This window comes from Procambarus clarkii, chromosome 10 (genome assembly GCF_040958095.1).
Source record: "Procambarus clarkii isolate CNS0578487 chromosome 10, FALCON_Pclarkii_2.0, whole genome shotgun sequence".
NCBI lineage: Eukaryota > Metazoa > Arthropoda > Malacostraca > Decapoda > Cambaridae > Procambarus > Procambarus clarkii.
In genome coordinates, this window is record NC_091159.1 from 32993078 (window position 1) to 33054025 (window position 60948).

Sequence of the window (60948 nt, forward strand, 5' to 3'; positions counted from 1 at the left end):
TGGGGTTGTTGCTGTTGCGAACTCGCTAGAAGAAGTGGTTAGAGGTGTTTGTTTGGGTTTAAACTGTTAGTAGATAGAGGTATGGGAATTGATTTGGAGGAAGGAGGTAATAAAAGTATGTGTTTGTGGGAGAAAGGAATTGGCAAAACGATCAGGGAAAGAGAAGGTCCGCAAAATAACAATTCACTTAGGGTATATTACACTAACAGTAGAAGTCTAAGAAATAAAATTAACGAATTAAATGCTCTTGTCTGCACAGAAAAAATAGATATTATTGCACTTACCGAAACGTGGATGAATGTAGAAAATAGAGAACTATTAGCTGAATATCAAATATATGGATTTAAACTATTTCACACAGATAGATATATTAGACGAGGAGGTGGAGTAGCCATATATGTTAGGGACAATTTGAAATGTAGTCTCAAAGAGGGAATCAAAACAGAGCCACACACAGAAACTATTTGGATTGAATTAAACGAAAAAGCTAATAATATTATAATAGGAGTAATATATAGGCCACCAAATTTAGACAGAATGGAAGCAAAGCATCTATGGGATGAAATATCTAGAGCATCTAGATCTAACAGTATTTATGTCATGGGTGACTTTAATTTTAGCGGAATAAACTGGTTGAACAAAACAGGGAATAGTGAAGCAGAAGATTTTCTAGAATTAATTGACGATTGCTTTCTTACGCAACACATTAAGGAACCAACACGGGAAAATAATATTTTAGATTTAGTGTTAACTAACAGGGAAACGCAAATTAATGACATCGAAATAGGGAGTGAGCTAGGGAGCAGTGATCACAAAGAAATCAGATTTAGCATAGAATGGAATAGACCAGTAGGAGAAAATTCTGTTAAAGTGCCAGATTTTCGAAAAGCTGATTTTAATAGCCTAAGAAATTTTTTGGGTCAAATTGATTGGAAAGGCTTGGGTATGGGGTGTGGGCCGGTCTTGGAGCGAGACATGAACCCAGCGTTAGGTGACTTAAATGGGGATTTCGATGTGGATTCAATATATAACTTATTTAAGAATATTCTAAACAAAGCACAGGAACGTAGTATACCATACAAATTGAATAGATCGTATACTAATGACCCAAAGTGGATAACAAAGAATTTGAAGAACCTTATAGGTAAAAAGAGAGCTTGGTACAAAAGGATTAAAAATGGGGAGGTCACTTTAGAACAGGAATTCGTACAACTGGTTAGAAATGTTAAAAAAGAGATAAGGAAAGCAAAAAGGAACTATGAAGTTCGCATAGCAGGGCAAGCAAAGACAAATCCTAAAGGGTTTTTTCAGTTATATCGTACTAAGACTAGGGAAAGGATAGGTCCATTAAAAACTGAGACAGGTCAAATAACAGATAGTGATGAAGAGATGAGTAGTATTTTTAATAAATATTTTGTATCTGTATTTACTAAAGAGGAACTTAACAATATGCCTTCAGCCGAACAAGTCTATGTGGGTGGGGACGAGGACAGGTTGACGAGTTTAGCAGTTACCAGGGAGGATGTTCTTAAACAAATAGTAAAACTCAAACCAAACAAATCCCCAGGGCCGGATGAAGTGTTTGCTAGGGTGCTTAAAGAATGCAAAGAGGAGCTTTGTGACCCACTGTCAACCATATTTAATAAATCAATAGAGTCAGGCAGAGTGCCAGAGTTTTGGAAAGTTGCTAATGTGATACCAGTTTTTAAGAAAGGAGATAGATCACTTGCGTCTAACTATCGACCAATTAGCCTAACGTCTATTGTGGGAAAGTTACTCGAATCTATAATAGCAAATAAAATTCGTCTTCATCTTGAAAAACATAAATTAATAATTGAGTCGCAACATGGTTTTATAAATGGCCGTTCATGTTTAACAAATTTGTTATCTTTTTATTCTAGCATTGTTGAGGCAGTTGATAGTGGTAAGGATTGCGATGTTGTATACCTTGACTTTAGCAAAGCTTTTGATACAGTGCCACATGAAAGACTGATTAAAAAAATAGAGTCTCATGGTATTGGGGGTGCTATATTAAGCTGGATTAGGGCATGGCTATACCAAAGGAAACAGAGAGTTAGTATAAATGGAATCAAGTCAGAGTGGGAAAATGTTGTAAGTGGAGTGCCTCAAGGCTCTGTCCTGGGACCTCTGTTGTTTATAATATATATAAATGATTTAGATTCAGGTTTGAGTAGCAACATTTGCAAATTTGCCGATGATACGAAAATCGGTAGGGAAATTAATTCGGAGGAGGACTCACTATCACTTCAAGTTGATCTAGATAGGGTTTTGAAATGGTCAAAGGATTGGCAGATGCAGTTTAATGCTGATAAATGTAAAGTTCTGAGGTTAGGTAATGATGATAGAGTTACAAGATACGAGCTAGATGGTGTTGTGATTGCGAAGTCGGATTGCGAAAGGGATCTGGGAGTTATGATTAGTAAGAATTTAAAACAAAAGGATCAATGCATAAATGTTCGTAATAAGGCAAATCGGACACTTGGATTTATTAATCGCAGCGTTAGTAACAAGACACCTGGTGTGGTTCTCAAGCTATATCTTGCTCTAGTTAGGCCCCATTTAGATTATGCAGTTCAGTTTTGGTCGCCATATTATAGAATGGATATAAATTCACTTGAACGTGTCCAGCGTAGGATGACTAAGTTAATTCCCCAAATTAGAAATCTTTCATATGAAGAAAGATTAACAAAGCTTAAGTTGCATTCACTGGAAAGGCGAAGAGTTAGGGGTGACATGATAGAGGTTTACAAGTGGATGAATGGACATAACCGGGGGGATATTAATAGGGTATTAAAAGTATCAACACAGGACAGAACACGAAACAATGGATATAAATTGGATAAGTTTAGATTTAGGAAAGACTTGGGTAAATACTGGTTCAGTAACAGGGTTGTTGATTTGTGGAACCAATTGCCGCGTAACATTGTGGAGGTGGGGTCCCTCGATTGTTTCAAGCACGGGTTGGACAAGTATATGAGTGGGATTGGGTGGTTATAGAATAGGAGCTGCCTCGTATGGGCCAATAGGCCTTCTGCAGTTACCTTTGTTCTTATGTTCTTATGTTCTTAATTCCTGTTCTAAACTGACTTCCCCATTCTTAATCCTTTTGTACCACGCTCTCTTTTTACCTATAAGGTTCTTCAGATTCTTTGTTATCCACTTTGGATCAGTAGTATTCGATCTATTCAATTTATATGGTATACTACGTTCCTGGGCTTCGTTTAGAATATATTTAAATAGGTTATATTTTGAGTCCACAACGAAAACCCCTTTTACGTCACCTATTGCTGGGTTCACGTCTAGCTCCAAGACCGGCCCACACCCCATACCCAAGAATTTCCAATCTATTTGACCCAATAAATTTCTTAGGTTATTGAAATTAGCTTTTCGAAAATCAGGTTCCTTAACATAATTTTCTCCTACAGATCTATTCCATTACTTGCTAAATCTGATTTCTTTATGATCACTGTTCCCTAGCTCACTCCCTATTTCGATGTCCTTAATTTGTGTTTCCCAGTTAATTAACACTAAATCTAAAATATTATTTTCCCGTGTTGGTTCCTTTATGTGTTGCGTAAGAAAGCAATCGTCAATTAATTCTAGAAAATCTTCTGCTTCATTATTCCCTGTTTTGTTCAACCAGTTTATTCCACTAAAATTAAAGTCACCCATGACATAAATACTGTTAGATCTAGATGCTCTAGATATTTCATCCCATAGATGCTTTGCTTCCATTCTGTCTAAATTTGGTGGCCTATATATAACTCCTATTATAATATTATTTGCTTTTTCGTTTAATTCTATCCAAATAGTTAGTCTGTGTGGCTCAGATTTGATTCCCTCTTTGAGACTACATTTCAAATTGTCGCTAACGTATATGGCTACTCCCCCTCCTCGTCTAATATATCTATCTGTGTGAAATAGTTTAAATCTATTTATTTGATATTCAGCTAATAGTTCTCTATTTCCTACGGTCATCCACGTTTCGGTAAGCGCGAGAATATCTATTTTTTCTGTACAGACAAGAACATTTAATTCGTTTTTTTTATTTCTTAGACTTCTACTGTTAGTGTAATATACCCTAAGTGAATTGTTATTTTGAGGCCCTTCAATTTCCCTGATCATTTTGCCAATTCCTTTCTCCCTCAAACACATACTTTTATTACCTCCTTCCTCCAAATTGATTCCCATACCACTATCTACTAACAGTTTAAACCCAAACAAACGCCTCTAACCACTGGTTCCAACGAGTTCGCAACAACAATAACCTCAGCCCTCGATAGATGCACCCCGTCGCGAGCATACATTTAATTTCTTCCATAGAAGTGTTCCCAGTTGTCTATGAAAGATATTGCATTTGATTTGCAATATCTTTCCAGCCGGCAATTGACACCAAGTGCCCTCGACAATCATTCGTTTCCCACTCCCTTTCTTGGAAGAATGCCACATATGATCGGGATTCCTCCCTTGCTTCTAACTAATTCAATTACTGTTTTATACCCCTGAATCAGTTCCTCACTCCTAACTCGACCAACATCATTTCCTCCCGCGCTAATGCAAATATCGGGATTGTTCCCATTTCCAGCCATAATATCATTCATGTTGTTTATAATATCACTAATACCAGCTCCGGGATAGCAAACCCTTAGAAAGGTTCCCCCAATTTCTAGCACAAAACGTTCTATCCAAATACCTTATCTGGGAATCTCCCACAACAGTTTGCTTAGGTACTTCCTTTACTCTCTGAGGGGCCTGCGCTTCGCTGCTCTTCGTTGCTTTCCCTTTTGCGTGATCCACAGTCTCACCACAGCACTCGTCCTCCAATACGGCAAATGAATTAGACGTTCTTAGGGCGTCTGTAGGCGGCTTTTTCAAAGTCTTCTTAAGGCCCCTGTCCTTTACAACTTACCAAGACGAGGTCTCTTTACTACTGGTCTCCTCCTTCGTTTCTTCTTGTTGTTGTTTCAGCTGTCGTACCTCCTCCCGTAGAGAGTCCAACTCTGTCCTCAGAGCCCCAACCAGACTCATCAGTTCCTTCACTACAACTTCCATATTGTTATGATAATATAACTTCACTCAGGTGCTCCGGCTAACATACCCTCTCACTGATACTGTCTGCGCCTGACTGATTTAATTGCAAATAAAGTTCGTCTTCATCTTGAAAAACATAAATTAATAATTGAGTCGCAACATGGTTTTATAAATGGCCGTTCATGTTTAACAAATTTGTTATCTTTTTATTCTAGCGATGGGCTTCCTGAGGAGTGACGTGCTTCATGGGGTGTGACGTGCTTCCTGGGGAGTGACGTGCTTCCTGGGATGTGAGGTGCTTCCTGGGATGTGACGTGCTTCCTGGGGAGTGACGTGCTTCCTGGGGAGTGACGTGCATCCTGGGGAGTGACGTGCTTCCTGGGGAGTGACGTGCTTCCTGGGGTGTGACGTGCTTCCTGGGGAGTGACGTGCTTTCTGGGGAGTGACGTGCTTCCTGGGGAGTGACGTGCTTCATAGAGTGTGACGGGCTTCCTGGGGAGTGACGTGCTTCCTGGGATGTGACGTGCTTCCTGGGGAGTGACGTGCTTCCTGGGGGTGTGACGTGCTTCCTGAGGAGTGACGTGCTTTCGGAGGAGTGACGTGCTTCCAGAGGAGTGACGTGCTTCCTGGGGAGTGACGTGCTTCCTGGGGCGTGACGGGCTTCCTGGGGAGTGACGGGCTTCCTGGGGAGTGACGTGCTTCCTGGGGCGTGACGGGCTTCCTGGGGAATGACGTGCTTCCTGGGGAGTGACGTGCTTCCTGGGGAGTGACGTGCTTCCTGGGGCGTGACGGGCTTCCTGGGGAGTGACGTGCTTCCTGGGGAGTGACGTGCTTCCTGGGGAGTGACGTGCTTCCTGGGGGTGTGACGTGCTTCCTGGGGAGTGACGTGCTTCCTGGGGCGTGACGGGCTTCCTGGGGAGTGACGTGCTTCCTGGGGAGTGACGTGCTTCCTGGGGAGTGACGTGCTTCATGGAGTGTGACGGGCTTCTTGGGGAGTGACGTGCTTCCTGGGGAGTGACGTGCTTCCTGGGGAGTGACGTGCTTCCTGGGGAGTGACGTGCTTCCTGGGGCGTGACGGGCTTCCTGGGGAGTGACGTGCTTCCTGGGGAGTGACGTGCTTCCTCGGGAGTGACGTGCTTCCTGGGGGTGTGACGTGCTTCCTGGGGAGTGACGTGCTTCCTGGGGCGTGACGGGCTTCCTGGGGCGTGACGGGCTTCCTGGGGAGTGACGTGCTTCCTGTGGAGTGACGTGCTTCATGGAGTGTGACGTGCTTCCTGGGGAGTGACGTGCTTCCTGGGGAGTGACGTGCTTCCTGGGGAGTGACGTGCTTCCTGGGGCGTGACGGGCTTCCTGGGGAGTGACGTGCTTCCTGGGGAGTGACGTGCTTCCTGGGGAGTGACGTGCTTCCTGGGGCGTGACGGGCTTCCTGGGGAGTGACGTGCTTCCTGGGGAGTGACGTGCTTCCTGGGGAGTGACGTGCTTCCTGGGGGTGTGACGTGCTTCCTGGGGAGTGACGTGCTTCCTGGGGCGTGACGGGCTTCCTGGGGCGTGACGGGCTTCCTGGGGCGTGACGGGCTTCCTGGGGAGTGACGTGCTTCCTGGGGAGTGACGTGCTTCCTGGGGCGTGACGGGCTTCCTGGGGAGTGACGTGCGTCCTGGGGAGTGACGTGCTTCCTTGGGAGTGACGTGCTTCCTGGGGCGTGACGGGCTTCCTGGGGAGTGACGTGCTTCCTGGGGAGTGACGTGCTTCCTGGGGAGTGACGTGCTTCCTGGGGGTGTGACGTGCTTCCTGGGGAGTGACGTGCTTCCTGGGGAGTGACGTGCTTCCTGGGGAGTGACGTGCTTCCTGGGGCGTGACGGGCTTCCTGGGGAGTGACGTGCTTCATGGGGAGTGACGTGCTTCCTGGGATGTGACGTGCTTCCTGGGGAGTGACGTGCTTCCTGGGGAGTGACGTGCTTCCTGAGGAGTGACGTGCTTCATGGGGAGTGACGTGCTTCCTGGGATGTGACGTGCTTCCTGGGGAGTGACGTGCTTCCTGGGGAGTGACGTGCTTCCTGGGGAGTGACGTCTGGGTCCTTAAGGGAGCCTTATTCAGGGGCGCACTGTCCTTGCTGTGTGTGGTGGCTCATGAGGGCAACACAGTACTTCACGGTCAGTTCCGACCACACAGTACTTCACGGTCAGTACTGACAACACAGTACTTCACGGTCAGTACCGACCACACAGTACTTCACGGTCAGTACTGACAGCACAGTACTTCACAGTCAGTACCGGCAACACAGTACTTCACGGTCAGTACTGACAACACAGTACTTCACGGTCAGTACTGACAACACAGTACTTCACGGTCAGTACTGACAACACAGTACTTCACGGTCAGTACCGACAACACAGTACTTCACAGTCAGTACCGACAACACAGTACTTCACGGTCAGTACCGGCAACACAGTACTTCACGGTCAGTACCGACCACACAGTACTTCACAGTCAGTACCGGCAACACAGTACTTCACGGTCAGAACCGACAACACAGTACTTCACGGTCAGTACAGACAACACAGTACTTCACGGTCAGTACCGGCAACACAGTACTTCACGGTCAGTACCGACAACACAGTACTTCACGGTCAGTACCGATAACACAGTACTTCACGGTCAGTACCGATAACACAGTACTTCACGGTCAGTACCGATAACACAGTACTTCACGGTCAGTACCGACAACACAGTACTTCACGGTCAGTACCGACAACACAGTACTTCACGGTCAGTACCGGCAACACAGTACTTCACAGTCAGTACCGGCAACACAGTACTTCACGGTCAGTACCGGCAACACAGTACTTCACGGTCAGTACCGACAACACAGTACTTCACGGTCAGTACCGATAACACAGTACTTCACGGTCAGTACCGATAACACAGTACTTCACGGTCAGTACCGATAACACAGTACTTCACGGTCAGTACCGATAACACAGTACTTCACGGTCAGTACCGATAACACAGTACTTCACGGTCAGTACCGACAACACAGTACTTCACAGTCAGTACCGGCAACACAGTACTTCACGGTCAGTACCGACAACACAGTACTTCACGGTCAGTATTGACAACACAGTACTTCACGGTCAGTACCGACAACACAGTACTTCACGGTCAGTACTGACAACACAGTACTTCACGGTCAGTACTGACAACACAGTACTTCACGGTCAGTACTGACAACACAGTACTTCACGGTCAGTACTGACAACACAGTACTTCACGGTCAGTACTGACAACACAGTACTTCACGGTCAGTACTGACAACACAGTACTTCACGGTCAGTACTGAAAACACAGTACTTCACGGTCAGTACCGACAACACAGTACTTCACGGTCAGTACTGACAACACAGTACTTCATGGTCAGTACTGACAACACAGTACTTCACGGTCAGTACCGACAACACAGTACTTCACGGTCAGTACCGACAACACAGTCGTTTGGTCACCATACCTACCACACCCAGTACATCGACCCAGCAAATATCAATAACAACCACTCCACCCTCACCCCCTTCTCCACAATCACTACGTCCACGTTCTTCACAACCATCAACCACACATCCCCACCGTCAACCACACATCCCCACCGTCAACCACACATCCCCACCGTCAACCACACATCCCCACCGTCAACCACACATCCCCACCGTCAACCACACATCCCCACCGTCAACCACACATCCCCACCGTCAACCACACATCCCCACCGTCAACCACACATCCCCACCGTCAACCACACATCCCCACCGTCAACCACACATCCCCACCGTCAACCACACATCCCCACCGTCAACCACACATCCCCACCGTCAACCACACATCCCCACCGTCAACCACACATCCCCACCGTCAACCACACATCCCCACCGTCAACCACACATCCCCACCGTCAACCACACATCCCCAACGTCAACCACACATCCCCACCGTCAACCACACATCCCCACCGTCAACCACACATCCCCACCGTCAACCACACATCCCCACCGTCAACCACACATCCCCACCGTCAACCACACATCCCCACCGTCAACCACACATCCCCACCGTCAACCACACATCCCCACCGTCAACCACACATCCCCACCGTCAACCACACATCCCCAACGTCAACCACACATCCCCACCGTCAACCACACATCCCCACCGTCAACCACACATCCCCACCGTCAACCACACATCCCCACCGTCAACCACACATCCCCAACGTCAACCACACATCCCCACCGTCAACCACACATCCCCACCGTCAACCACACATCCCCACCGTCAACCACACATCCCCAACGTCAACCACACATCCCCACCGTCAACCACACATCCCCACCGTCAACCACACATCCCCACCGTCAACCACACATCCCTACCGTCAACCACACATCCCCACCGTCAACCACACATCCCCACCGTCAACCACACATCCCCAACGTCAACCACACATCCCCAACGTCAACCACACATCCCCACCGTCAACCACACATCCCCACCATCAACCCCACAGAGGTATGCCACTAGATTAGTCCCAGAACTAAGAGGCATGAGTTACGAGGAAAGGCTGTGGGAAATGCACCTCACGACACTGGAAGACAGAAAAGTAAGGGGAAACATGATCATGATACCTACAGAATCCTCTGGGAATGTACAGGTTAGATAAGGATAAACTGTTTAACACTGGTGGTACGTGAACAAGGGGACACAGGTGGAAACTGAGTACCCAAATGAGCCACAGGGACGTCAGAAAGAACTTTTTCAGTGTCAGAGTAGTTAACAGATGGAATGTATTAGGCAGTGATGTGGTGGAGGCTGACTCCATACACAGTTTCAAATGTAGGTTTGATAGAGCCCAGTAGGCTCAGGAATCTGTACACCAGTACACACTTTTGGAGTGTGAGTTTTCAGTTGCATATATGCCTGGGGTCCATTCAGGCTTGTTCACATTTGTGTTCCTCGCGTGTGCCCCAAAGAATGAAGTGATTTGATAAAATACTATGCCCAAGATTACCATCAGAGTGCCGGCGGGATGATGAGGAAATAGCCTCGGCTACCATCGTCTTTTGTCCGGTCGTGATGGTCGAGTGGTTAAGGTGTCCTGTACACCAGTTACAAAGTGCTCCTGGCAGTATGGGTTCGAATCACTTCTGGGGATGTGAGTTTTCAGTTGCATATATGCCTGGGGACCATTCAGGCTTGTTCGCATAAGTAATGTTGTATACACCGAATTCACCTCGCTCCCTTAATTCTGAAATTGTCTTTTTTTCAAGGTAAGCACAGAATTATAATTAAATATATTGGCTATAGTTTCCATCATTTCTTCAAGTTCCATAAGGGCACCTTTGCACACCAGGCCTCCTCGTGTATAATGAAAGCATACCAGTGAATGCCCAACATTTTGCACTCATATTTACAAAACGTGATTTTTGTACCAATCATGGCTGGTATCCTTGTGGTATTAAAGCAACGCTACCAAGTTAACCTGTTCTTCACACATTGATGATCAAATTTATACTTTTATTTATGTATATTATGGGAAAGGGATTTAAGGAATAAAATGGGTGACAATGCATGCCGAGTGCCAGCAAACCACACCCATGAACCAATAATAAGAAATTTGTAAATCACGTAGTTCCTTTCAAGATGGGAAGATAATTATCCGGAGACAGGATCAAGCCATTACGACTATACTGCTCTTGGAAGGGATCAAGATAAGGATTTGAGATGAAAAAGGGGGGGGAGTAGTGGGAGATCCACTCAGGAATTATCTCTTCATAGCCATTTACAGCGAGTGTCACAGAACCGTCAACGTTTGACGTGTTGGACCCCAACGTCACATACTTCGTTATTACTGGTCATTACTCTCTGTGACGAGACTGTACTTGAAAGTGGATATTACTCCAACAGTAACACCAGAGGCACACATACGCAGGGTAACAACCTAGTGGAAGATGGTCAATAATAAGACGACATTTAAAAACCTAAATGAGGACATTTCCAAGACCAGTTACGCAACCTACGTTAGATCAGTTCTGGAACATGCAGCACCGGTCTGGACTCAGCACCTTGTGAATCATGAAACCAAAACAAGTACAGAGGTTTTCAACAATATTGTATCTAAAACACGTGAGGGTTAAGGTATGAGTATGGGGTTGAAGAGACCGCAAAGAAGAGAAGAAAGAGAGGGGACAGGATCACAATATACAAGATAGTGAAGGTGAATAGACCAGGTGGACAAGGACAGCCACTTTATATGGAGTGAAGGTAGGACGAGAGGATATAAATAGAAGCTGGAAACGCAAATGAGTGGAAGAAATGCAAGGAAATACTCGTACCTGTACGGAAGGTGAACGTGCAGAGAGCAACAGGTACGGCGAGGCTGGGGGGAGGAAATTGACCGTAGACAGCTAGACCTCACCTCCTTGTAGCCACTGATAGGTAAGTACTCATACTTGAGTAAAAATATCCACAACACCACCCACAACCCATTACCCACACCCCATTACCCACATCCCATTACCCACACCCCATTACCCACTCCCCATTACCCACACCCCATTACCCACATCCCATTACCCACACCCCCATTACCCACACCCCCATTACCCACATCCCATTACCCACACCCCCATTACCCACACCCCCATTACCCACACCCCCATTACCCACATCCTATTACCCACACCCCATTACCCACACCCCATTACCCACACCCCATTACCCACACCCCATTACCCACAACCCATTACCCACACCCATTACCACAATATTTTCACAATCTCGGTGCTTTAGTTATACTAAAAGCAGCTCAATATTGAGCCTTCCTCGGCCTAATTAGCACGAGGAGTCACAGGATGAAGGGTTGGTGAGTGAGCGTCTGGACGAGCACAACCACTTCATGTGTGACGCTCGTCCACCGGTGTTACTGGTGGGAAGCTGGCGTCACACCTGCAGTACCTGGCTGAGGGAGGGTATGAGGGAGGGAGGGTATGAGGGAGGGAAGGTATGAGGGAGGGAAGTAGCACAAAGGCCTCATTAAGTCCTGGTATTGAGTAGATGGCAGAGCGTTGGTGACTGTGGCCCATGAGTACCTACCACCACCACCACCACCACCACCACCACTACCTCTACCTCCCCAGAAGCACCACCACCACCACAACCACCACCACTACCACCCCAGCAGCAGCATCACCACCACCAACACCACTACTACCACTACCACCACCACCACTACAACCCCAGCTACTGCAACTGCCACTACTCTCCTCTACCACCACCCTCACTACCACTATCACCACAGCTTCAGCCACCACTGCCAGAGCCACCACCATCGGCAATGCCACCATCACTGCCACTATCAATGCTCCCAACACCACCATCACCCATACAACAACCACAACAACCATTGGCCCTACAGCAACCACAACCACTAACACTACCATCATCTCTGCCAAAACCATCACCACAACCATACCATCATCACAACCATACCATCACCACAACCATACCATCACCACAACCATACCATCATCACAACCATACCATCACAACAACCATACCATCACAACAACCATACCATCACAACAACCATACCATCACCACAACCATACCATCACTACAACCATACCATCACCACAACCATACCATCACAGCAACCATACCGTCACCACAACCATATCATCAACACAACCACCGAAGAAAGGCAAAGCAAATGACACGAACAGTTTAACACATGTTGATTCAAAACGTTGGTAATAAACATTGGACAGTAGTGGGGCTAGGCAGGGGGCTAGGCGGGGGACTTGGCAAGTAGTGGGGGCTAGGCAATTAGTAGGGCCTAGGCTGGTAGTGGGGGCTCGGGGGGCGGTGGAGGCGGGGCTGGCGGGGGACACACACACCAGACACTCCACCTCTGGCCCCTCACTCAGTAGCATTCTTCCTCCGCTACGGAACGTCGCGAGCGTCGAAGTAACTTTTGCAAAGCCCAGTATCACACCCCGTCATGGAACGGGGGCACCGCCGCGTCACAGCCTGCTCGGGCTTACATCAATGTCATAATATATCGAAACGAAACAATCATCAAAAATTTTAAAATATAATCCAAACCGATCAAAAGATAACAGTGTTAGAACATGGCGCATGAGCGGCCCTCACGACAGCCACTTCAGACCAGTAACATAACATCTCAATTCTGTGGTTATTTCTTTACGTGTGGAAGCCAGACTTGCCCGCGTGTTCTGTTACCGACAGAACAACATTTAATATCCTAGTCAAGCCCGACCGGGATAACCTGGAGGATAAGGCAGTAGAGGACGACGCGTGTTAGTGCGTCAGGTGTATCACGATCACAGTACGGTAACACCTGTCCAATGTACGACGTCCGAAAGGCTTGGATGCGTTGGGTGTAAGTCCACAGGAGACACGTCAGAGGGAGACTTGACAACCACTCTGGAATTGAAAACTTTCAAGTGCAAAAAGATTGGATTAATGTGTCTTACAATTGGTCATGCGTGGATTGCAAACCTTACGGGTGTATAAATCCCCAAATTTACGTCACCTGGGGAATGAATAGGCGTGGATTTACGTGATCTACAAGTGCCCTTAACTGGAATAAAAATACCTACAACTACACTTAACTGGATTCACTAGTACTTAAAGGGCCCTTAACTGGATTTATATAAACTGAAGTGCCCTTACCAACGCTAAATTAATGTACCCTACAGGTAAACATGTACTGATTTGTGCCGCCTGTGTTCTCCAAGTGTACAAAGCTGGGCTCACCAGGCAAGTGGTGCACCACTCTGGGTTGTGTAGAGTGATGGGCACGACCGCCATTCCTCCTCCACCACACTCCACTGCTCGCCACAGGTAATTTCTTCTCTTCGATTTGCCAGCAATTTGACAGTTTATCCTCATTGAATGGTGCGAAAAAAATCAGAGCAAAAGCGGAACTAAATGTTGCATATATTTGTTTGCAAGATACACAAATAAATATATTATATAAATATTAATATTGGAGTAGTTTTTAGAAAATCTATTCATCAAATGCAAGAAATAAACCTGTACTAGGCTTAAATAGGCAATTCCAGGTCTATCATATTTAATTTTAGGCCTAATTCAGTACTTATGTATGTGTCTATAAACAAAAATGTTTGTGGGGTGAAGGTTTGAGGACAGGCGGTTGAGGTTAGCCCCACTAAAGTTTGCAGGGTAACTGCTGGCTGTTAGGGGACGGTCATAGGTGGATCACGGTCGATGCCATTTGCATGAAATTGCAATCATACCAATTTCCAATTTCGCTAAACACAAGATTCCATCCTCACTAAAAATCATCCAAAATTATTTGTTACACGACTAAAGGCCCAACTACTTGGGCTGGACGGTAGAGTGACGGTCTCGCTTCAAGCTGGTCGGCGTTCAATCCCTGATCATCGAAGCAGTTGGGTACCATTAACATAATCATTGTATACTTGGTATACAATAATTATGTATATTTAGGTATATATAGGTGAAAAATAACGAAGCATGGATGTTATCGGGCGTCGTGGCTATAACTCCACCAACGCCTGGGTGGGTGTGGAGCAAGACTAGTAACGGTGTGACTCACCATAGATGTGCCTCGTATAGTGACTGTTGTGAGCCTCTTGTTGAATCACTTGTAATATGAAAAGATTATCGATATGTATACGTATTTGTGTGTATGATTTTATATATATATATATATATATATATATATATATATATATATATATATATATATATATATATATATATATATATATATATATATATATATATATATATATATATATATATGTGTGTGTGTGTATATCACGAAAATAAACACGTGATTAAGAATGTGACAATGTCAGACCACGGAGGAAAATGAAACAGGAAATTTCCTTAAGTACTTTCGTATATTAAATACATCTTCAGAAGACCTTCTGAAGATGTATTTAATATACGAAAGTACTTAAGGAAATTTCCTGTTTCATTTTCCTCCGTGGTCTGACATTGTCATATATATATATATATATATATATATATATATATATATATATATATATATATATATATATATATATATATATATATATATATATATATATATATATATACGTACGTGAGTACATAATATTAACAATTGTGTAACTAGCTTCAAAAGATTGTCACTTGCTTAGCTAAATGAACTATGGGGTGTAGTTCCTGAATCGATTATATGCCTCTGTAACCTATTTCCACCACTGCCCACGGGATGGGGATGGGGTGCATAATAAAGAAATTGAATTGCTTGTGTCGCGCACGATAACCAAGAGCGCTGTTGAATTCTACAGTACTTGTTATATAGCCAAACTGGCTTAGGCTGCTTACTCCCTATAATTACCTATCTTTATCTCATTAGCAAAGAAGAAAACATTAGGAGACAGGGCATAGAGTCCGTTGCCATCAGGCTCTACAACATCATCTAAGAGAATTTTACCCTCCATAGAGTCTTTAAAGGACTCTAACGTTGGAGAGAACCACCATCGGTGCTCGCAGCTAAAAGGTTTCATGACATCAACTGATAATCCATTCTTAAAATACTGGTCAAATGGTTGTTAATTTAGCAATTGTGCCTTTTGTTTATGCATGAGAAGCACTTTACTGAACACTCAAAACCTAAACCATCCTGATGCAGCCCGTCCTCATCAACGAAGCAGCCCGTCCTCATCAACGAAGCAGCCCGTCCTCATCAACGAAGCAGCCCGTCCTCATCAACGAAGCAGCCCGTCCTCATCAACGAAGCAGCCCGTCCTCATCAACGAAGCAGCCCGTCCTCATCAACGAAGCAGCCCGTCCTCATCAACGAAGCAGCCCGTCCTCATTAACAAAGAAGCCCGCTCCACCAATGTTAGCTGACCTATTGTGGCGAGGCTGGGGGACTGTGGCGAGGCTGGGAGACTGTGGCGAGGCTGGGGAACTGTGGCGAGGCTGGGGGACTGTGGCGAGGCTGGGGGACTGTGGCGAGGCTGGGGGACTGTGGCAAGGCTGGAGGACTGTGGCGAGGCTGGGGAACTGTGGCGAGGCTGGGGGACTGTGGCAAGGCTGGAGGACTGTGGCGAGGCTGGAAGACTGTGGCGAGTCTGGGGGACTGTGGCGAGGCTGGAGGACTGTGGCGAGGCTGGGGGACTGTGGCGAGGCTGGGGGACTGTGGCGAGGCTGGAGGACTGTTGCGAGGCTGGGGGACTGTGGCGAGGCTGGGGGACTGTGGCGAGGCTGGGGGACTGTGGCGAGGCTGTGGGACTGTGGCGAGACTGGGGGACTGTGGCGAGGCTGGGGGACTGTGGCGAGGCTGGAGGACTGTGGCGAGGCTGGAGGACTGTGGCGAGGCTGGGGGACTGTGGCGAGGCTGGGGGACTGTGGCGAGGCTGGGGGACTGTGGCGAGGCTGGGGGACTGTGGCGAGGCTGTGGGACTGTGGCGAGGCTGGGGGACTGTGGCGAGGCTGGAGGACTGTGGCGAGGCTGGAGGACTGTGGCGAGGCTGGGGGACTGTGGCGAGGCTGGGGGACTGTGGCGAGGCTGGGGGACTGTGGCGAGGCTGGAGGACTGTGGCGAGGCTGGGGGACTGTGGCGAGGCCGGAGGACTGTGGCGAGGCTGGAGGACTGTGGCGAGGCTGGGGGACTGTGGCGAGGCTGGGGGACTGTGGCGAGGCTGGGGGACTGTGGCGAGGCTGGGGAACTGTGGCGAGGCTGGGGGACTGTGGCGAGGCTGGGGAACTGTGGCGAGGCTGGGGGACTGTGGCGAGGCTGGGGGACTGTGGCGAGGCTGGGGGACTGTGGCGAGGCTGGGGGACTGTGGCGAGGCTGGGGGACTGTGGCGAGAACCACAGTCCACTGTGGAATCAGAACCACATCATATATTGCCTATATTTTCACCTGTAACAATCTTCGTCCTCTTCTGCACTCTAGGCGGGAGACGGGCCACTAACCTCGTGCCCTCACCTGTGCATGACGCGCCGAAAAAAACACTTTAGAGACTGGGGAACGGAACGCCAAATCAATCAATCACCAAACTTGCAAATCGACTTCAATTCCCATGAATCAATATCTGTTACTCCTACATATCTTGTCGAAAATTGCATGACACAGTTTAATTATTGTGGAAAATCGCGAAGTTATATTATCAGGGACCGCAGCGTGGCGTATGGCAGGCGCGGAGTTCACTGGCCTCGCTGCGCCGCCTCTACTGGTGCTTTATCAACTCGTCCTCTCAACTAATACGTCACATTTTGTACGTTATGGTCCCCAACGTACAAAGTGCTATGAAAAGTAGCGGCTCACAAATATCCACGCTTTCTATGTAGTGATACTTGGGCTACTCGGGTTCGTACGTTTCAGGCAGGTGACCTGTGTGTTTTCTACTTTGTGGGATATCAAGAGTGATATCAAGAAATAGAGTGATATATCAAGAGTGGGATATCAAGAGTCTTTTGTATTGACGTTGTCTCCAACAGATGAGCCTGAAAACATTGTTAGATTGATTAGGCCGTGGGCCTAACCAAGGCGTCTGAGTTGCGTGATGTTATACACAAGGATATAAGTCTGAGAACAAAGGTTTTTCCTAAGTCGACCGCTATAACGGCGTGCGTCAAAAAGTTATTTTTTTATTTATGAAAAATAGTAAGTTTTGTTACACCATAACATTGTCGGATGCACCTTTGGAGATAACCACTGCTTGGAGATGACCACCATTTTGAGAGCCTTGCTGGGGAATGGCTCTCCATATATTTCCCTCCACCAGCTCGTAGTGGCCGCAGTGTGCTCATCCCTTAATCTTTAGTAATCAAATAGTCTATATCTGCAGTGTCTCGTGCAGTAACATAGACCAGTAACATATATATATATATATATATATATATATATATATATATATATATATATATATATATATATATATATATATATATATATATATATATATATATATATATATATATATATATATATATATATATATATATATATATATATATATATATATATATATATATATATATATATATATATATATATATATATGTCGTACCTAGTAGCCAGAATGCACTTCTCAGCCTACTATGCAATGCATGCGAACAGCGCCATCTGTTGTACGTAATAAACGATCTATAAGTATCCGAGAAGGTTTTTATATACATACTATATAGATGTCACCTCTGTGACTGGAAAAAACAAGCTTTTTTGAAAAACTGTTTTTTTTATGTGTTTATCATGTGAGGGAAATCTTCGAAACCTCTTTACCGATTGCTTTGAAATTTTGACACAACCTTGAATTTGAATAGGCGCGTATTTTTATATATCTATTATATACATGCCTCACTTGTGACAGGAATTTTTTTTTTTTGTTTTTTTAAACAGCGCCATCTGTTGGACGTAAGATCAGCACACACTTTAATCTCCGAAAGTTCTTCACTGATTGCTTTGAAATTTTGACACAACGTTCCATTTGAATAGGCGGATGTTTTTGTATACCTACTATATAGTTGCCACACTTGTGACAGGTCAAAACATGCTTTTTTATTACTGTTGCACGTAATGGCAACACATGCTATACTAATTATGTTACGATTCCATTTCAGTGTTTCCGACTGGATTGATAAATTGAATTTTCATAAATTTTGATTTATTTCCATTTTGATTGAATTATTTTGTGTGACTTTGCGCTGAAATTGAGCTGTGTTGTTTACCATACCATTCATTTCGTGAGTATATGTAGAGATGCCACACCTGTAACAGGTAAAAACATTCTTGTTTTCAAGAAACAGCGCCATCTGTTGCACGTAATTCAACCTGAAGTGACCCCGGTGAGTCTCCAGTGGCCAAAGTATCACAGGAACACTTCCTTCTTCCTAATGTCCGGTGAAAACTGAGAATGTTCCCACGTGGATCAAATAACACTGCAAACCTCAAATGGATCTACACCGTATATATATCTGAGTATCATGAGGAGCAATGTCTACAACATATAAAATATTCATAATATAATCAACGTAGTATGTTCAGTTAATTAAGATGGAACACTAGATCATTTAAAATTGGGAAATTATATGATGATACTTCATATATGATGAATATATGCTAGTGCTCCACAATTCACAATCAAGTAATCATGTAGAATAAAGTAAATAATTATAAAAAATGATGGTAGGAGAAGCAAATTCTCACGAAATCAGACAAACGACAAGATTTCCTCAAAATTCTCTATATTTCCATCTCCGAGGCTCGGTGAGGAGCTTGTGGACTCCTGGACACAGCGCCAGAGTGCCCAAGACTAATGTGAACACGAGCACAGTGCGCAGGAGCGCGTCGAGCAATGAAATATGCAAATTATTTGCACGGAAGTTTGAATATTTGGCGCCTGGTCTCTGTGACTCACAGCACTGTTATGGCTGTGTGCGTGTGGATACATGTTGGTGATGATACATGATGGTGATGATATATGATGGTGAGGATACATGATGGTGATGATTCATGATAGTGATGATACATGATAGTGATAACACATGATGGTGATGCTACATGATGGTGATGATACATGATAGTGATGATACATGTTAGTGATGATACATGATAGTGATAACACAATAGTGATGCTACATGATGGTGTTGATACATGATTGTGATGACACATGATGGAAATGATACATGATGGTGATGGGACATGATGGTGATAACACATGATGGTGATAACACATGATGGTGATTACACTTAACATACGAATGTCTTCACATGCTCACTTCTCACATATAGAATAACTCTCACAAATTGAAATACTCACATACATGCAAATTTGTATACACATACACACACATACATGTACATTTACACACATACACTGCCCTTCACACCTATACACTCACCCTCTTACATACACATACACTCCATCTTATCGAAGTTTAAAAATATATACAGAAATATATTGACAAGAACAAAACCGGTGTATGACGTCAATAAGTTGATGTTATATTTTGATGTTTGTCCAATAAGTCCTGGACACATTGCCAGAGCAGTCTTACAAGTGGCTGATAGAATTCAGCTCCAGCAAATGCAAGATATTGAAGAGGGTTGCTGCAGGAACGACAACTATTATCAAATGGGAAAGAAAATATTCATTGAATCAGACTGGGAACACTACCTTGGTGAAGACATCACATCGAACGTAGTTTCAGAGCTACAAACAAACCCGATAACATCAGTGTCGTATGCAAAACACTGCTGGTAGAAAGAATGTCTTAGAAATCTGAAGAAAATGTGATTCAGAACATTTAGAACTTCCTACATATGTTGAGCAGCTTTAGAACATACAACGGCAGCATAGAGCCCTCACCTCGTCAGTCATAAAGCGCTGCTAGGGTCAACATGTCTCCAGCTGCATACATCTGGCTCCAGCTACATACATCTGGCTCCAGCTACATACATCTGGCTCCAGCTGCATACATCTGACTCCAGCTGCATACATCTGGCTCCAGCTACATACATCTGGCTCCAGCTGCATACATCTGGCTCCAGATGCATAGCTCCAGCTGCATACATCTGGCTCCAGCTACATACATCTGGCTCCAGCTGCATACATCTGGCTCCAGCTGCATAAACCTGGCTCCAGATGCATAGCTCCAGCTGCATACATCTGGCTCCAGCTGCATACATCTGACTCCAGCTACATACATCTGGCTCCAGCTACATACATCTGGCTCCAGCTGCATACATCTGGCTCCAGATGCATACATATGGCTCCAGATGCATACATCTGGCTCCAGCTACATACATCTTGCTCCAGCTGCATACATCTGGCTCCAGCTGCATACATCTGGCTCCAGGTGCATGCATCTGGGTCCAGCTGCATACATCTTTTCTCCAGCTACATACATCTGGCTCCAGCTACATACATCTTGCTCCAGCTGCATACATCTGGCTCCAGGTGCATACATCTGGCTCCAGGTGCATACATCTGTCTCCAGCTACATACATCTGGCTCCAGCTACATACATCTGGCTCCAGCTACATACATCTTTTCTCCAGCTACATACATCTGGCTCCTGCTACATACATCTGGCTCCAGCTGCATACATCTTTTCTCCAGCTACATACATCTGGCTCCTGCTACATACATCTGGCTCCAGCTACATACATCTTTTCTCCAGCTACATACATCTGGCTCCTGCTACATACATCTGGCTCCAGCTGCATACATCTGGCTCCAGCTACATAAATCTGGCTCCAGCTACATAAATCTGGCTCCAGCTACATACATCTGGCTCCAGCTACATACATCTGGCTCCAGCTACATACATCTGGCTCCAGCTACATATATCTGGCTCCAGCTGGAGCCAATTGTATAAAATCATAATTGAAAGACGTGGCTACGAGAATAGACCAAAAAATCAACTATACACTCACGTCACTGGAGGAGAAATAAGAAATAGCAGAAACATGATCACTTCTTACAAAATCCTCAAGGAAATCAAGAGCGTAAGCATGAATACATTACGTAATGGAACTCAAATCAGCCAAATGCATACTAATATAAACATTAATACACATTAGTAAAAAAAATAAATTAACACGACCGAACCCAAATAAATCGGGAAGAGGAATGATGCCGGACCCAAGAACTGAAGCTCATGTTCTAGACACACAAAATATGTGAGTACATATATGTGTACTCTTTCTTACATATGAACTCACATAACGCTTACAGATTCAAGTATTCATCGGCATGATCCCATATTTAGATGTTAATTAACAATGGCATTCATTGACGCACTCACAAATGAACGATTTCAGTCGTATATTAACTCATGCACTCATATTTTTACTGAGGATAGCGCATATTCTCTCTCTCACATGTTCAGTAACACACTTACATATTCACTCCTGCACTCCCTCGTTCCTATCGTCAAGGCATCGTTAAACTGACGGAAGTAATACGATGTGTGCGTGCGTGTTTGTCACGAAGGCCATGTGTGAGTGTGTGTGTGTGTGTGAGTGTGCACTTGTGTACATGGTGTGTGCGTGTGTGCGTGCATATGTACCTCATTCGAAAGTAGTGCTTTGGAATATCAAGGGCGGAATGTTATTGTCATGGTGGCGGAGGTGGGAGAGTGAGGGGACGCGCACACACGCACCCACATACACACACACACACACATACACACACACACACTCACACACACACACACACACACACACCCACACACACACACACACACACACACACACACACACACACACACACACACACACACACACACACACACACACACACCCACACACACACACACACACACACACACACACTCACACACACACACACACACACACACCCACACACACACACACACACACACACACACACACACACACACACACACACACACACACACACACACACACACACACACACACACACACACACACACACACACACACACACACACACACATACTAACCACTAACCTAGCCAAGTTGTCCTCTCACACCACAAAACATCAAATTATTCCTTAGTAGATCAAGACACAACATACGTACACAGAAGTGATGGTAATAACACATAAGAGTGATCATGTGTTAACTCTTTAACTCAACTCTTTGACATTATCAACTAAATGTCCCACCTCCTCACACGCCAAAGGGACGTCAAATTTTCAGAAAAATGCTAAATTTTACTCATTTCTAGGAAGAGCGAGCAAGTGTTCGCGGCATCATTGATCCCAATCTGATCACCACGAGGTCTCTGCTTCTATGCGTTAATCAGATTAGTTTATTTTACTTCCTTAAGAATAATGTTACGGTTAATCGGTCCCCCTTTACTCAAAGATTTACTGATCTGGAGACAGTAAAGGGAAATAATTTTTTTTAGTAAATTAGATCTATGCATCATTTTCTATGCCTGGGTTGGTTAGGTTAGGTGGGTGGCTTGGGTTCGTTTGTTACTGGTTAGGTTAGGTTAGGTTAGCACATTGCATTTTGTTCGTTGTGGCAAATTATAATCTTGCGGTTATCTTAAGATAATTTCGGGACTTTAGTGTCCCCGCGGCCCGGTCCTCGACCAGGCCTCCATCCCCAGGAAGCAGCCCGTGACAGCTGACTAACTCCCGGGTACCTATTTACTGCTAGATAACAGGAGCATCAGGGTGAAAGAAACTCTGCTCATTGTTTCTCGCCGGCGCCCGGGATCGAACCCGGGACCACAGGATCACGCGTCCACAACTCTGTCCGCTCAGCCGCCGGCTCCCTTTTATTGAGCTGGAACGGGCTGACCGCACAGTTAAATATCCACAGGGTAATTGCCTCTGACAGGAGACTACCACCAACTAGTAGAATATAAAGAGAACGGCTCGTCTGTTATGGGTTAACCCTTCAAATGTGGTGACCCCTTGTAGTGACCCTTGTAGTGACCCTTGTGGGGATCCTTGTAGTGATCCTTGTATTGACCCTTGTGGTGACCCTTGTAGTGATCCTTGTGGTGACCCTTGTAGTGACCCTTGTAGTGACCCTTGTGGGGATCCTTGTAGTGATCGTTGTATTGACCCTTGTAGTGACCCTTGTAGTGATCCTTGTGGTGACCCTTGTAGTGACCCTTGTAGTGACCCTTGTAGTGACCCTTGTAGTGACCCTTGTAGTGACCCTTGTAGTGATCCTTGTAGTGACCCTTGTAGTGATCCTTGTAGTGATCCTTGTAGTGATCCTTGTAGTGACCCTTGTAGTGATCCTTGTAGTGATCTTTGTAGTGACCCTTGTAGTGATCCTTGTAGTGATCTTTGTAGTGACCCTTGTAGTGATCCTTGTAGTGACCCTTGTAGTGACCCTTGTAGTGACCCTTGTAGTGACCCTTGTAGTGATCCTTGTAGTGACCCTTGTAGTGATCCTTGTAGTGACCCTTGTAGTGATCCTTGTAGTGACCCTTGTAGTGATCCTAGTAGTGTTCTTTGTAGTGACCCTTGAAGTGACCCTTGTAGTGACCCTTGTAGTGATCCTTGTAGTGACCCTTGTAGTGATCCTTGTAGTGACCCTTGTAGTGACCCTTGTAGTGACCCTTGTAGTGATCCTTGTAGTGACCCTTGTAGTGATCCTTGTAGTGACCCTTGTAGTGACCCTTGTAGTGATCCTTGTAGTGACCCTTGTAGTGATCCTTGTAGTGATCCTTGTAGTGACCCTTGTAGTGATGCTTGTAGTGACCCTTGTAGTGATGCTTGTAGTGATCCTTGTAGTGACCCTTGTAGTGATCCTTGTAGTGATCCTTGTAGTGACCCTTGTAATGATCCTTGTAGTGATCTTTGTAGTGACCCTTGTAGTGATCCTTGTAGTGACCCTTGTAGTGATCCTTGTAGTGATCCTTGTAGTGACCCTTGTAGTGATGCTTGTAGTGACCCTTGTAGTGATGCTTGTAGTGATCCTTGTAGTGACCCTTGTAGTGATCCTTGTAGTGATCTTTGTAGTGACCCTTGTAGTGATCCTTGTAGTGACCCTTGTAGTGACCCTTGTAGTGATCCTTGTAGTGATCCTTGTAGTGACCCTTGTGGTCGGCACAAGCATTAACCTCGCCTCTTGTAGGTTGGTGTTCAATCCCCCAAGATCATCTCAAGTGGCTGGTCCCCCTCTCTTCACTCCTCGTCCCCCCCTCTACCCTTCCCATCCTCCCATCGTCCCCCCCTCTACCCTTCCCATCCTCCCATCGTCCCCCCTCTACCCTTCCCATCCTCCCATCGTCCCCCCTCTACCCTTCCCATCCTCCCATCGTCCCCCCTCTACCCTTCCCATCCTCCCATCGTCCCCCCCTCTACCCTTCCCATCCTCCCATCGTCCCCCCTCTACCCTTCCCATCCTCCCATCGTCCCCCCCTCTACCCTTCCCATCCTCCCATCGTCCCCCCTCTACCCTTCCCATCCTCCCATCGTCCCCCCTCTACCCTTCCCATCCTCCCATCGTCCCCCCCTCAACCCTTCCCATCCTCCCATCGTCCCCCCTCTACCCTTCCCATCCTTCCATCGTCCCCCCTCTACCCTTCCCATCCTTCCATCGTATCCTTCCCTTGTACTGTATAATCATCCGGGCTTAGCACCTTCTTCCCCCTCTTGGGGAATGTACTCTGCATGCGTCATTTGTTTATCTTCGACATAACCGGTGACCTGCGCATGACGTATATCAGCGCTTCGGTGAGGGTCGTGACAACGGCAATGCGTAAACAGGAATTAAAATGCGTAAAAGTCGTTTTGTAAGCAATCTGCAGAGAGAATTGCGGCCGATATCGATCGGAAGTAGCTGCCAAACTTCGTGGTAACATCAAAACTGAAGCAATGTGTTGCTGTTATCTTGTAAAAATTAAAATACCAGACAGCAATAGCCAAAGCTACAAACATAAACTAGAAAGCAGTAGCCAAATTTACCAAACATTCAGAGAGAAGTAGCCCAGATAACCAAACATTCCGGAAACAGTAGCCAAAGACATCATAAAGATTTTCCTCAGCAATAGTCAAACGTAGACGATATGAGACATAACACCAGGAAATTGTCAAAATAATATTAAAACAGCTGATGTTGAGTCAATAGACAAAATAGTTGGAAAAGGCTTCATTGAACTATAAACCAGGACCCACGTTTGACTTGTTTTAGACTGGCCTAACCAACCGTCTTAGAAAGCTCTAGGATTCCACGTACCAACACTTGATGTTTTCAACACTGGCCTAACCAACTTTATTTATTTATTTATTTATTTTATTTATTTATTTATTTATTTATTTATTTATTTATTTATATACAAGAAGGTACATTAGGTTTGTGAGAATACATAGCATAGTATTTACAATCTTGTAAAGCCACTAGTACACGCAGCGTTTCGGGCAGCTCCTTAATCTAACAGATAATTTTAAGTAGGTAAATTCTAGTAGAATTAATAAAATGATAACAGACACATTGCAAGAAAAAAAATGAGATGAGAGAGATTAGTAAGTATATTAAAGCACATTGATATATTACAGCTCTGATTGATTACATTGACAACTTGATTGGTAATTTAAACAAGATTAATAGACACCATACAGCAGATTGATAGCACATATAAGAAGACAGCAATGATCACAATGGTAAAGATGTTCGGATTGGGTACATAAAGATTGGGAGATTGGGTAGCAATAGATACAGTGCAATTTTAAAGTAAAAGGTAAAAAACTATGAAGATGAAATTAGGTACTTTTTAGTATTGTTTTTGAATGACGCAAAAATTGGACAGCTTTTCAATTCAATAGGGAGTGAGTTCCATAGACTGGGTCCCTGTATTTGGATAGTGTTTACACAGATTAAGTTTGACTCTGGGGATATCAAAGAGATATTTATTTCTGGTGTGGTGATAATGGGTCCTATTACATATGTCCAGGGAGAGTTTCAGAGCAGGATTTACATTTAAAAACAGGGGTTTGTAAATGTAGTTGATACAAGAGAATTTGTGGAGTGAGATTATGTTTAGCATGTTTAGGGAGTTAAACAAGGGGGCTGAGTGTTGTCTGAAAGCAGAATTTGATATTATTCTGACAGCAGATTTTTGCTGGGTAATGATGGACTTGAGGTGGTTTGCAGTGGTTGAACCCCATGCACAGATGCCATAATTAAGATAGGGATAGATTAGTGCATAAGAGTTAGGTATATAATATCTGATTTTGGAGAGTATTCAAGCTGTTTTAGAGACTTTCTTAGTTATGTGTTGTATGTGGGGTGCTGAAGTTGTGTCTCTTGTCTAGGAATAGTTAATGTGTTAGAAAGCTGTAGGAACCCACGAACCAACACTTGACGTTTTCAACACTGGCTTAACCAACTGTTATGCAAATATGTCGATGGTATATTAATGGTATATAACTGAACTTCAACTAAACTTTGATTTGTGTTTCGCATACCTTGAAACAGGTAATTTTATTAAAATATTTAAATAATAATGTACAAATTAAATAGAATATATTTAAAATGTTTGATTCGGGCCTATTAACGTTTTGAAATAATGATTAATATTATTTGTTTTCGTGAAATAATAATTGATGAAGTGATAATTAATATTATCATAAGGAAAATAATCCTTCTCTTCTGCTTAATATATAAAAAAATACTCCCTCAAAAAAGGCCAGAATATAACCTGCAAAAAATAGGAATAATAATAATATAAAAAAAAACAGAGAACAAATATAATATAGAAATTGTAAACAGGCTCCTTGGAGTTCTTGCTAAGGTGATGACGTCAGCAGTACAGCACTCGTTCTGTGGGACATCATAACAGCGGACTGGTAGTCAATACTGGTGTCGGTCCGCCAGTGATGGGCGGGGTGGGCGTGCGGGCGGGGTGGGCGTACGGGCGGGGTGGGCGTGTGGGCGATGGTGGGGACGCAGGGGACGTACTAAGAGGGTACTTTTAGTACGATAGCTTCTTGACGTTGAGGAACTTTAGAAGGACGGGTTGCTCTCTCACCCTCTTTCTCTCTCACACTCGCTCTCTCTCACTCGCTCTCTCTCATTAGCTCTCTCTCACTCGCTCTCTCTCACTCTCTCACCTAATGCGGTACAAGTCAGGATAATCATAAATACTTAACATACATCAATGCACGTCAGGGGTGCCAGGGCCGAGGAATGTACACGAGCACACTGTGAGACGCAGCTGACACCAGTGTGCCTTAGAGCGTGTTCCCTCCTGCCTGCTTCCTGGTCTGTGTCGGATCTGTCCTGTGTCGGACTTGCCCTGAGTCGGACCTGTACTGTGTCGGACCTGTCCTGTGTCGGACCTACCCTGTGTCGGACCTACCCTGTGTACTCAGCTGCTTGTACTCATGCAGGACACAGCATTGACTCTTGGACTTCTGTCTTCTATCCGCCGGTTGTCTAATACAATGACTCCTGACCTATTTCCCTATCATATCTACTTATAAAATTATGAATGTAGTTAGCTTCTCCAACGTGCTCCTTTAGTTCATTCTATTTTCCCACTACTCATGTTAATAGAAAAATTTCTGACATCTCTTGAGTCTTATCTCAGTCTCAGTATTATCATAAGTCTAAGTCTCAGACTTGTCTGAGTCTCTTTGACTTATATGAGTCTCAAACATCCATCCATGCTCTTTTGTTCTAGTCGTATTCATTGTTATTCTATTCATCATCCATTGGAAAAAATGGATAATTGTATACGTTTCTCTCATCTCTCCTCCTTCTCCCCCTCTCTCTCACCTCTATGCTTGCGATATCAGGTTCAGTTTCTTCAGTCTCCCTTCATATATCCCAACCCTCGTAATTGCGGGACGACGAGCTTTGTTGCACATTTCTGAACCTTTTCAAGTTTCCTTATGCGTTTTTTCAGATGGGGCTCCATGATAGGGCGGGATACAGTCTTCTAACTCCTCCTCATTAAGATCCGTGAAGGATGTTCTAACTTTTGCTAGTGTAGAATACGCTGCTGTCGTTATGCTACTTGAATGAGCCTTCGGAGTGAGGCTTGGCGGTTTGTCCAATCCCAGGTCTTTTTCTCTCGTTGATACAGGAAGGTTGTTTCCCTTCATTGTGTAGTGTCCTTCTGGTCTCCTGGCTCCTCTTTCCACTTGAATCACCTTACATTTGATGGTGTTGAACTCCAGTAGCCGTTTCGCGAACCAACTCTTCGTTGTATGTGTTACTCGATGCGTGTTACCTCATGTGTGCTTCCCTGTGTGTTACTTCCTGCGTGATTTCTTGTGTGTTACTTACTGCGTGTTAATTTGTTGTTATGTGTTACTTGATGCTTGTTACTTAGTTTATGCGTGCCTCCTTGTACGTTAATGTGTGTTATCTAATACATGCTTCCAATAACACTGAATGTATTATCTGAGGTATGTTACTTTGAGTGTAACACACACACACACACACACACACACACACACACACACACACACACACACACACACACACACACACACACACACACACACACACACACACACACACATTCTCGAAGCCTATACTACGAGGCCCCCTACGAGGGGGCCTCGTAGCCTGGTGGATAGCGCGCAGGACTCGTAATTCTGTGGCGCGGGTTCGATTCCCGCACGAGGCAGAAACAAATGGGCAAAGTTTCTTTCACCCTAAGTGCCCCTGTTACCTAGCAGTAAATAGGTACCTGGGAGTTAGTCAGCTGTCACGGGCTGCTTCCTGGGGTGTGTGTGTGTGTGTGTGGTGTGGGGAAAAAAAAAAAAAGTAGTTAGTAAGTTAGTAGTTAGTTAGTAAAACAGTTGATTGACAGTTGAGAGGCGGGCCGAAAGAGCAAAGCTCAACCCCCCAAAAAACACAACTAGTAAACACACACACACATACACACACACACACACACACACACACACACACACACACACACACACACACACACACACACACACACACACACACACACACACACACACACACACACACACACACCGGCAGCCTAGCGGTCAGCACGCTGGGCACGTGATCCTGTGGTCCCGGGTTCGATCCCGGGCGCCGGCGAGAAACGATGGGCAGAGTTTCTTTCATCCTATGCCCCTGTTACCTAGCAGTAAATAGGTACCTGGGAGTTAGTCAGCTGTCACGGGCTGCTTCCTGGGGTGTGTGTATGTGTGTGGTGTGGAAAAAAACAGTAGCAGTAGTGGTAGAAACAGTTGATTGACAGTTGAGAGGCGGGCCGAAAGAGCAGAGCTCAGCCCGCTCAAGCACAACTAGATGAATACAACTAGGTGAACACATACACACATACAAGATTTTCAGTGTCAGAGTAGTTAACAGATGGAATGCATTAGGCAGTGATGTGGTGGAGGCTGACTCCATACACAGTTTCAAATGTAGATATGATAGAGCCCAGTAGGCTCAGGAACCTGTACACCAGTTGATTGACAGTCGAGAGGCAGGACTAAAGAGCCAAAGCTCAACCCCCGCAAGCACAAATAGGTGAGTACAAATAGGTGAGTACACATGCATACACAATACAAGAATACATTGCTCTTGCATCTTTCACACAAACTTCTGCTTGTAGCCATTTGAAATATAAAAAAATTGAGTGAGGAAAATGATGAGCGGCCATTGACGCTCTCAGTGTTAAGTCATGTTAAGGAAATGTTAATAGGTTTAGAGTGTCAATGTATTCATTCATACTGTAATACACTCCTTCTCTCTCTCTCTCTCTCTCTCTCTCTCTCTCTCTCTCTCTCTCTCTCTCTCTCTCTCTCTCTCTCTCTCTCTCTCTCTCTCTCTCTCTCTCTCTCTCTCTCTCTCTCTCTCTCTCTCTCTCTCTCTCTCCCACTCTTTATCTATCCTCCCCCTCCTCCATCTATATTTACAAAGCAATTACCTCCACTCACCCTCTGGCCACACCTACACATATCGACCACTTGACTGCTTGTTCGCGCCGGTTGTTGTTGCAAGCACACAAGCAAAGCGGATATCCAAGTTCACAAAGAGCTGCATCACATTCAAGACAGATAACCCATTCATTGCTAATTACAATGAACAAAGCTTCAATGGTTGCAGTGTTGGTGTAGGAACTCTTTCATTATGGTGTGTTGTGTGTATGTTAGGGAGTAAAGGTGTTGCGGGGGTGGTGGTGATGTTGTGTTGTGCACCGGTGGTAGTGTTGGTGTTTGGAGGTAAGGCAGTGCTGGTGGTGGTGATGGTGGTTGTGTTAGTTGATGGTAGGTAGTTGCATTGCGGTGGTGTGTAGTTCCAGTACTAAAGGTGGTTATTGTGGTTGTGGTGTGTGGTAGTATTGATGGATCGTGGTGGTGGTTCTGTAGCAGTAGTAATAGTAATAGTAGTAGTAGTAGTACTAGTAGTAGCAGTAGTGTAGTAGTAGTAGCAGTAGTGTGTTTTAGGGGGAGATATCATGACTAGTGCCACACACACACACACACACACACACACACACACACACACCTGCATGTACCTCACATCACCCAGTCATATATATATAACCACAGCTTATGGCAACTTTCCAATATCACCGTGACACTCATTACCAGTAATCACACAACAGTCTCTTCATTAACTCCCGCAGTACACAGTGGAAAAAAAATATTTTAAACACTGGTTCTTCTCTCGTATTATTCAACAATATAATATTTCCACATTATCTACATTATCTACGTTATCTAATCTGTAGAGTTACATTTGAACTCTACATGTGTAGAGTTCCCTCTGAACTCTACCAGTCCTGAGAGGTCACTATAGTGCTCTACATTACCAAGAAACTCTGTTGATAAGCGTTGCAAAGAAGCTCATTTGTTTATCTTTACTGTAGAGCTTCCTATAGCGGCTCTAGACATCCCCTGTGGTGATTGACACCTGTTACGTGGTGCTGAGTTCCTACTCTGACATCTGTGCTACGTGGTGTCGAGTCCCGCCTGGGGCCTGTGCTACAGTGTGTGGGTCCCAGCTGTCCCACACCTGGTCACCTGCTTCTTCTTGAGGCTTAGGCCGTCCTTCCTTCTCCGTCTCACGTCTCTATGGACTTAATGCACTTCCTTACATGCTCACTTGTACACTCTCACTATAATGACACCTCAGTGATGACACACGAGCAACACCTCGGTGATGGTACACAAGCAACACCTCAGTGATGACACACGAGCAACACCTCAGTGATGACACACGAGCAACACCTCAGTGATGACACACGAGCAACACCTCAGTGATGACACACGAGCAACACCTCAGTGATGGCACACAAGCTACACCTCAGTAATAACAGACGAGCAGCACCTCGGTGATGACACACGAGCAACACCTCAGTGATGACACACGAGCAACACCTCAGTGATGACACACGAGCAACACCTCAGTGATGACACACGAGCAACACCTCAGTGATGACACACGAGCAACACCTCAGTGATGACACACGAGCAACACCTCAGTGATGACACACGAGCAACACCTCAGTGATGACACACGAGCAACACCTCAGTGATGACACACGAGCAACACCTCAGTGATGACACACGAGCAACACCTCAGTGATAACACACGAGCCATGACACTCGTGATATAATCACTATTAATCCTGCAAAGTTCATTGAGGCGAGCACAGGGCTCTCGTCTCTAGCCTCGGACAGACAAACATCATCTTTTTATAGATTACCTTTACACTTAATATATAATAAAATTCCATTAATATCAATAATACTATCGATTCGATAGTTGATTTTTATTTACAATTCACGCATTCATTGAATATATGACACACAATTATCAAAGTTTTCTGCTGAGGTCAAGTTAAGTGAGTTGATTGATTTTAATCACCTTACCTTTTATTGAATTTTTATCACATCTTTTGAAAATTTATCATTGTTTATTTAACTATCTTTATTATTATTCCTAGCATAGCATTAATAAATTTTTGTATGAAATTTTCTGTATAATTATTCATCTCTGTTAACTAACTCAAATTAATATTTATAAAGGAAGGTGATGAAGCAGATGATTGCGTTGAGTCACAAGGCTGAAGAATGCTGACCAGACCACACACTAGAAGGTGAAGGGACGACGACGTTTCGGTCCGTCCTGGACAATCGACTTGAGAATGGTCCAGGACGGACCGAAACGTCGTCGTCCCTTCACCTTCTAGTGTTTGGTCTGGTCAACAAGCAGATGATTCTTCTGCGAATACATTAGTATTCACAGATCCTGGCTGTGGGTGCCCACTCTGGCCCACACCTGTAGCTATGCTATGTGTTGACACAATAAAATTTCTCTCGTGCCATTTTTGGATACACCCAAACATTCTTACAGTAACCAGAACACTTTTAAGTTTCTCAGGGGGTCTTAAAAACTATCACGTCCCTATTTTCAATAAGCTGGACATTTGTTGTGTGTCTACCTGAGCTGAAGCCAAACTACCTACACGTATTAGTGCTGCTGTTGTTGTGTTGAGTATCTGACTAGAAAAACTAATGTAATCTAATGTAAAATTTAGACTGAGATTAGTAAGTCGTTTACCAGTTGTGAGTTGTCTGAGAACCAGCTGAGTGAAGACTGGTGGTTGCTACCAGTGGTTGTAGTTCACAACCCAGACAACACCGTGGGAGCCACCTTCCCCCAGGGTACACCGTGGGAGTAACCTACCCCAGGGTACACCGTGGGAGTAACCTACCCCAGGGTACACCGTGGGAGTAACCTGCCCCAGGGTACACCGTGGGAGTAACCTACCCCAGGGTACACAGTGGGAGTAACTTACCCCAGGGTACACCGTGGGAGTAACCTACCCCAGGGTACACCGTGGGAGTAACTTACCCCAGGGTACACCGTGGGAGTAACCTACCCCAGGGTACACCGTGGGAGTAACCTACCCCAGGGTACCCCGTGGGAGTAACCTACCCCAGGGTACACAGTGGGAGTAACTTACCCCAGGGTACACCGTGGGAGTAACCTACCCCAGGGTACACAGTGGGAGTAACTTACCCCAGGGTACACCGTGGGAGTAACCTACCCCAGGGTACACAGTGGGAGTAACTTACCCCAGGGTACACCGTGGGAGTAACTTACCCCAGGGTACACCGTGGGAGTAACTTACCCCAGGGTACACCGTGGGAGTAACCTACCCCAGGGTACACAGTGGGAGTAACTTACCCCAGGGTACACCGTGGGAGTAACCTACCCCAGGGTACACAGTGGGAGTAACTTACCCCAGGGTACACCGTGGGAGTAACTTACCCCAGGGTACACCGTGGGAGTAACTTACCCCAGGGTACACCGTGGGAGTAACTTACCCTAGAGTGTGTATAATAACACACAGACACAGGTGGCGGCCAGCAGGTGGCCCTCAGTCGTCCCGTGCCAACGACTACACTCTTATCTAATGCTGTTATCGCTGCCCCAATTATCTTCTGCTGGTCCTTGGTAATTAAGCAGGGCTCTAGTTAATATATGTCTGTAATTTATTATAATTTCTTGGTTATGGTAGGGGTGGTGGTGGTGGTGGTGGTGGTGGTGGTGTGGTGTGGTAGTGTTGGTGTTGGTGGTGGTGGTGGTGGTGGTGGTGGTGGTGTGGTGGTGTTGGTGGTGGTGGTGGTGTGGTGGTGTGGTAGTGGTGTAGTGTAATGTAGTGTTGTAGCGTTTTGGTGTGTTGTAGTGTAATGTAGTGTTGTAGTGTTGCAGTGTAATGTAGTGTTGTAGTGTTGCAGTGTAATGTAGTGTTGTAGTGTTGCAGTGTAATGTAGTGTTGTAGTGTTGTAGTGTTGTAGTGCTGTAGTGTTGTAGTTTTATAGTGTTGTAATGTTGTAGTGTTGTAGTATTGTAGTGTTTAGAGTTGTAGTGTAGTAGTATTGTAGTGTTGTAGTATTGTAGTGTTGTAGTGTTGTAGTGTTGTAGTGCTGTAGTGTTGTAGTGCCGAAGTGTAATGTAGTATTGTAGTGTGTAGTGTTGTAATGTTGTAGTTTTGTAGTGTTGTAGTGTTGTAGTATTGTAGTGCTGTAGTGTTGTAGTTTTGTAGTGTTGTAGTACTGGAGTGCTGTAGTGTTGTAGTGTTGTAGTGTTGTAGTATTGTAGTGCTGTAGTGTTGTAGTATTGTAGTGCTGTAGTGTTGTAGTGCTGTAGTGTTGTAGTGTTGTAGTGTTGTAGTATTGTAGTGCTGTAGTGTTGTAGTGCTGTAGTGTTGTAGTTTTGTAGTGTTGTAGTGCTGTAGTGTTGTAGTGTTGTAGTGTTGTAGTGTTGTAGTGTTGTAGCGTTGTAGTTTTGTAGTGTTGTAGTGTTGTATTGTTGTAGTTTTGTAGCGTTGTAGTGTTGTAGTGTTGTAGTGCTGTAGTGTTGTAGTGTTGTAGTGTTGTAGTGTTGTATTGTTGTAGTTTGGCAGTGTTGTAGTGTTGTATTGTTGTAGTTTGGCAGTGTTGTAGTGTTGTAGTGTTGTAGTGTTGTAGTGTTGTAGTGTTGTATTATTGTAGTGTAATGTCACTGGAAAGTCCCACTTATGTGTCATAGCGCCGTCTCACATGTGCAATACATCACCGTTACACAGACACGTCACACGGAGGTGTCACAACACCGCCACATGTGCACGTCACAAGTGCGTCACAACACCGCCACATGTGCACGTCACAAGCGCGTCACAACACCGCCACATGTGCACGTCACAAGCGCGTCACAACACCGCCACATGTGCACGTCACAAGTGCGTCACAACACCGCCACATGTGCACGTCACAAGTGCGTCACAACACCGCCACGTGTGCACGTCACAAGTGCGTCACAACACCGTCACATGTGTACGTCACAAGTGCGTCACAACACCGCCACATGTGCACGTCACAAGTGCGTCACAACACCGCCACGTGTGTACGTCACAAATGCGTCACAACACCGCCACATGTGCACGTCACAAGTGCGTCACAACACCGCCACATGTGCACGTCACAAGTGCGTCAAAACACCGCCACATGTGCACGTCACAAGCGCGTCACAACACCGCCACATGTGCACGTCACAAGCGCGTCACAACACCGCCACATGTGCCCGTCACAAGTGCGTCACAACACCGCCACATGTGCACGTCACAAGTGCGTCACAACACCGCCACATGTGCCCGTCACAAGTGCGTCACAACACCGCCACATGTGCCCGTCACAAGTGCGTCACAACACCGCCACATGTGCCCGTCACAAGTGCGTCACAACACCGCCACATGTGCCCGTCACAAGTGCGTCACAACACCGCCACGTGTGCACGTCACAAGTGCGTCACAACACCGCCACATGTGCACGTCACAAGTGCGTCACAACACCGCCACGTGTGCACGTCACAAGTGCATCACAACACCGAAACATGTGCCCGTCACAAGTGCGTCACAACACCGCCACATGTGCCCGTCACAAGTGCGTCACAACACCGCCAAGTGTGCCCGTCACAAGTGCGTCACAACACCGCCACGTGTGCACGTCACAAGTGCGTCACAACACCGCCACGTGTGCACGTCACAAGTGCGTCACAACACCGCCACGTGTGCACGTCACAACACCGCCACATGTGCACGTCACAAGTGCGTCACAACACCGCCACGTGTGCACGTCACAAGTGCGTCACAACACCGCCACATGTGCCCGTCACAAGCGCGTCACAACACCGCCACATGTGCACGTCACAAGTGCGTCACAACACCGCCACATGTGCACGTCACAAGTGCGTCACAACACCGCCACGTGTGCCCGTCACAAGTGCGTCACAACACCGCCACATGTGCACGTCACAAGTGCGTCACAACACCGCCACATGTGCCCGTCACAAGTGTGTCACAACACCGCCACATGTGCACGTCACAAGTGCGTCACAACACCGCCACATGTGCACGTCACAAGTGCGTCACAACACCGCCACATGTGCCCGTCACAAGCGCGTCACAACACACCAGGGTACAGTAACCTGGGATACCAACACGCGTTACTAGTTACAAGAACAAATGATATTCACAGCTCCAGGAAGTGACTCATGTGTGTGTGTGTGTGTGTGTGTGTGTGTGTGTGTGTGTGTGTGTGTGTGTGTGTGTGTGTGTGTGTGTGTGTGTGTGTGTGTGTGTGCGTGTGTGTGTGTGTGTGTGTGTGTGTGTGTGTGTGTGTGTGTGTGTGTGTGTGTGTGTACTCACCTAGTACTCACCTAATTGTGCTTGCGGGGGTTGAGCTCTGGCTCTTTGGTCCCGCCTCTCAACCGTCACTTAACAGGTGTACAGGTTCCTGAGCCTATTGGGCTCTATCATATCTACACTTGAAACTGTGTATGGAGTCAGCCTCCACCACATCACTGCCTAATGCATTCCCTTTGTCAACCACTCTAACACTGAAAAAGTTCCTTCTAACGTTTCTGTGGCTCATGTGGGTACTCAGTTTCCACCTGTGTCCCCTTGTTCGCGTCCCACCAGTGTTGAATAGTTTACCCATGTTTACCCGGTCGATTCCCCTGAGGATTTTGTTGGTTTTGATCATGTCTTACCTTACTGTTCTGTCTTCCAGTGTCGTAAGGTGCATTTCCCGCAGCCTTTTCTCATAACTCATGACTCTTAGTTCTGGGACTAGTCTAGTGGCATACATTTGGACTTTTTCCAGCTTCGTCTTGTGCTTGACAAGGTACGGGCTCCATGCTGGGGCCGCATACTCCAGGATTGGTCTTGTGTGTGTGTGTGTGTGTGTGTGTGTGTGTGTGTGTGTGTGTGTGTGTGTGTGTGTGTGTGTGTACTCACCTAGTACTCACCTAGTTGTGTTTGCGGGGGTTGAGCTCTGGCTCTTTGGTCCCGCCTCTCAACCGTCAATCAACAGGTGTACAGATTCCTGAGCCTATCGGGCTCTATCATATCTACACCTGAAACTGTGTATGGAGTCAGCCTCCACCACATCACCCCCTAATGCATTCCATTTGTCAACCACTCTGACACTAAAAAAGTTCTTTCTAATATCTCTGTGGCTCAATTGGGCACTCAGTTTCCACCTGTGTCCCCTTGTGCGTGTTCCCCTTGTGTTAAATAGACTGTCTTTATCTACCCTATCAATTCCCTTCAGAATCTTGAATGTGGTGATCATGTCCCCCCTAACTCTTCTGTCTTCCAGCGAAGTGAGGTTTAATTCCCGTAGTCTCTCCTCGTAGCTCATACCTCTCAGCTCGGGTACTAGTCTGGTGGCAAACCTTTGAACCTTTTCCAGTTTAGTCTTATCCTAGATATTGACTCCATGCTGGGGCTGCATACTCCAGGATTGGCCTGACATATGTGTTATACAAAGTTCTGAATGATTCTTAACACAAGTTTCTGAATGCCGTTCGTATGTTGGCCAGCTTGGCATATGCCGCTGATGTTATCCGCTTGATATGTGCTGCAGGAGACAGGTCTGGCGTGATATCAACCACCAAGTCTTTTTCCATATCTGACTCCTGAAGAATTTCCTCTCCCAGATGATACCTTGTATCTGGCCTCCTGCTCCCTACACCTATCTTCATTACATTACATTTGGTTGGGTTGAACTCTAACAACCATTTATTCGACCATTCCTTCAGCTTGTCTAGGTCTTCTCGAAGCCTCAAACAGTCCTCTTCTGTTTTAATCCTTCTCATAATTTTAGCATTGTCCTCAAACATTGAGAGAAATGAATCGATACCCTCCGGGAGATCATTTACATACATCAGAAACAAGATAGGACCGAGTACAGAGCTCTGTGGGACTCCACTGGTGACTTCACGCCAATCGGAGGTCTCACCCCTCACCGTAACTCTCTGCTTCCTATTGCTTAGTGTGTGTGTGTGTGTGTGTGTGTGTGTGTGTGTGTGTGTGTGTGTGTGTGTGTGTGTGTGTGTGTGTGTGTGTGTGTGTGTGTGTGTGTGTGTGTGTGTACTCACCTATATGTACTCACCTATATGTGCTTGCAGGATCGAGCATTGACTCTTGGATCCCGCCTTTCGAGCATCGGTTGTTTACAGCAATGACTCCTGTCCCATTTCCCTATCATACCTGGTTTTAAAATTATGAATAGTATTTGCTTCCACAACCTGTTCCTGAAGTGCATTCCATTTCCCCACTACTCTCACGCTAAAAGAAAACTTCCTAACATCTCTGTGACTCATCTGAGTTTCAAGCTTCCATCCATGTCCTCTCGTTCTGTTACTATTCCGTGTGAACATTTCGTCTATGTCCACTCTGTCAATTCCTCTGAGTATCTTATACGTTCCTGTCATGTCCCCCCTCTCCCTTCTTCTTTCTAGTGTCGTAAGGCACAGTTCCCTCAGGCGCTCTTCATACCCCATCCCTCGTAGCTCTGGGACGAGTCTCGTTGCAAACCTCTGAACCTTTTCCAGTTTCATTATATGCTTCTTCAGATGGGGACTCCATGATGAGGCGGCATACTCTAAGACTGGCCTTACGTAGGCTGTGTAAAGCGCCCTAAATGCCTCCTTACTTAGGTTTCTGAATGATGTTCTAACTTTTGCCAGTGTAGAGTACGCTGCTGTCGTTATCCTATTAATATGTGCCTCAGGAGATAGATTAGGTGTTACGTCCACCCCCAGGTCTCTTTCACGCGTCGTTACAGGTAGGCTGTTCCCCTTCATTGCGTACTGTCCCTTTGGTCTCCTATCTCCTAGTCCCATTTCCATAACTTTACATTTGCTCGTGTTGAATTCTAGTAGCCATTTCTCTGACCATCTCTGCAGTCTGTTCAGGTCCTCTTGGAGGATCCTGGAATCCTCATCTGTCACAACTCTTCTCATCAACTTTGCATCATCCGCAAACATCGACATGTAGGACTCTACGCCTGTAAACATGTCGTTAACATATACAAGAAATAGAATTGGTCCCAGCACCGATCCTTGTGGTACTCCACTTGTTACTGTTCGCCAGTCCGACTTCTCGCCCCTTACCGTAACTCTTTGGCTCCTTCCTGTTAGGTAGTTCCTTATCCATTCTAGGACCTTTCCCCCCACCCCCGCCTGCCTCTCGAGCTTGAACAGCAGTCTCATGTGCGGTACTGTATCAAAGGCTTTTTGGCAGTCCAGAAATATGCAGTCTGCCCAACCATCTCTGTCCTGTCTTATCCTCGTTATTTTATCATAGAATTCCAGAAGGTTTGTTAGGCACGATTTCCCTGTCCAGAACCCATGTTGATGTTTGTTCACAAACCTAATGTTCTCCGGGTGTGCAACCAGTCGTAGCCTAATTATTCTTTCCAGTATTTTACAGGGGATGCTTGTCAGTGATACAGGTCTGTAGTTAAGTGCCTCCTCCCTATCTCCTTTCTTGAAGATCGGCACGACATTTGCCTTCTTCCAGCAACTGGGCAATTCTCCTGACATAAGTGACTCATTAAAGATCATTGCCAGAGGCACGCTGAGGGCCTGTGCTGCTTCTTTTAGTATCCACGGTGATACTTTGTCTGGTCCAACTGCTTTAGTTGCATCTAGAGTTGTCAACTGTTTCATTACCTCCTCTGCTGTCACCTCTATATCTGATAGTCTTTCATCTAGGGTAACCCCTTCCAACAATGGGAGCTGCTCAGGCTCGGTAGTGAACACTCCATGGAAACTGGCATTCAGTGCCTCGCAGATTTCCTTGTCACTTTCAGTATATGCCCCCTCTGTCTTCCTTAGTCTTGTCACTTGGTCGTTCACCGACATTTTTCTTCTTATATGACTGTGTAGTAACTTAGGTTGTTTTTTCGCTTTGATTGCAATATCGTTCTCATAGTCCCTTTCCGATGTTCGTCTTATGTTAATGTAATCGTTCCTAGCTCTGTTGTATCTGCTTCTGTTGTCCTCTGTTCTTTGTCTTCTGTACTTCCTCCACTCCCGCCTGCTGGCCATTTTTGCTTCCTGACACTGTCTATTAAACCATGGGTTATTATATTCCTTCTTATTTTTTCCCTTTACCGTTGGTATAAATCTCTCTTCGGCCTCCTGGCATTTCTGTATGACTAGGTCCATCATATCTTGGACTGTTTTTCCTCTAATTTCTTCCTCCCACTGCACTTCACCCAGATAGTCCCTCATCCTCATATAGTCCCCTTTCCTGTAGTCAGCTCTCCTTTCCCAGATCTCTTGTCCCATGGTCATAAGTTTGAATTCCATCATGTAGTCAAAGACTAGGACACAATGGTCACTGGCCCCTAGAGGTATTTCATGCTCTAAATTCTCGATATCTTCTACGTTCTGGGTGAAAATCAGGTCTAATAGGCTCGGTGCATCTCCTCCTCTTTCCCTTGTGTCTTCCTTCACATGTGTGTGTGTGTGTGTGTGTGTGTGTGTGTGTGTGTGTGTGTGTGTGTGTGTGTGTGTGTGTGTGTGTGTGTGTGTGTGTGTGTGTGTGTGTGTGTATTCACCTAGTTGTGTATTCACCTAGTTGTGTTTACGGGGGTTGAGCTTTGCTCCTTGGGCCCGCCTCTCAACTGTCAATCAACTGTTTACTAACTACTTTTTTTCCTCCACACCACACATACACACACACATACACACACACACACACACACACACACACACACACACACACACACACACACACACACACACACACACACACACACACACACACACACACAGGGAAGGTAGAGGAGGAGGCGGAGTGGCCCTACTCATGAGAAGGGAATGGAGTTTTAAGGAGATGGCCATCCCGGGCTGTGAGGAGTTCAGAGACTACATAGCAGGCACCATAACAATGGGAGGACCAAGAATAGTAGTAGCAGTAATATACAACCCTCCACCTAATGACAGGAGACCCAGTCAAGAGTATGAAAACAACAACAAGGCAGTTAACACTATAATTGAGAGGGCAGCCTCTGCTGAATGTAGAAATAGATCCCACCTGCTCATCATGGGCGACTTCAATCACGGAAAGATTGACTGGGAGAACAAGGAACCGCATGGAGGCGAGGATACGTGGAGAGCCAAACTATTGGAGGTGGTGACAAGCAACTTTTTAACGCAGCATGTCGGAGAACCCACAAGGATGAGAGGCAATGACGAACCAGCGAGACTCGACCTAGTCTTCACTCTGAACGACTCCGACATAAGAGAAATCGGTTTTGAGGACCCAGTAGGAATGAGCGACCACAGTGTACTGGTGTTTGAGTACTTGATTGAAGAAGGGTTATTGAACTCGAGGAGGGATACCGAAACCAAAAGGTTAGCATACCGAAAGGGAAACTATGAGGGGATAAGAAAATTCCTAACAGATATAGCATGGGAAACAGAGCTCAGGGGAAAGACGGCCCAAGATATGATGGATTACATCACGCAGAAGTGCAAGGACGCAGCAAACAAGTTTGTCCCAGTCCAAAAGGAAAACAGAGAAATGAAGATGAGAAACCCATGGTTTAATCAAAGATGTAGGCTAGCTAAGCAGCAAAGTAAAAGGGCATGGAGAAACTATAGGAATAACAGGACACTGGAGAGCAGAGAAAGATACCAGAATGCCAGGAATGAATATGTCAGGATGAGAAGAGAGGCAGAAAGACAATACGAAAATGACATCGCAAGCAAGGCAAAGACTCAGCCTAAATTGTTGCATAGCCACATTAGGAGAAAAACAACAGTAAAGGAACAGGTTATGAGATTAAGGATAGGGGCGGAAGGATTCACTACAAATGACAAGGAAGTGTGTGAGGAATTGAATAAGAAATTCCAGGAGGTCTTCACCTTAGAACAAGGAGAAATTCCAGAGGTAAGTGAGGGAATAGCTAACCAGGAACCACTGGAAGAGTTTGAGATTACCAGTGGGGAAGTAAGGAAGTGTTTACTAGAGTTGGACGTGACGAAGGCTATAGGCCCAGATGGAATCTCCCCTTGGGTTCTAAAGGAAGGAGCAAGAGAACTGAGCCTACCACTCTCCATAGTGTATAACAAATCACTGGCAACAGGGGAACTGCCAGATATTTGGAAAGCAGCTAACGTAGTCACGATATACAAGAAAGGGGATAGACAGGAGGCACTGAACTACAGGCCAGTGTCCCTAACCTGCATACCATGCAAGCTGATGGAGAAGATTGTGCGAAAAAAACTAGTGGAGCATCTGGAGCGAAGGAACTTTGTAACACAGCATCAACATGGGTTCAGGGATGGCAGGTCCTGCCTCACAGGGTTACTTGAATTCTACGACCAGGCAACAAAAATAAGGCAAGAAAGAGAAGGGTGGGCAGACTGCATATTTTTGGATTGTCAAAAAGCCTTTGATACAGTGCCACACAAGAGGCTAGTGCGAAAGTTGGAGATGCAGGCTGGAGTGAGAGGGAAGGTACTCCGGTGGATAGAGGAATACCTAAGCAACAGGAGACAACGAGTCTGTGTGAGGGGTGAGGTCTCAGATTGGCGAGACGTCACAAGTGGAGTCCCACAGGGGTCAGTCCTTGGACCTATACTGTTTCTGGTATATGTAAATGATCTCCCAGAGGGTATAGATTCGTTCCTCTCAATGTTTGCCGACGATGCAAAAATTATGAGGAGGATTGAAACAGAGGATGATAGTAGGAGGCTACAAGATGACCTGGATAGACTGAGTGAATGGTCCAACAAATGGCTGTTGAAGTTCAACCCGAGTAAATGCAAAGTAATGAAACTAGGCAGTGGAAACAGGAGGCCAGGCACAGGATACAGAATAGGAGATGAAGTACTTAATGAAACAGACAGAGAGAAAGATCTAGGAGTTGATATCACACCAAACCTGTCTCCTGAAGCCCACATAAAGAGAATAACGTCTGCGGCATATGCGAGGCTGGCTAACATCAGAACGGCGTTCAGGAACCTGTGTAAGGAATCATTCAGAATCTTGTACACCACATATGTAAGACCAATCCTGGAGTATGCGGCCCCAGCATGGAGCCCGTACCTTGTCAAGCACAAGACGAAGCTGGAAAAAGTCCAAAGGTATGCTACTAGACTAGTCCCAGAACTAAGAGGCATGAGTTATGAGGAAAGGCTGCGGGAAATGCACCTCACGACACTGGAAGACAGAAGAGTAAGGGGGGACATGATCACAACCTACAAAATCCTCAGGGGAATCGACCGGGTAAACAAGGATGAACTTTTCAACACTGGTGGGACGCGAACAAGGGGACACAGGTGGAAGCTGAGTACCCAAATGAGCCACAGAGACGTTAGAAAGAACTTTTTCAGTGTCAGAGTAGTTAGCAAATGGAATGCATTAGGAAGTGATGTGGTGGAGGCTGACTCCATTCACAGTTTCAAATGTAGATATGATAGAGCCCAATAGGCTCAGGAATCTGTACACCAGTTGATTGACGGTTGAGAGGCGGGACCAAAGAGCCAGAGCTCAACCCCCGCAAGCACAATTAGGTGAGTACAATTAGGTGAGTACACACACACACACACAAATAGGTGATAAATAGGTGAGTACACACACACACACACACACACACCAGGAAGCAGCCCGTGACAGCTGACTAACTTCCAGGTACCTATTTACTGCTAGGTAACAGGGGCATTCAGGGTGAAAGAAACTTTGCCCATTTGTTTGTGCCTGGTGCGGGAATCGAACCCGCGCCACAGAATTACGAGTCCTGTGCCCCCCCCCCCCCCTCCTGTGTGTGTGTGTGTGTGTGTGTGTGTGTGTGTGTGTGTTTTTATATTTTTTGCTATTTACTGTTTGTGGCTGCAGAATTAGCTGCAGAAATAGCATGGTACCTGTTCAAGGTACCTTACATGGTACCTTAGCATGGCTGCAGAATTAGCTGCTATTAGCTCTTGGAACCCTCCTTAAAACTACATTGTCCTCAATTATGTCTATATATATTTCACTCTAACACACGCACGCACACATAAAACACACACACACACACACACACACACACACACACACACACACACACACACACACACACACACACACACACACACACAAACACACACACACACACACACACACACACACACACACACACACACACACACACCCTTGGGAATGAGTGACCACAGTGTATTGAACTTTGAGTACCTGGTAGAGCTAGGACTTATCTCCCCCCAAAAAGAACTAGGAATCAAAAGGCTGGCATACCGAAAGGGGAATTATGAACAGATGAGAAGTTTCCTAAGTGAAATACCTTGGGACACAGACCTCAGAGGCAAGTCTGTACAGGGTATGATGGACTATGTTACCCAAAAGTGTCAGGAGGCAGTAAACAGGTTCATCCCGGCCCAAAGGGAAAAATCCGAGAAGCAACAGTCTTCTGTTGCTTCTATTAACAGTCTTCTATTATCCATGGTATAATAAGGCATGTATGGAAGCGAAGAAACTGAACAAAAAGGCGTGGAGGAACTTCCGGCATAACAGAACACCAGAAAGCAGAGAGAGATACCAGAGAACCAGGAATGAGTACGTCAGGGTGAGAAGAGAAGCAGAGAAAAATTTTGAAAATGATATAGCAAACAAAGCCAAGACCGAACCAAAGCTACTCCACAGTCACATCAGAAGGAAAACATCAGTGAAAGAACAGGTATTGAAACTTAGAACAGGCGAGGACAGGTATACAGAGAATGACAGAGAGGTGTGTGAGGAACTCAACAAGAGGTTCCAGGAGGTCTTCACAATAGAACAGGGTGAGGTCACTGTGCTAGGAGAAAGGGAGGTAAACCAGGCGGCCTTGGAGGAGTTCGAAATTACGAGAGAGGAGGTCAAGAGACACCTGCTGGATCTGGATGTTAGAAAGGCTGTTGGTCCAGATGGGATCTCACCATGGGTACTGAAAGAGTGTGCAGAGGCACTTTGCTTGCCACTCTCCATAGTGTATAGTAAGTCACTAGAGACGGGAGACCTACCAGAAATATGGAAGACGGCGAATGTGGTCCCAATATACAAAAAGGGCGACAGACAAGAGGCACTGAACTACAGGCCAGTGTCCTTGACTTGTATACCATGCAAGGTGATGGAGAAGATCGTGAGAAAAAACCTGGTAACACATCTGGAGAGAAGGGACTTCGTGACAAATCGCCAACATGGATTCAGGGAGGGTAAATCTTGCCTTACAGGCTTGATAGAATTCTACGATCAGGTGACACAGATTAAGCAAGAAAGAGAGGGCTGGGCGGACTGCATTTTCTTGGATTGTCGGAAAGCCTTTGACACAGTACCGCATATGAAGCTGGTACATAAGCTGGAGTGACAGGCAGGTGTAACTGGTAAGGTGCTCCAGTGGATAAGGGAATACCTAAGCAATAGGAAGCAGAGAGTTACGGTGAGGAGTGAGACCTCCGATTGGCGTGAAGTCACCAGTGGAGTCCCACAGGGCTCTGTACGCGGTCCTATCTTGTTTCTGATATATGTAAATGATCTCCCGGAGGGTATCGATTCATTTCTCTCAATGTTTGCGGACGACGCCAAAATTATGAGAAAGATTAAGACAGAAGAGGACTGTTTGAGGCTTCAAGACGATCTAGACAAGCTGAAGGAATGGTCGAACATGTAACGGGGGGTGGGGGAAATAGCTCTATCTTGTCCATTATTCCACCCCCCAGTTAACTAACGAGGCCGGGGGAAACAGCTCTCTCTAGTCCGTTATCCCGTCCCCAGTTAGCCAACTATTCTAGAGCACTCCCAGAGTCCCTAAGGCAACCTCTCTCGTTCAACACCTTGTAACCTAGGTATTGGAATACCTAGGTTCCAAGACTACAAGGCGCCGTCACTTGATCAGTTACCCGAAAACTCTTGAGAGAACTCTAGAATACAGAGTCATTGCCACAAACGTATAAGAGGAAACGAAAGGAAAGAAATGAATAGTGAAGTAATTAGTGAGGGTTTGGGGTAAGAGGTAGGGAGGTGGGAGGAGCGAGGAGGGTCATTAGTTGAAAGTGAGAGTTTAGAGAGGGGGTGGAGGGAGAGGTGTAGATAGGTAGAAGTAGAAGAGTAGATAGTAGAAGTAGAAGAGTAGATAGTAGAAGACGAAATGCTGCCACCATCCATTCATGATCATTACATACAAGACAAGGAATGGAACTTGCCTGTATCAAAATATTCTCAAAAGATGTTATCATGAGTTCATTATTAGTATGTTCCCTCTGTACCATGTATCATTCTCCAAACATGTACTCATTAAATCATGAAACCAGTAATCACAGAGGCTTTCTCACCTCAACTCAAAATCTCTAGGGAACAAAGTTAAACACAATTTAAATAATAAATTCATAATTATATTTCACATGAAGTATCATAATTTAAAATTCAATTAAAATGTTCCAGTTTAATATGCAAAGTGAATCATCATCCAAGAATTCGAGAACCCTACAACTTGACTGCCCCTGATCATCACACAACATATGTAAACACGACCAAGTCACCTTAATGTTCACTCACCGAGGACGGAGTCTAAGTTGAATAGAGAGGGGGGGGGGGGTCTGTAGCTTGACAGAGACTGTCTCGCCCCTGCCGGCCGACAGCCTCCCTGGTAGGGAGCAGGTCTCTGCTCTCGTCTGCTGTTCTGTCTCTTAATGCTTCTATGCTCGATAGTTCTCCGAGTATTTTTTGGGGAACCTAGTAGCTAACTCCGCCCACAAATAGATAGCCTCCGGCACTACCAAGCCACTCCTTAAACGTCGGCATGTTTGAAGGCTACCAGACTACAATTATCAGCTTAGCGGAAGCAAGGTGAAATTGTCATGATCTGACCTCAGGTCACTTGGGGTCGTTAACGGTTAGAGGTGTGAGATCTCAGGCAGACAACTGGCGCCTCTCCGATCCTTGTCTGTGACTCATGTACTCTATATATATTTTAAATAAACTAACCCAAACACTTTTACAGTGTTACAAACAAATGGTTGTCAGAGTTTAACCCAACAAAATGTATGGTAATGAAGGTAGATGTAGGGAGCAGGAGGCCAAATACAAGGTATCATCTGGGAGAGGAAATTTTTCAGGAGTCAGAGAAAGAACAAGTCTTGGGGGTTGATATCACGCCAGACCTGTCTCCTGCAGCATATATCAAGCGGATAACATCAGCGGCATATGCCAGGCTGGCCAACATACGAACGGCATTCAGAAACTTGTGTAAAGAATCATTCAGAACTTTGTATACCACATATGTCAGGCCAATCCTGGAGTATGCAGCCCCAGCATGGAGTCCATATCTAGTCAAGGATAAGACTAAACTGGAAAAGGTTCAAAGGTTTGCCACCAGACTAGTACCCAAGCTGAGGGGTATGAGCTACGAGGAGAGACTACGGGAATTAAACCTCACTTCGCTGAAAGACAGAAGAGTTAGGGGGGACATGATCACCACATTCAAGATTCTGAAGGGGATTGAGAGGGTAGATAAAGACAGTCTATTTAACACAAGGGGAACACGCACAAGGGGACACAGGTGGAAACTGAGTGCCCAAATGAGCCACAGAGATATTAGAAAGAACTTTTTTAGTGTCAGAGTAGTTAACAGATGGAATGTATTAGGCAGTGATGTGGTGGAGGCTGACCCCATACACAGTTTCAAATGTAGATATGATAGAGCCCAGTAGGCTCAGGAATCACCAGGTACACCAGTTGATTGACAGTTGAGAGGCGGGACCAAAGAGCCAGAGCTCAACCCCCGCAAGCACAACTAGGTGAGTACAATTAGGGAGTACACACACACACACACACACACACACACACACACACACACACACACACACACACACACACACACACACACACACACACACACACACACACACTCACACACACACACACACACACACACACACACACGTATAAAAGGCACTGTGAGTAGTAAACACGAAAGAAAACTAAAATAGAGAATACAATGCGGAAAAACCCTTAAGCATTAATAAAAAAAATCGAATCGATCAAGAATGCTCGGCATTCACTACCGCAAAATTGGAGCGACTGCGCACCAGAGTAGTGAACAGGTGCACAGAACTAATGCACAACCACTTCTGCATTACCGTGTGTCTGTGTGTTCTCACTTGCCGGAATGTTTGTCCGCTCGACATACGTGTCTCTGTACCTGTCTTACTCTCATTCTGACTGGAATGCTATTTATCGTTCTGATTGTCAGCTTGTGAGTCAAGCATCAGAGCCTTTCTGTTAGCTTGTAGATCAGTCTGAGTGTCTTTGTGAGCTTGTAGATCAGTCTGAGTGACTTTGTTAGCTTGTAGATCAGTCTGAGTGACTTTGTTAGCTTGTAGATCAGTCTGAGTGACTTTGTCAGCTTGTAGATCAGTCTGAGTGACTTTGTTAGCTTGTAGATCAGTCTGAGTGACTTTGTTAGCTTGTAGATCAGTCTGAGTGTCTTTGTCAGCTTGTAGATTAGCATCTGTTGGTGCAACGTATAGAAATGATCTGTTGTACCAGACATAAGGATATAAGGCCACTTTATGTATTATAAATTTTGTAGATTGCCCAAGAAAGAAGACATCGGCCTAACTTAAGCTATCTTAGGCCTAGTGTACCACATATATATGTACTAAATTGGGCTCAAGATGGTGAATATTAGGCCTAGGACCAGTTAGAGTACGCTCACAGTTACTGTTCTCTCTACTGTAGCAGCCACTTGAAGCAGTCTTTTAAGACAAGACTTTAATTTTAGGGGTCCACGAGTTCATCTGAGTTCATCCCACCAATATTGGCTCAGAGTTCTGTCTTTTTTGGAGTTTGTTCAGTCAGGTTGTAGGTCTGTGTCTGTTAGCATGTAGATTAGTGAGATTAGTGTGTGTGTGTGTGTGTGTGTGTGTGTGTGTGTGTGTGTGTGTGTGTGTGTGTGTGTGTGTGTGTGTGTGTGCGTGTGTGTGTGTGTGTGTGTGTGTGTGTGTGTGTGTGTGTGTGTGTATGTGCGTGTGTGTGTGTGTGTGTGTGTGTGTGTGTGTGTGTGTGTGTGTGTGTGTGTGTGTGTGTGTGTGTGTGTGTGCGTGTGTGTGTGTGTGTGTGTGTGTGTGTATGTGCGTGTGTGTGTGTGTGTGTGCGTGTGTGTGTGTGTGTGTGTGTGTGTGTGTGTGTGTGTGTGTGTGTGTGTGTGTGTGTGTGTGTGTGTGTGTATGTGCGTGTGTGTGTGTGTGTGTGTGTGTGTGTGTGTGTGTGTGTGTGTGTGTGTGTGTGTGTGTGTGTGTGTGTGTGTGTGTGTGTGTGTGTGTGTGTGTGTGTGTGTGTATGTGCGTGTGTGTGCGTGTGTGTGTGTGTCCTTGCCAGAACACCATGCATCTTGGAAGATACTTGAAATATTTGACGCAGCAATCACTCATTCTGTGTTGCCGTGTTGATGACGTCATGGTAACTACGGACCCATAAAACAAAATAGTCTACGATGCCTGCGAATATCCGTTTTCTAATTTCACGACAACTTATGAGGCTACACCATATGTCTTTGCTCCATTGACATACAAGGTAATGAAGCGCTGTAACCTCACATTAGCATTTAATTAACATGGTAAGTTAATACTTCCTTTGGTAAGTTTGCCAAGGGGCACCTTAGCAAACTTACCAAACCTGGAGGAGGTTCACACGATCCTTAGCTGACGTCGTGCCACACCGTTGCCAACCGCAAAGTTGTGTTTACTGTTTTGGAAACAGTGTTGCCAGACCCAGGAACTCTATGCCTTGAGGGTATACGACTTTCATGGTACCATGTTGGGAGGCCTATAAAGAACAATAGTATTATAATATTATTGTTCGTTATAGAAGGTTTTACTACTAATTCACATAAATTTTTAATTTCTTTCGAAGGCTTGGTGCCATAATTGAAAACTTTAATAGTCAGACCTTAAAATTAAAAACGTTTTCTCTCCAGACTATTTCCAAATGAAGCCGCCGGAATATTTCTATATTGATACGATCACAACTCGGTAAATGTGTTGGTTTAGTGAATTAATTATGCACCCATACCCATCCTGTGGGCGGTAGTGGTCCCCATACCCATCCTGTGGGCGGTAATGGTCCCCATACCCATCCTGTGGGCGGTAGTGGTCCCCATACCCATCCTGTTGGCGGTAGTGGTCCCCATACCCATCCTGTGGGCGGTAGTGGGTCCTATAACCATCCTGTGGGCGGTAGTGGGTCCCATAACCATCCTGTGGGCGGTAGTGGGTCCCATACTCATCCTGTGGGCGGTAGTGAGTCCCATACCCATCCTGTAGGCGGTAGTGACTCCCATACCCATCCTGTGGGTGGTAGTGGGTCCCATACCCATCCTGTGGGTGGTAGTGGTCCCCATACCCATCCTGTGGGCGGTAGTGGGTCCCATAACCATCCTGTGGGCGGTAGTGGGTCCCATAACCATCCTGTGGGCGGTAGTGGTCCCCATACCCATCCTGTGGGCGGTAGTGGGTCCCATAACCATCCTGTGGGCGGTAGTGGGTCCCATAACCATCCTGTGGGCGGTAGTGGTCCCCATACCCATCCTGTGGGCGGTAGTGGGTCCCATAACCATCCTGTGGGTGGTAGTGGGTCCCATAACCATCCTGTGGGCGGTAGTGGGTCCCATACTCATCCTGTGGGCGGTAGTGAGTCCCATACCCATCCTGTAGGCGGTAGTGACTCCCATACCCATCCTGTGGGTGGTAGTGGGTCACATACCCATCCAGTGGGCGGTAGTGGTCCTCATACCCATCCTGTGGGCGGTAGTGGGTCCCATACCCATCCTGTGGGCGGTAGTGGTCCTCATACCCATTCTGTGGGCGGTAGTGGGTCCCATACCCATCCTGTGGGCGGTAGTGGGTCCCATACCCATTCTGTGGGCGGTAGTGGGTCCCATACCCATCCTGTGGGCGGTAGTGGGTCCCATACCTATTCTGTGGGCGGTAGTGTGTCCCATACCCATTCTGTGGGCAGTAGTGGGTCCCATACCCATCCTGTGGGCGGTAGTGGGTCCCATACCCATTCTGTGGGCGGTAGTGGGTCCCATACCCATCCTGTGGGCGGTAGTGGGTCCCATACCCATCCTGTGGGCGGTAGTGGTCCCCATACCCATCCTGTGGGCGGCAGTGGGTCCTATACCCATCCTGTGGGCGGTAATGGGTCCCTTACTCATTCTGTGGGCGGTAGTTTGTCCCATACCCATGCTGTGGGCGGTAGTGGGTCCCATACCCATCCTGTGGGCGGTAGTGTGTCCCATACCCATTCTGTGGGCAGTATTGGGTCCCATACCCATCCTGTGGGCGGTAGTGGGTCCCATATCCATTCTGTGGGCGGTAGTGGGTCCCATACCCATCCTGTGGGCAGTAGTGGGTCCCATACCCATCCTGTGGGCGGTAGTGGTCCCCATACCCATCCTGTGGGCGGCAGTGGGCCCCATACCCATCCTGTGAGCGGTAGTGGGTCCCATACTCATTCTGTGGGCGGTAGTTTGTCCCATACCCATGCTGTAGGCGGTAGTGGGTCCCATACCCATTCTGTGGGCGGTAGTGGGTCCCATACCCATTCTGTGGGCGGTAGTGGGTCCCATACCCATCCTGTGGGCGGTAGTGGGTCCCATACCTATTCTGTGGGCGGTAGTGGGTCCCATACCCATCCTGTGGGGGGTAGTGGTCCCCGTACCCATCCTGTGGGCGGCAGTGGGTCCTATACCCATCCTGTGGGAGGTAGTGGGTCCCTTACTCATTCTGTGGGCGGTAGTTTGTCCCATACCCATGCTGTGGGCGGTAGTGGGTCCCATACCCATCCTGTGGGCGGTAGTGTGTCCCATACCCAATCTGTGGGCAGTATTGGGTCCCATACCCATCCTGTGGGCGGTAGTGGGTCCCATATCCATTCTGTGGGCGGTAGTGGGTCCCATACCCATCCTGTGGGCAGTAGTGGGTCCCATACCCATCCTGTGGGCGGTAGTGGTCCCCATACCCATCCTGTGGGCGGCAGTGGGTCCCATACCCATCCTGTGAGCGGTAGTGGGTCCCATACTCATTCTGTGGGCGGTAGTTTGTCCCATACCCATGCTGTAGGCGGTAGTGGGTCCCATACCCATCCTGTGGGCGGTAGTGGGTCCCATATCCATCCTGTGGATGGTAGTGGGTCCCATACCCATCCCGTGGGCGGTAGTGGGTCCCATACCCATCCCGTAGGTAGTAGTGGGGCCCATACCCATCCCGTGGGCGGTAGTGGGTAGCACAGCAATGTAGAATCAAGACAGGTCCTTGTAACATCTTGACAAGGTAAAATACTGCCTACGTAGGACACAAGGTTCCTCCCCCTCGGCCTATACCTATCCCAAGCTGATCTAATCAAAGTTTACCTATTAAAACCTTGCCTAATTTATGCTAACTTTGCTTTACCCAGCGTAAACTAGTATAACCTTAACATAAGTGTCCAAACTCATTAAACTTGTCTAGTGTAGCTTATCCGAGCCTAACATTGCCTTTCTAACCCTAACAAAATTTATCCTTGTCTAACCTAACCAAAGCTAGCGTACGATATATCTAAATGTAACTTTAATCTGGAAATCCTTACTTAACCCTACCAAATAAATTATAACCTATCTTTCATAACCGTGTATACCCAATCCCATTAGCATTGCCTATTACAACCTAATACAACATTACCTAACCCATTCTACCTTTACCTAACCTATTCTAACCAATGTCAGGATAACAGTGACCATTTAAAAGAAATACATAAAAACAGTTTGAATTATCAGCGACGGGTTTTGGTGCAGACTGTGAAAATATTCTTCTCTTATTCCTCTTCCGTGCTCTCCTCCTCCTGCACCTTCTCCTCCGCCTCCTCCTCCTCCTTCTCCTCCATATACTCTCCTCACATTCCGGCCTCTCACCACACACGTGGCTGAGAGTCGTACACACCTGGAACCAACACGAGAGAGGCCTGGTGTGTTGCACTCCTGTAAGGACGTTCACATTTTTGCAACGAGAATAATGGTATGTTCAATTCGTATGGTATAGCATTTTTCTGGGCATACAAGATGGCGATCGATGGAGCGCTGACGTAACTTCCGTCTTCGCCCCTTGTAGTGTCATGTGACTTTTTTAGCCAATGAGAGGCAGCCTATGAACATTTGAAGTCGGCGTAATTACAGCGAGCCTGCTTTATTATTATTATTAACATCTTTATTGACGAAATTAATTACAATTTTGCCTAATCTGAGAATTTCAATTAAGTCTAATTAACGTGAGGATAATGCTGGTATTCACTGTCACACAGGACAGAGGGCCACACATAAGACAATAGGTCTAAACTGTAGGCTGAAGCACATGTATATCATGGTTACAATCAATGTTTAAGTATATGAATATGTAAAAACAAATTTCTATTGTGCACTACCACACAAGGACAGGGATGGGTTCATAAGTGATGCAGCTTAGAAATAATATAAATAAAATTGTTCTTCATTGTTTAAAATGGAGAAGAGAATTTTGGATAAATTGTTAGGATGTCGTCCAGAACACCTGAGTCAATGAAATAGTTACACAGTTGTTTCTACAATAGGCCAGGAGGTCTAAAATCTTTTACGGTTTCACATTGAACAATATAGTGTTCTAGTGAATGCATTAAAGATTTATCACAGAGTTTACAATCTGAATATTCTGGTAGTGGCTCAGCCTCACTAACCTGCCAAAGCCTGCTGGCCCGTGCTGGGCGCTGCCAAGCTAGATTCATACCAGTACTACTAAATATTCTTCTTGAATCTGAACATTTTCAGTTTATAGCCATTTTCGGGCTCTGGCCTAATATGAGGGTTTGAAGACCTTGCTCATGTCACCCCTGTTGATACCCCCTAGCCACTTGAAGGTATCGATCATGTTTACCGTCACTCTGCACCTCTCCTGGTAAAGCAGGCCGACCTCACATAACCTCTCTTCGTTTGGATAGTTCCAAATACCAGGGAACAGTCTCCTCAGCCTAAGTTAGATTTTATCAAGTGGTGTCTATGTCCAGTCTTTGAGCAAAAAATAGGACATGATCTAGGAACAAAAATAGAATCTAATTTCTATTTTGCTCTGATGACAGCGAATTGAGCCGAAAACGCGTTTAGCATCCCTTATTTTTCACATGTGATTTTTCCGCATACTTGGATCAGTGTTTTTGTGATCGTTATTGCATATATATAAGAAGATAAGCATTATAAGCATTTGATTTAATTGACAAAATTTTACGTTTTCTTTGTTTGTACAATTATTTTCCACGTAACAAAGATTCCTTTACTTTGCAGATGCAGACGAAGATGAAGAAAAACGCGAGGATCACGGGTGAAGCCGTCTAAGAGCCTACGAGAGATAGGCCTACGGCAACGATGGGTGACACGCCAGACAACGAAGAACCACAGTTTGCTTCAACAGTCCACCTCTGTCCCTCTGGCAAGCAGAAAATGGACCAGATGCAATGGCCGAGAATCAGGAGCAACAAAGTGGGGGTAGATGAAGGGGTGACGAACATTGACGTTGGGAAGGATGAAGAGGAGAGAGGAAGCAGATCGCCAGCGGGTCGGACTCTATCCGCCAAACTAAGAGCCTCCAGTGGTTTAAGTCAGTTCCGCGAGGTGGACTTCAGTGACCAAGTACAAGGATCAGCTGACAAGGGCAAGACGAAGCAGTATGTAGTTCCTGACTCCCTGCGTGGCTCCGACGTGTTCAGCGCCAAGGCAGACGATGACGGTGAAACAGGAGCAGACGCAGGGGCAGACGCAGGGGTAGACGCAGGGAAGTGCCCGCAAGGGGACCTCGAGCATAGCGGCAAAGACTTAGCCGACGTTGGTAGCCAAGTGGCTGATGAGAAAGGAGCGAAGGAACAGGCACTACACGAAGAGGTGACGAAGAATGATCAAGGAATAACGTTAGTCAAGGAGGCGGTTACAGAGGGTGAAGGAGAGGGAGAGTGTAGAGAGAAGCAGAATGGTGCTGGTGGAGAGACAGATGGAAAACCCGCCGATACAGACGCTGTCAATACTGTTCATGGAAAGGGAGGAGCTTTTGCTTATGGAGTTGTAGCCTCACAAATAAGATACAACCCATGGAGAGAGTCTCGGGTGCCCAGCAGCCTTAGACTCAGAGAATACGAAGAAGGTAACTGTAACACCTGTATTTTAATCTAATTAATGAATATAAGATTACATCTATCACTGAGATATATGATGTTGCTTACCAGTCAACTCTTAACAGAGCCTCATCTTGACGGCCGAGGCGTAACCCTCTTGATCGAGATTTCTAGCATGTTCACAAATCTAAACAAAAAAATATATAGGAACAGATTAGTTTAGACATAAAAAGTCCTCGTGAACACAAACAACGGGTAATTTTCTAAATACAAATACTGTATTCATGAAGCACTAATAAGAGGAGCATAAACAGCATGTATTAATAAGCGCTGAATATATACGATAGGAAAAACTTGTAAAGAAAAATACAATCGGATGTGTCAATAGATGTTGATTGCATTAATATTAGAAAACAATCAGCACACCCATATTTATTTTCCAAAACAGCTGAATATTAGCAATTATACAACAGAAGACATCCAAGACATATGAATGTCATCAGATAAATAGCTGCAAAAATACATAAATATTATATAAATGAATAATGATTATATAATCACTCTCAGAATAACTCGACGACACGTATATATGACTCAGAATGGATAATGTAATTGGCTCTAGCTAACAAACAAATTTCACCAACTTCATCCTCAGAGACAGTATAACTCCAATTCGCGTTACTAATGAAGAACAATGACAGAGAAGGATTTAGCAGTTTAAAAAGTATCAAAATAAATAATAGGTAAAAAATTGGCTTAGGCCAGAAGCCAACTAGGCCAGGATCAACTAGGCCAGGATCAACTAGGCCAGGATCCAACTAAGCCAGGATCCAACTAGGCCAGGATCCAACTAGGCCAGGATCCAACTAAGCCAGGATCCAACTAAGCCAGGATCCAACTAAGCTAGGATCCAACTAAGCCAGGATCCAACTAAGCCAGGATCCAACTAAGCTAGGATCCAACTAAGCCAGGATCCAACTAAGCTAGGATATCTTAGGCCAGGATCCAACTAAGCCAGGATCCACCTAAGCCAGGATCCAACTAAGCCAGGATCAACTAGGCCAGGATCCAACTAAGCCAGGATCAACTAGGCCAGGACCCAACTAAGCGAAGATCCAACTAAGCCAGGATCCACCTAAGCCAGCATCCAACTAGGCCAGGATCCAACTAAGCCAGGATCCAACTAAGCCAGGATCCACCTAAGCCAGCATCCAACTAGGCCAGGATCCAACTAAGCCAGGATCCAACTAAGCCAGGATTCAACTAAGCCAGGATCAACTAGGCCAGGATCCAACTAAGCCAGGATCAACTAGGCCAGGACCCAACTAAGCGAAGATCCAACTAAGCCAGGATCCAACTAAGCCAGGATCAACTAGGCCAGGATCCAACTAAGCCAGGATCAACTAGGCCAGGACCCAACTAAGCGAAGATCCAACTAAGCCAGGATCCACCTAAGCCAGCATCCAACTAGGCCAGGATCCAACTAAGCCAGGATCCAACTAAGCCAGGATCCAACTAAGCCAGGATCAACTAGGCCAGGATCCAACTAAGCCAGGATCAACTAGGCCAGGACCCAACTAAGCGAAGATCCAACTAAGCCAGGATCCAACTAAGCCAGGATCAACTAGGCCAGGATCCAACTAAGCCAGGATCAACTAGGCCAGGACCCAACTAAGCGAAGATCCAACTAAGCCAGGATCCACCTAAGCCAGCATCCAACTAGGCCAGGATCCAACTAAGCCAGGATCCAACTAAGCCAGGATCCAACTAAGCCAGGATCAACTAGGCCAGGATCCAACTAAGCCAGGATCAACTAGGCCAGGACCCAACTAAGCGAAGATCCAACTAAGCCAGGATCCAACTAAGCCAGGATCAACTAGGCCAGGATCCAACTAAGCCAGGATCAACTAGGCCAGGACCCAACTAAGCGAAGATCCAACTAAGCCAGGATCCAACTAAGTCAGGATCCAACTAGGCCAGGATCCAACTAAGCCAGGATCCAACTAAGCCAGGATCAACTAGGCCAGGACCCAACTAAGCGAAGATCCAACTAAGCCAGGATCCAACTAAGTCAGGATCCAACTAGGCCAGGATCCAACTAAGCCAGGATCCAACTAAGCCAGGATCCATCTAGGTCAGGATCCAACTAAGCCAGGATCAACTAGGCCAGGATCCAACTAGGCCAGGATCCAACTAAGCCAGGATCCATCTAGGTCAGGATCCAACTAGGCCAGGATCAACTAGGCCAGGATCCAACTAAGCCAGGATCAACTAGGCCAGGACCCAACTAAGCGAAGATCCAACTAAGCCAGGATCCAACTAAGTCAGGATCCAACTAGGCCAGGATCCAACTAAGCCAGGATCCAACTAAGCCAGGATCCATCTAGGTCAGGATCCAACTAAGCCAGGATCAACTAGGCCAGGATCCAACTAGGCCAGGATCCAACTAAGCCAGGATCCATCTAGGTCAGGATCCAACTAGGCCAGGATCAACTAGGCCAGGATGCAACTAAGCCAGGATCCAACTAAGCCAGGATCAACTAGGCCAGGATCCAACTAGGCCAGGATCAACTAGGCCAGGATCCAACTAGGCCAGGATCAACTAGTCCAGGATCCAACTAGGCCAGGATCAACTAGGCCAGGATCCAACTAGGCCAGGATCAACTAGGCCAGGATCCAACTAAGCCAGGATCCAACTAAGCCAGGATCAACTAGGCCAGGATCCAACTAGGCCAGGATCCAGCTAGGCCAGGATCCAGCTAGGCCAGGATCAACTAGGCCAGGATCAACTAAACCAATATCAACTAGGCCAGGATCAACTAGGCCAGGATCAACTAGACCAGGATCAACTAGGTCAGGATCAACTAGGCCAGGATCAACTAGGCCAGGACCCAACTAGGCCAGGATTCCCCCCCCCCCCCCCCAAAAAAAAAAAAAAACTTAAGATATCTGTTTTTTTAACCACGATCATAACAGTTTATTATTCATTTAAGTAATAGATCCGAAGTAATAGACCCTCCGAAGCGCTAAGAATTCTTCCATTACAATAATAAACTTGGGTTGAGATCGAATTCGCAGTGCCTCCGAGTTCGCAAACTCCTCTTAGTGAATGCCACCATGATTGTCATAAGACGTATAAATCTCGTAAGTGCTTTGAGAATCGTGATCGAGCTGAACACACTTACTACATGCCCGTGGAAATTCGCTCGACTTTCTTTACCCATTCACAACTTTATTTAAATTTTTCCATGTGAAGCCTGCAGTCTATATACCAATCTAAAGAGCAAATTATTCTTTGCTTCCTCTTCAATAGCCATTCGCAAACATGAAATAATCAAATTATTATAACTTGTATTAATAACATAATAGGAGCATTTCGCAACGAAGATTGGCAACCATGAAAAACAAGCTGGAATAACTTATTATGTATTGAATACCAAGCAAATAATTATGCAGCGCATTATACTAATTACTAGTAAAATTTATCGTTTATATATTACATGCACGAGTTAAAAATATTCACATCACAATAAAACTACACTTTATATTAACTAAAACACTAACGAGTTCTGGTGCCTCAATGAGTGGCATTTTGGCAATAATGTTACACATTTTATTATATGTATTTGATTGTCCAACTATGTCATACAGGACCTTCATTTTACACTGTACCACTCTTGTACTGTTGAAGCACATTATGACTCCGATCATTTATGCCACAGCTACCCTAGGGATAATATCTATGAAACAATAACCCCTCGTTTCTCACATTATATTCAGCTGGAAAACCTAGTCACTATATTACTACATCTCCACTCAGATGGATTTTCTTAGGCACATACTAACTCATTGTGATCTAAAATATAACTAATCACATTACAAATGGACATAACACGACAAATACCCCCCCCCCCCCCCACCCCTCTCATCCAAAAAATAAATCATAATTAAATGCATGGGCCAGAAGCTTCACGTGAATTTATTAACATTCTTATTAACGGGTGTTAATAGTAACCCCTGACATGTGTTCTACAGGTGCGAGCACAAGCAAGATGGTCCCCTCGCACGCCGTCGCCTCCACCAGCTCTGTCACGGACGACACTGAACTCTCCTTGGAGGAGGAGATCTCCAAGCCCAGACGTCCGTTGCACCAGCAGGATGACAAGGCTAAGCCCGTACTGACGCCCACGTCGATCGCCATCTACTCCACCATTCAGAAGAACGGCACCAGTTCGGGGACGTGTGTCCTCTTCACCATGGCGGGATGCACCTTCATCGTCACCATCGTTCTCACCATCGCCCTCCTCGTCGCATCGAGGTCCTCGTGGATCAAGAAAGAGGACCCGGCAGACCGCTCTGTTCCCGCCATTATCACCAGCAGTAACAACACCAGCGGCGGCACTTCCCGCTCTGCGCTACGCGCATACACCGTAGCCAGAATTCTGAAGGTTCTACTCACGACAACTCCGTCACCCACACCTGACACACCTGCGCCTACATCTTCCATAGCCTCAACATCTTCCACCACACCTCCTTCATCCATAGCATCCACCACCCCGCCAGGTTCACAAGACAGCACTCAACCATCCAAAGACGCCATCACAACACGGTCGCCCTGACATTGTTAACCTCGTGTATATAAATCAGAGCCAACTCATTTACCTTCGTCCCGGAGTGATGCAGCGCACAACAGCACTGGTTGAGCCGAACGGCAACAATTTTAAGTACTTTTTTTTACTACTATTTACTTTTGAATACCGAGGCACCTCTGCGCTCGTTTTCATACCGACTGCTTCGTCAACCACCGTCCCGCTGATCCATGGTGCGTACCGTCACTCCAAGACGAACCAGCTGACGCTGAGAATAATGTAATAGTTCCATATGTGAAGGAAAACAGTTAAATTCAAACTTGGTCCAATTCAATTTCTGGCGGTAAATCATGATTCTGCAAGCAAGATAAACTATATACATAAGAATGTTGTTATAAAGGTGGCGTACAGCAGTGAGGGAGCCTGGAGCGGTGCTCAACACTTGCTGATGATTTACAACTGCCTAATCCTTCGTAAACAAAGGCTCGGCCCGTCCAATGTCTTTCAATATATATGTGTAAAGTAGTACTTTATCATGATATTTTATTAGTTCCTTTAAAACTCAAATAATTACATGTATATTTTAAAGTCAGAGATACGGCAATGAAGTCAGATCTTATCAGAGCAGGAATAAATAAATTTGAAAACAAATTAAATATTTTCAAAGCTCTTTCAAGATGTAAGAAATTTTGACCCACTGTTTTGCAAGTTTTCTTCAGATTTATAAGATTATTCAATACAAACACTTGTAATTCAATGTAAATATATTTTAATTTAATACATAAATATACTGTGGTTCGGAATTCATGAATGCCTAAAACTTTGAATCTAGCTTC

General features: G+C 45.8%; 3 protein-coding genes across 3 annotated transcripts; 2 read left to right on the forward strand and 1 right to left on the reverse strand.

The window, feature by feature from the left end:
* The first annotated feature begins 13817 nt into the window (after window positions 1-13817).
* LOC123745773 (uncharacterized) lies at window positions 13818-60643 on the forward strand. Its single transcript, XM_045726746.2, has 3 exons — window positions 13818-13964; window positions 54703-55552; window positions 59559-60643. The coding sequence occupies exons 2-3, from the start codon at window positions 54784-54786 to the stop codon at window positions 60140-60142; spliced, it is 1353 nt and encodes a 450-aa protein (XP_045582702.2). The 5' UTR covers window positions 13818-13964; window positions 54703-54783; the 3' UTR covers window positions 60143-60643.
* LOC138363281 (uncharacterized) lies at window positions 23449-28662 on the reverse strand. Its single transcript, XM_069322292.1, has 2 exons — window positions 28491-28662; window positions 23449-24650 (listed from the first exon to the last, which is right to left on the reverse strand). The coding sequence occupies exons 1-2, from the start codon at window positions 28660-28662 to the stop codon at window positions 23449-23451; spliced, it is 1374 nt and encodes a 457-aa protein (XP_069178393.1).
* Window positions 35067-36536, forward strand: LOC138363282 (spermatogenesis-associated protein 31H1-like). The gene has a single exon (XM_069322293.1). The coding sequence runs from the start codon at window positions 35067-35069 to the stop codon at window positions 36534-36536; it is 1470 nt and encodes a 489-aa protein (XP_069178394.1).
* Window positions 60644-60948: the final 305 nt, after the last annotated feature.

Bases quoted from the DNA above. Each gene is read 5' to 3' on its own strand.
- LOC138363281 (XM_069322292.1), bottom strand. From the start codon at position 28,662: ATGAAGGGAAACAACCTTCCTGTATCAACGAGAGAAAAAGACCTGGGA. The intron at 24,651-28,490 runs GTATCCCGCCCT...GCCGACCACAAG, and splicing joins TGAGGAGGAGTTAGAAGACT to GGTCACTACAAGGATCACTA.
- LOC138363282 (XM_069322293.1), top strand. From the start codon at position 35,067: ATGTGTCATAGCGCCGTCTCACATGTGCAATACATCACCGTTACACAG.
- LOC123745773 (XM_045726746.2), top strand. From the start codon at position 54,784: ATGGGTGACACGCCAGACAACGAAGAACCACAGTTTGCTTCAACAGTC. The intron at 55,553-59,558 runs GTAACTGTAACA...TGTGTTCTACAG, and splicing joins ACTCAGAGAATACGAAGAAG to GTGCGAGCACAAGCAAGATG.